The sequence below is a fragment of the Bubalus kerabau genome, chromosome 21, assembly GCF_029407905.1.
Source record: "Bubalus kerabau isolate K-KA32 ecotype Philippines breed swamp buffalo chromosome 21, PCC_UOA_SB_1v2, whole genome shotgun sequence".
In the NCBI taxonomy this organism is placed as follows: Eukaryota; Metazoa; Chordata; class Mammalia; order Artiodactyla; family Bovidae; genus Bubalus; species Bubalus kerabau.
Window position 1 is genome coordinate 61401532 of NC_073644.1, and position 71127 is coordinate 61472658.

General features: G+C 45.4%; 2 protein-coding genes and 3 long non-coding RNA genes across 5 annotated transcripts in view; 2 read left to right on the top strand and 3 right to left on the bottom strand.

Annotated features, from left to right (window-relative positions):
- Positions 1–2282: 2282 nt before the first annotated feature.
- On the bottom strand, positions 2283–25105 carry CPLX4 (complexin 4). Its single transcript, XM_055559194.1, has 3 exons — positions 24732–25105; positions 16867–16954; positions 2283–2510 (listed from the first exon to the last, which is right to left on the bottom strand). The coding sequence occupies exons 1-3, from the start codon at positions 24896–24898 to the stop codon at positions 2283–2285; spliced, it is 483 nt and encodes a 160-aa protein (XP_055415169.1). The 5' UTR covers positions 24899–25105.
- A 3007-nt stretch (positions 25106–28112) lies between these two features.
- Positions 28113–49982, bottom strand: LMAN1 (lectin, mannose binding 1). Its single transcript, XM_055559044.1, has 13 exons — positions 49701–49982; positions 46158–46312; positions 45968–46075; positions 44840–44901; positions 43713–43812; positions 40424–40547; positions 38834–38892; positions 38294–38426; positions 36528–36721; positions 36327–36397; positions 33348–33501; positions 31565–31686; positions 28113–31298 (listed from the first exon to the last, which is right to left on the bottom strand). Exons 1-13 carry the CDS (start codon positions 49936–49938, stop codon positions 31262–31264), a joined length of 1557 nt encoding a protein of 518 aa, XP_055415019.1. The 5' UTR covers positions 49939–49982; the 3' UTR covers positions 28113–31261.
- LOC129635841 (uncharacterized) lies at positions 38076–47606 on the top strand. The gene is made up of 3 exons (XR_008706484.1): positions 38076–38215; positions 41890–42054; positions 47485–47606. It is a non-coding gene; the product is annotated as an uncharacterized LOC129635841 (long non-coding RNA).
- Positions 49983–50269: 287 nt separating the features above from the next.
- Positions 50270–52518, top strand: LOC129635802 (uncharacterized). Its single transcript, XR_008706466.1, has 2 exons — positions 50270–50700; positions 50925–52518. It is a non-coding gene; the product is annotated as an uncharacterized LOC129635802 (long non-coding RNA).
- Positions 52519–67890: 15372 nt separating this feature from the next.
- LOC129635925 (uncharacterized) overlaps positions 67891–71127 on the bottom strand; it is a 4784-nt gene continuing 1547 nt past the window's right edge. The window contains exon 2 of the long non-coding RNA XR_008706541.1: positions 67891–70821. This is a non-coding gene — a long non-coding RNA (uncharacterized LOC129635925). The remainder of the gene's footprint in view (positions 70822–71127) is intronic.

Below are 71127 nucleotides of genomic sequence, written 5' to 3' on the forward strand. Positions count from 1 at the left end.
TCTGATAAAAGACAAGCATGGTTTTAAAATATGTTCATGGTATCTGGCGTTCATGGATGCTACAATCTGACTTTGTGTCCCTCCCGCCAAAATTCATATACTGAGTCCTAAACCCCATGGAGATGGTATTAAGATGTAGGACTTCATGCTTAGGTCATGAGGTTGGAGCCCTAGCGTATGAGATTTTGTGGTTCAGTTGCTCAGTAGTGTCCAACCCTTTGTGACCCCATGGACTGCAGCATGCCAGGCCTCCCTGTCCATCACCAGCTCCCGGAGCTTACTCAAACTCACGTCCATCGAGTTGGTGATGCCATCCAACCATCTCATCCTCTGTCATCCCCTTCTCCTCCTGCCTTCAATCTTTCTCAGCATCAGGGTCTTTTCTAATGAGTCAGCTCTTCCCATCAGGTGGCTAAAGTATTGGAGCTTCAGCTTCAGCATCAGTCCTTCCAATGAATATTCAGGGCACTGAATATATTAGTGTATTCTCGGTGTATTAGTGTATTATGAGATTAGTGCTCTTATAAAAGAGAGCCCACTCTTTGCGCTCCCTGCCCCTTCCACCGCGTGAGGATAAAGTGAGAATGTTATAAGCCGCCCAGTCTATTGGTGTCTTATTACAACAGCCTGAATGGACGAAGTGGACTTGAAGGCTAATTACCCTCAAACATAATACCAGTATTCTCCCAGGAACTTACAAGAGGGGCTACACTTTGCCAAGGACCATGGGTTCTCGACCCCTAGTAATTCATTTTATTAACATGTTTTCATACATGAAGTTTTTTCTTATATATCACATTCAGGAACTCTGCTCAGAGAACAGGTTAGCCCCTAACTTTTGCGTCTTAGTTCCCTTTTCCTCTGATAGAGCAATTCTTCTTGATAAAATTGGTCTTTGGCAATTATTTTTTTCTGTACCATTCATTGAAAAACCAGTATTTGGGGGTTCACTGGCATTCCATTAGTTAGGATTTCCTGCTTTCACTGCCGTGGGCCGGGGTTCAGTCCCTGTTGGGGAAGATCCTGCAAGATGTATGGCATAGCCAAAAAAAAAAACCAAAAACTAGAATTTTGTTTTGAGCTTGGTTTGGTTAAACAGTTCTAAGTACTTCAGAGGTAAATGTTCTAAATCTTCTGGGTCATTTCCTTTGAAAGAGAGCAAATGTTAGGCAAAAAAAAAAAAAAAAAATCCATGTATACAGTCGTTCCTGGATGTCTGCCAAGGATTCTAGAACCTGCCGCGAACACAGCATTCGAGGATGCTTAGGTCTCTTGTATAACCCCGCACAGGACAGTCATCCCTCCATATGTCTGGGTCCCGGGTCTGTGGATATGAGGGTTGACTGTAGCCTGGAGGACTGTGGCAGAGAAAGACAGCAGAGTTTGTTGGAAGCTAGGGTGAGGGAGTGAGGTGTGTCTGAGGGACAGGAAAGAAAAAGCAGGGAAGGTGGGGAGAGGGGCCAGAGAGGAGAGGAGGATGAGAGAGACACGCACACGGGCTGATTTAAGGTCTCCGTGCTGTTTGCCCACCCTCACGGTCCGGTGCTGTTACCAAGGTCAGCCAAGAGGAGCTGACACCGAATACTGGACCAGGGCTGGCCGTTCCAGGTGCTCCCCACGGCCCCCCACCCGCCTCTAAGCTGCCCCTCTCCCCAGCCTCCCACCTCCACCCAAATCCATTCTTCCCACCCTTCTGGAAGGGTGATGTGCGGTGCAAACGCCGGCCAGGTCTCCTCTCCGCCTCCTCTCTCGTCTCCTCCCCCATCCCTGCCCTTCGGCTTCGTGCAAGCATCCATGAGAAGCATCAATGGCATCCTGGAGACAGAGGTGTTTGTGATCTCTGACGGCCCTTAGCCTGCAGTCTGGGCTCCGGGGGGCACCCTGACCTTCCACGTCTTTCTCTGAAGGGACCCGGAGTCCTGCTTAATGGTTGGACAGAGTCAGGACCTTGTCCTGTCTGCAGAAAGTCGGAGATGAAACACCGTTTGCTTTTGTTTCTTCCTGGCCGTCCTACAGACCGTTAGGCAGACGTGTGTTCTGCCTCATTCACGGCTGAAAAGCTCAGGCTTCGTCAGATTCACAACTAAAAGGACAGCGTGATTCCTGCTGCCAGGGGCGCTACCGGAACGTTTAGAGCAACCGAGGTGTCCTCTACGTGTTGGCTGCGAGTTTCCTCACGGTTTTCTTAACCGTTCACTACGCTAACGTCGATGCTGTTGGAAGCGCCGCGCAGGAGAGCGGTCGCTTCCGCCTTGACTGGGCCTCCTCGGTGCCCGCCCGCCTCACATCACAGCGCACTTCTGCTCGGCCGTCTGCTTGATTTCCGAGAAGGTGGCCTGGGCTTTCTCTTTGATGGCGTCCAAGTCCATGTTCTGAAGGTTCTGTAGCTGCCTAAGGATAGAATCCTTGTCTTCTTCCTCTTCTTGATCTTCATCTACCATTTTCCGGAGGTCTTCGGGCAAATCCACATCGTCTCCAGCCATCTGGATCTGGTTCTCATCCATCTCACTCTGTGCAGAAAAACAAACACGGAGATAGAGGAAAAACCCTTCTAAAACCAACCAACCAACCGACCCTGGCCGCAGCAGGGAGCTGGAGGTCTGCTGAGAAGGGATGCCGGGAACGACACACTTGGCCATCTCGCAGCAGAACCTGGGTCTGGTACCAGCTGCGGAGGCCGGACGTCCCAGCTGAGATGCTGCATCTCTCTGCACTTGGCTCTCAGAAGCTTCTAGCACTGTGGTTCTCAAAGTGTGAGGAGCTTCTTTGGAGGTCCAGGGGTTAAGAATTGGCCTGCCAATGCAGGGCACTCTGGTCTGGGAAGAGCCCACGCGTGTGTCCTGACTACCAACCCCTTTCTGTAGAGCCCACAACAAGACATGGCCCCGCAGTGAGAAGCCATCACACCACAAGGAAGAGGAGCCCCACTCGCCACAACTAGAGGAAACCCACACACAGATGGGGAGGCCGAGCACAGCCAAAATTAGCTAATTAATTAAAAACATGAAAGCGTGGTCCCTGTACCAGGCAGTATTGGCATCATTTGGGAATGTGTTAGAAGCACAAGTTCTCAAATTACCCCAGACCTACTGGATCAGAAACTCCAGGCTGGGGTCCAGCAATCTGCATTTTCAGACTCCCTGTCTGTCCTGCTGATACCCGAAAAGCTTGACCAACTCTGCCTTAGGGCTGCTCTGCATGCTTTGTTTTCCATCAGCCCCAGACTGTGACTCAGTGGCCCAAGCTGAGCCCACTCTGGGGTAGGGGGCTGTTGGGCTCATAGGGCCAGACCAGGCTCTCTCCATCCAGCCATCACTCTTTAGGGGCAACTCCTGGTTAACCATCACCCCTTCCCTCCCTTCTACCAGATACAGAAGCGGCTCAAATTCAGCTTTACATCCTTGACGCCTAGAAACAAGTCTGGCACACACCACCTGTTTATTGAGTGAATCGTTCACACCAGGACTCCAACGCAGCACCCCCGGGCTAGCCTTGTTCACTGCAACGGCCTTACAATTTTCTCCCGTGGTCCTAGGCATGGCTGTTCTGAGCCTCTTAGTTCCTGCTGCCTGGTCTCTGAATTTGTCTTTACTCTTAGGCTGCTGAGCCCTTTGTTCTATAACAAAGAAGAATCTACAGAACATATTTTTCTGCGAAAGGCAAGGGTCCTTTCTTTTCTTAGATGGCTGCTCTCAGATATAATTTTCTGAGATCAGGTTGTAACATGGGGCAAACTGGGCTTTGGGGGACACAGAAGATCAAAAGGGGCTTCCTCGGTGGCTCAGACGATAAAGAATCCACCTGCCAATGCAGGAGACCCAGGTTTGATCGCCGGGTCGGGAAGATGCCCTGGAGAAGGAAATGGCAACCCTCTCCAGTATTCTTGTCTGGAGAATTCCATGGACAGAGGAGCCTGGTGGGCTACAGTCCATGGGTCACAAAGAGATGGACACGACTGAGCGACTAACAGAGACACACACATGGTCATGGAGCTTGGAGGCTCATCTTCTAACACGGAACTTCTGGGTTACCTGCCCCGCCCTCCCCAGAGCTCCCGCTCCATGTTTACTCCTGTGCTTTCTCCCTGCTCCTTGGAATGCAGACTTCTGATGCCAAGGGGAAAGAGGCTTTCAGGGGGCACATCCCTTGCCCTGACTCTCCCTGGACAGCCTGGGAGGACGGCTCTCAGTGTCGGCTTCCCAGGTGACAGAAGCTTCCCGTGCACTTGGCCAGGCCTTGGCCCCTCAAAGCGCTTAACAGATCAATTAGTTCCTCGTCAAACTGGTGTGGGGATTAATTAGTTAGTTAATCCCCAGGGGCTCCCGGCCAAGCCTCCGTTTCTATTTATTTTGTATTCACCTGCCCTCGAGGGTGCCTCCCTTGTGGACGGTCCTCTGGGCATTTTTTGCAGGAAGGGGGGGGAAAAGCAGGGGGCAGCCTGAATTCTCAGCTTACCTAAGTGCCATGCCGGGCCCCTGCCCACTTGAAATAAAACATAGAATCTGTAAAGGCATTCCTGGGAATTTCAGCATCTACACCCCTCCAGGTGGTAAGAAGTTCTCTGTGCTTGTCACCAGGTTGGAACCTGGACAGGCTGGGGGAATAGGCGGCTGGCGGGGCCAGGGGGCCAGTCCACTGGTGCCCTGAGCGGCCCGATGCCCTCAGGAGGGCGCTCCCCAACCCCTGTTCTCCAGCCTGCTCAGAGTGCAGCTGCAGACCGACTCGGGTTTATTTTCACCTCCTTCCCCTGGCCCTTGTGGCTCAGCTGGTAAAGAATCAGCCTGCAATGAGGGAGGCCTGGGTTCCATCCCTGGGTTGGGACGATCCCCTGGAGAAGGGAAAGGCTCCCCACTCCAGTCTTCTGGGCTGGAGAATTCCATGGACTGTATAGTCCATGGGGTTGAAAAGAGTCAGACATGACTGAGTGACTTTCACTTTCACTTTCCCTGACCCAGGGAAGGAAGAGCTAAGAGGGTCCACTGTGCCCCCCGACTCACAGAGGGGATCTGGGTCGCCACAACATCTACCCTAGCAGTTCTCAAAGTGGGCTCCCGAGGCTGGCCGCAGCGGCATCCCCCAGAACCTTGTTAGACACAAGGGTTCTTGGCCCTCTCCCTGACCTGCTGATTCAGAAGCCGTGGGGCCTGGCTGAGCCGTCTGTGGTTTAGTGAGCCCTCCTGGTGATTCTGCTGCTTGTCAAAGTTTAAGAAGCCCCACCCTACCTCTCTTGAAGACAGGGGGCTGTAACTCACTCATCTCTAAGTCTCGGAACCCAGCAAGTATCTGGCATGTCGTCACAGACAAGACTCCAGGAGCCTGTTGTCAGGGACGACGATTGAACGTGCAGGCCCTCTTGACTGTAAACAAGCTCTGTTTCGTAGCTACTGATGTGTTTACGTTCCCACTCCCAAAGGGGCTGCCTAGAGGTCAACGGTTGGCTTGAAGATCAGACACCTGAGTGTGAAGGTTACCTCCACCACATACAGGCTGTGTGACCTTGGGCACCTAATACCCCTTCTCTGAACTTATTTCCTTATTTATAAATTGGGTTTATGTTATTTGCCTCCTTGCTAGCTCAGATGGTAAAGAATCTGCCTGCAGTGCAGGAGACCAGGGTTCGATCCCTGGATCGGGAAAATGCCCTGGAGAAGGGAATGGCAACCCAGCTCCACTGTTCTTGCCTGGAGAATCCCATGCATGGGGGAACTGGGTGGGCTACAATCCATTGGGTCGAAAAGAGCCACTCACGACTGGGTGATGAACCGACATAACTTTCATAATTCTATAGAAGATAAATTAAATGATGACTGAATAATTTGGAATGTATTAAGCAGTTAAAGATGGCTATTCCTAAATGTAATGACCCTCAGAGGTAAAGCCGGGGGTGGGGGAGCTGAATTGCCCTGAAAGGCTTTGGCCCTGCACACGGTGCTCATCCCATCAGAAGGAGGCCTCACTCTCCCGCCCCTCACCTCTGGCCTGGGAGTGCCCCTACCTACCTTCACTCCAGAGCCTCGGCTTTCCTAGCAAACTGGGCCTGTTCATTTCCCTTTCAGCACTAGACACAATTCTGGGAGAAAATGACCCAGAGCGCCCAGCTCCCCTCACCTCTTGTCAGGCCCAACCTAATGCACGTGGGGCACAGAGGGTGAAGACTGACCGAGGTGCCCGGCTTGTGACCTGCACTTCTGTCTGCCCCCCAACCCCTGTTCCCACCCATCCACGGGAGCCTCATGTATATGGTTCCCAGCCTGGGGCTTCCCAGATACTGGTAAAGAGCCTGCCTACTGACGCGAGAGACACGGTTCATCCCTGGGTCGGGAAGATCCCCCCCAGAGGAGGAAGTGGCACCCGCCCAGGTCACACGCATGCTCAGTGGGGAAGAATCCACCTGCCAGTGCAGTAAGAGACACAGGAGACCTGGGTTCAATCCCTGGGTTGGGAAGTTTCCCTGGGGAAAGAAACGGCAACCACTCCAGTACTCTTGCCTGGAGAATCTCATGGAGAGAGGAGCCTGGTGGGCTACAGTCCACGGGGTCACGAAGAGTCAGACACGACTTAGCAACTAAACCACCACCACCACCGGTATTCTTGCTTGGAAAATTCCATGAACAGAGGAGCCTGGAGGGTTACACTGGGGCTACAGTCCATGGAGTCGCAAAGAGTCGGACCCGACTGAGAGACTGGGCGTGCACTCACCCACATGGGACTCATACACGACCCTGGGATTGCCTCCCCTTGCACGACAAACTGCCCTGCTGAGAGGGACTCCTCTGCAATCCAAGCAGTGGGTGTCTTGTCCTGACTTTGCTGCTCCAGGTTGGGAACGCCAGGAATATTTTGACAGAATGCATGCATCTAGGAAAGGCGTCCATGCTTCACGACACGCCATGAGCCCAAGTGCAGGTACAGCGGACACGAACCAGCCCCAGGACAGGAGCGGGAGTCTGATGCTGAGAACCCCTGGCAGGTGAATGAACGAGTGAATGAATGAATGAGAAGGGCGCCACGTGAGCTAGCATATACAGAGGAACGCACAGGCTGCCTTCATTCCTCAGGGTCCTGTTTCAGAAGTCGTCTCGTTTCTAGAAATCTCATCAATATGGGATATTGTTTAATGCAGTTAAGAACTAATTATTTTTAGGCTGGCTGACCACAATCAGTCGTAATCTCTTGCCTTTTAACCAGATTTATAATCTTAATTGCCAGGGCTGAATGCCCCATTATTTAAATAGCACCGCCTCCTGCCCTTGTTACTCCTCTGACTGGTTCTGACCTTTCACTGAAGGGTAAGCATGATCCTGGATTCAGACTTCCTTCTTCCTCATCTTGGTGAACTGGTCCTCATCTGGTATCAAAATGGAAATACGATGATCAACTATTTCACATGATTATATCACCAAAAAGTTGAGTCCAGCCAGTCAAGCCTGATGTGCAGGCACGCACCAGAATGATATAGATGTGACTGTGAGCAAACTCCAGGAGATGTGAAGGACAGGGGAGTCTGGTGTGCTGCAGTCCACGGGGTCCCAAAGAGTCGGACATGACTGAGCAATCCAACAACATCAACAATAAGATCTGATTTTGGAGTTCGCCAGTGGCTCAGTGGTAAAGAATCTACCTGCCAAGCAAGAGGCACAGCTTTGATCCCTGGGTCGAGAAGATCCCTTGGAGGAGGAAATGGCAACACACTCCAGTATTCTTGTCCGGGAAAATCCCACGGACAGAGGAGCCAGGTGGGCTGCAGCCCATGGGGTCGCAAAAGAGCTGGACACGGCTGAGCATGCACATAGGCACAATCTGTGGCAGGGATCCAGGCAACAGAATTTTTAAAAAGCTTTCCCGGGACTTCCCTGGCAGTCCAGTGGTTAAGAGCTCACCTTCCAATGCACGGAATGCCAGTTCAACCCCTGGTTGGGGAATTAAGATTCTCCATGCCTCACCACCAAAACAGAAAACAGAAACAATATTGTAACAAATTCAATAAAGACTTTAAAAGATGGTCCACCTCAAAAAAAAAAAAGTGTGTGTGTTTTTAAAACTTTTTAAAAATTAGAAGCTTCCTGGGTGATTCTAATGCGTGAGAGGTTGAGACCCTGTCAGGGCTTGCTAGCGTCAGCTTCTGCTACACCGCATGGTCTTTCCCTCTTTAGTTCCCGAAGGAGCGAGGCAGAGGCTGTGACTCTGAAAAGTGCTGCCAGTTTCTGATGCTGACTGAGCGAGTGCACACAGGGGCTTCGCGAGGTGCGAGACTTCCCCCACTGTGTGCATCTCATGCTGCTCTCCTGCGTGCAGACTTTCCAGGGGCACTCGAGACGTTCCTAGAGGAACTTATCCAAGCCTCTCCTCTACAGATGTGGAAACTGAGGTCCTGGGAGGTGAAGAGGCTTGCGCGATGTCCTTCTGCTTGTTAGGGAAGGAGAGCCCAGCCCTGCTGCTGGGTCTGGTAGGAAAACCCAGCTGGTGAGTCAGATCGCCTTGGGGTCTTGCCATTTACCGGCTGTGTGACCTCGGGAATCCCGGCACCCTCTCTGAGCTGCTGTTCTTATCCAAGCAGGGGAAATGAGGCCTCCCTCCCTTCCAGGGTGGCCATGAGGGGTAAGTGAGAAGGTGGCACATGCAAAGCCGATGGCCAATTCCCCCCTTCCCAGGTCCCCGAGGACCTTCCCAGGGCAGGAGCAGAAGCAGCAAACAGAACCGGGGCAGCAGGGGAGGAGCGGGAAGGGACGGCCCCTAGCGGGCCCCGGAGGGCCTCCGAGCTGCTGCCGGAAAGAGCTGCTCGAAGCGGGTGTTTTAGTGCCTGGGACCCTGCAGGGCAGCCCGAAGGGCGCCTGGTCTGAAGAAGGCAGGCAGAGAGAGGGTCACAGAATCGTCTCTGCCTTTAAGAGGCAGCTTGTGCTCTCAATGTAGAATGTTGAAAGAAGCCTTCCTGCTAGATTTTCTTCTGTCTTGTCTTTGTTCAGAGTGAGCGATGCCCTTAATACTGCAGACAAACACCAGGTGTAACGAAAGCTCCGGCTCCGCGGGGGGCCCGACATTATTTTTCAATGACTAACCTAGATTGACAATTCTGTTAATAGGATTAGCGCTCATTGTGGAGCTGTTTTCTCTTATTAATTTGGCTTGACTTACATATACATTTTGAATTGGCTAGGAAAGGGGGGGCACCTTTGTTTTTAGGGGAAAAAAAACCTCGTGGCTTTATTTATGACTTCCTCTGCCTGAGAAAATATGACATCCTAATTATGAGCTAAAGTAATCTTTGTATTTTATAAGGAATCATAATGTCTTGTTCTTTTCATGAAAACTGATTGTAATTTAACTCTTGTGGCAGATGGATCCCTTCTGCTGATTTTGATACTTCGTTCTTTGGGTGTGCTTTTGTTTTTCTTTTTTCCCGACTAACATTGATCATTCAGCAAGACTTTTGTTGGGGGGGTGTTTATGTGTGTGTCTATGTATATCTGTGTGATAGGTGCGTGTGTCTGTGTGCATGTGTGTGTGGTATGTGCACATGTATGTGTGTCTCTCTGTGTGCAGTACATGTGTATGTATGTGTGTCTCTGTGTACTGTGTGCATATGTATGTGTGTGTCTCTGTGTGTAGTGTGTGCACGTGTGTGCATGTGTGTCTCTGTGTGTAGTATGTGCATATGTGTGTGTGTCTCTGTGTGTGCAGTAGGTGCGTGTGTGTGTGTGTATGTCTCTGTGTAGTATGTGCATATGTATGTGTGTGTGTGTGTATGTCTCTGTGTAGTATGTGCATATGTATGCGTGTGTGTGTATGTCTCTGTGTAGTATGTGCATATGTATGTACGTCTGTGTGTGTGCAGTAGGTGCATGTGTGTGTGTGTATGTCTCTGTGTACTATGTGCATATGTATGTGTGTGCATGTGTGTCTCTCTGTGTAGTATGTGTGTCTCTGTGTGTGCAGTAGGTGCGTGCATGTGTGTGTGTGTGTGTATGTCTCTGTGTAGTATGTGCATATGTGTGTGTGTATGTCTCTGTGTAGTATGTGCATATGTGTGTGTGTATGTCTCTGTGTAGTATGTGCATATGTGTGTGTGTGTGTCTGTGTTGTATGTGCATATGTGTGTGCGTGTGTGTGTGCACGTGTGTGTCTGTGTGCAGCCTCTCCATGTCAGACACCGTGCAAGGCCCTGATGACAAAGACAGAAACCTCAGCCGCTTTGTTAAGAAGCACACAGTCCAGCAGGTGAGAGGATTCAGAGTAGAAAGATGGCAGGCGAGACATGCACTCAGGCGCTATGGGAGCACAGGGGACTGGGAGAGGGGGGAGGTCATGGAAGGTTCTGGAAGAAGCAGCAGTAGAGCAACGTCTTCCAGGAAGGAAAGGGGTCACAGGGAGCAGGGTGTAGGGGACGTGAGGTGGGAGGAGGAGCTAGTCCAGGTGAGGGGCCCCAAGAGGTGAGGCTGGGCAGCTGGGAAGAACTCAAGGTGTGCAGGCCAGGAGGCTGGACGCTACTCTAAAAAATCATGGTAAGCCTTTTTTTTTTTTTTTTTAAAAAGGGGAAGAACAGAATCTGTTTGCATCTTGGAAACCTCACTCTGCAATTTTGAGGGGAGCAAGACACAATCAAAAAACTACTTAAGAGGTATTGTAAATGGCAACCCACTCCAGTGTTCTTGCCTAGAGAATCCCATGGACAGAGGAGCCTGGTGGGCTACAGTCCATGGGCTCGCAGAGTTGGACACAACTGAAGAGACTTAATGCATACACAAGAGGTATTGTAGTCAAGTTGCTGAGAAGTGCTAAGCCCTGCACTTGGGGAGGAGTTGAGAATGATTAGGAGGTGGAATGCGGAGAAGGCAATGGCACCCCACTCCAGTGTTCTTGCCTGGAAAATCCCATGGACGGAGGAGCCTGGTGGGCTGCAGTCCATGGGGTCACACAGAGTCGGACACGACTGAAGCGACTTAGCAGCAGCAGCAGCAGCAGGGGGTGGAACGGCTGTCGCCTGCTGATCTCTCTGTGCGGGGCTGGAGGAGGAGGGACCTGGAGGGTGAGCCTGGGGGCGGTGTGGGTTGGGGGCCCTGGTGGAGGTGGATCCTGCAGGAGCAGGGCTGAGAGGGACCAGTGTCTTTCTGGGTCTGAGCTGGAGGTGCCCGAGGAGAGGTGGATGCGATGGTGACCTTTAGGGAGAAGGTGTAGGAAGGAGGTAGAGGCTGGAGGGTCAGCAGCACACATCTAGGTAGCAGCTGAAGGCCACGGGAGATGCTGCCATTTGGGGAGAGTGTGACAGCGTGAGGGACAAAGAGAAGACGGTGGGGGGAGCACCCGGGGATATTCAGAAACCTGGGGGCAGACCAGGGAGGTAGCCCTGGAAAGAGAGGAGAGACAGGTTATGGAGCAGAATGAGGAGGGTGGTGCTGAGAGGCTGAGAGAGAGAGGGCTTCAGGGAGGAAGCGCTGAGCGAGACGGGGTGAGGAAGGCTTTGCCCTGGGAAGGACCGCTCCAGGAAGAGGGCCCGGACGGAACAGCAGGACCGTCTACTGCAGCGAGACTGACCTCAGAGCATCTTCAGGAGGAAGGCTTCGGCAGAGCAGCGGGAACCGCTCATTTAGGAAGATGCCTAGAAAGCCACGTTCACTCAAAGTGCTGTTTGCTTTAGTTGGAGAGACTTGACCTCCTTTACAATGGAGAGGCCAGTGGGGAGAAAGCACTGAAGACCCAGGCAGGACACTGGGTGAAACAGGACCCAAGTCTAATATGAGGTCGTGGGTTACTTCAGGCAGCTGAAGTCCCCTAACAACCTGGCATTTGAAAAGCAGAGGAAACCAACGAACGCATGGACATGAATGTTCTGTGATGACCTGGAGTAGGGGGATGAGATGGGGGTGGTGGGGAGGCTTTTGAGGGTGGGGACACAGCGAATATACTCTTCTACATACATGTCCGGTTATTGCGATTTGATGACCGCGCTCATTTGACTCCTGCGATGACCGCAATAGACAGGGGTCATCAGAAGATGAGGGTCTGACCAACGAGGCTGTGCTGACGATGAGCAGAAAACCCGGAAGGGAGGCGTGTGCGGTTTGGCGGGCGTCAGGACTCCACTGCTCCTCTCAGAGACCGAATTTCCCTTCCCCCGGTCAGCAGTCGACTAGAACTCTTTTTTGCAGCAAACACTGGCCAAATGATTTCTTTCAAAAATACAGTTCTAATTCCAGAATGTGACGGAGTTATCCTCATCAGACCCGACAGCTCCTGGGAAGACATTTCCCTCAAATCTGCTCTCGTTGGGCCTGGGCGAGGGTTCGGGCCCAGGACGGCCTCCTGCTGGTTATGTAACCGCTGGGAGTGACCCCGGGGAACCGTGAATGAGGCCCCCAGGGGTCCCCCCTCGTTAGCGGGGAGGACCCGGTGAGCATGTCCAACCCCCTGTGGGCTGTTAATACTGTTAGTCCGGCTGTTTACCCAACATGGATTTTATGAGACGGCCCTGGACTGAGGGTTCTGCAAACCCCGAGGGGAGGGAAGGTTGTGCTCAGGAGCCGGGTAAGGCCCTGGTGAGCCGCACTCTCTGGCCAGCACTGTTTAGACGTGTTAGGCTGCTGTGTTCCTGTCTCAGGTTCTCATTAGCGCAGTAATCAGGATGGCAAGCCCCATGAAGGGCTGTGGGCAACGACTCGAGAACCTGTTGTTCTGTCCCCGCGCTGGCCCAGGCCTCCCTTAGCGGGTCTGGGCTGCCGCGAGGGCCCAGTCCTGACATGCCGGCCCCTCATCCCTTCCCCTCCGGTTCACCATACACAGCACCAAGGCCATCGCCTTTCCCCACTTCAGTGACACCCACGGGCACTGCCTGGCTTTCCAGGGCTCCTTATGGGGACATCTAGGAGAGGAAAACCCACCACCTATATTCCTGTGTGGTTCTCAGAAGGTTCTTTCTAAAGGGTCCGCTATGCAGATTCTTCTGAATAATCAGAGGAAGCCCTATGAGCTAACCTATGGATGGTTCCATACGAGCCTGCAGCCCCCCTCAAGAGGCTGACTTGATGCAAAGACTTAAGGCCTGGGAAATGACTCTCCCCCATGGCCATCGTTTCCTCAAAGTCGTCTCCTCTCGCAGCTGAAAATTCCAATTCCTTCAACGCTTCCTCAATGACAGCCAGCCGTTTCAAGATTTCTCGGCCAGCATCCCGGTGGCTGCGGAGACAGCGGCTCAGCTCCCTACCATGCCCACCCACGGCCCTCGAAGGTGTGGCCCCTTCCTGCCCCCCACCCAGCGACCCAGCAGGGCCCAGCGTCCTTCCCATGCCTGCCAGCACAGCGGCCACTGCAGAGCAGCGTGTGCTGTGCGATCCTTAATATCAACAGAGTGCACTGCAAAAAACAAGCCCCCCTCTGGAAGTCGCTCCTGGCCACCCGCACTGACCCTCCTAGAGCACGCAGTCCCCAGGGAAGAACTGAGACTCACCGAGGGGCTATTCTGCTGGGGCGGCCTGGGGGCATCGCTCTGCGGCTGCGGCTGGGGACCCCGGGAGGCCGGAAGGACCCAGGTTCCTGCCCCCCGCGCCAGCGTCGGGAGCCTGTGACGGCCTCTCAAGGAGGAGGGGGCATGGCGGGCTGCCCTCCAAGCCCAAGGCCTGCGTGGAGGCAGGGGTGTCACTCATGGCTAGGGAGACCTGGACTGAACGGAATACGACCCGGCCGATCTTTGATGGCATTCTTCCTATTAATTACTGCTTTCAAAATGTATTTATTTTGTTTGTTTATTTTGGGCTGTGTTAGGTCTTCGATGCTTCGCAAGGATGTTCTCTAGCTACGGCAACAGGAGCTGCTCTTTGCTGCCGTGGGCGGGCTTCTCCTTGCTGTGCCTTCTCTCGTTGAGTCCACAGCATGTGGGATCTTCTCCGCTCTGTGCACCGGCAGGCAGATTCTTATCCACTGCCCCACCAGGGAAGTCCTAATTACCATTTTTATGAACAGTGCACCTGAGGTTAGATAGAATTTCCAGGTGCTGACCAAAAGAGCAGGCCGTTGTGTTATTGGGGCAAATTCTTGAAGCATCAGGTGTAGAATCCATTTTGACACCATCCAGCCATGGGCTTTCCTAGTAGCTCAGAAGGAAAGCATCTGCCTGCAATGCAGGAGACCTGGGTTCGATCCCTGGGTCGGGAAGATCCCCTGGAGAAGGAAATGGCAACACACTCCAGTGTTCTTGCCTGGAGAATCATGGACAGAGGAGCCTGGCAGGCTATAGTTGGACACGGCTGAGCGACTAACACACACACAAAGCTGTGACACATGGGCGCCCTTAGGGAGCCCCCACCTGGAAGTAAAGTCCACGGCGCAGGGTGACGTGGGAGCGCTTTCAGGAGACGCTGCCGCTGTTTACTCAGGTTGTACCGGAGTTTTGCCTGTGCTCACGGTCTCCTGTCAAGCATCAGCTGACAGAGCAGCAGGGAAAGCGACGGGCCCGCATCTCTGGAGGACAGATTCTGAGATGCTTCGCTGAAATAGGAGCAGGCCACGCTGTCCCAGAAGGGGCAGGGCAGTTTTAAATCACATGGAACTCCAGACAGCTCTAAAGCTTTCAGAACGCCTCAAATGCGAAGAGTGGAAAGAGCAGAGACCTTGAGACCAGGTGGAGCTGTGTTCAAATCCCTTTGTGGGTAGGATGCTCTTTTTCAGGGCTGAGAGGCCCGAGATCCAATCCTGGTTCTGTCACTCCACAGCTGTGGGGTTTTGCAAAGCCGCTGAGCCCCCCCACCCCACCCCCACCTTGGCTGCAGTCTTCTCACGTCTGAAGTGAGGCCATGGCTTGGACTCTTAGACAAACTCGAAGGTCTCTTTCAGGGTCTATGAAAAAATCAGGAGGGGGTCTCATATCTGTTGTGCATTTGAACCAGCTATAGAAAAATGGGTTCACGGGCATTAGTAACCCAGGCAACTAAGTTACGGGCTCTGCTGTTCATAGTGTATCGACTGCTTGTGGTCCTGCCTCCTCTCGGTGGCTTCGGGGAGCAATAGTTAGATGTGGTGCTAGCGTTAACAAACCTGTTTGCCAGTGGAGAAGACATAAGCTTCGTAGGTTCAATACCTGGGTCAGGAAGATCCTCTGGAGGAGGGCATGGCAACCCACTCCAGTATTCTTGCCTGGAGAATGGACAGAGGAGCCTGGTGGGCTACAGGGTGGCAAAGAGTTGGACATGACTGAAGCGACTTGGCAGGCAGGCAGCCTATGCTGAATAAAGTCACTGTCACTCCAGGGAGGATACGGATCTATATATTACGTGGCTCTAATTCTCCCCTTTTTCCATAGTTTCTGTTGGAAAGGCTCTTGTGCCAAAGAAACAAACCAAGCTTAGAGATCTAGGAATTATTTTTTTCTCTGAAGAGCATCAAACCCATTTTGCAAAGGAGGTTGTCCACCCCTGAGGATTTGGGTGAGCAAGACCACCAGCTCACCATTAAAAAAACAATCAAAGGGCAGATATTTTCAGTTTAAGTGAAAGAAAGTGAAGTTGCTCAGTCGTGACTCTTTGCAACCCCACGGACTGTAGCCTGCCAGGCTCCTCCATCCATGGGATTTTCCAGGCAAGAACACGGGAGTGCGTTGCCATTTCCTTCTCCAGGGGCTCTTCCTGACCCAGGGGTCGAAATTGGCTCTCCCGCACTGCAGGCAGGTTCTTTATTTACTGTCTGAGCCCCCAGGAAGCCCTACTGTTTTCGGTTTAGAGACCTGCAGTTCTTGTGTTGTTGACTCACCTCAATGACTCACCCTTGTTATTATCAAGAAATAAGGCTTTTGTGTGTAGAGATAATAACAGCAGTAAGAGCGATCACCCACGGAGCTCTTTCCACTAGTCAGGCACTTGATTTGTCTGATGATTTCAGACGAAGAAAGTACGTGTCAGGAAGTACGTGTCGCTGCCCTCATGTTATAGACGAGGAAAAGGAGGCTGAGATGTATTAAGAAGCCATCTGAGATTGCTGATGTCAGAGCCAGGATTCAAACCCAGTTCTCCTTACATCCTCACCAAACCACAAAACAGTTGTCAAAAATATATCCTCAATAACAACAAATATATATGTATATATACTTAAAATACCCCGTCTTTCTGGAAGACACACAACCAGCTGATGGTGTGTGTGTGTGTGTGTGTGTCTGTGTATGTGTGTGTATGTGTGTGTATGTATGCATGTCCCTTAGCAGGACGGTAGTCACTCTTTCTGTTTCCTCTAAGAACCCACCTTATAAGACTGTGGTGAGGACTGAATGAATTTATCTATGCAAAGAACTTAAGAGCAGGGCCTGGCACTTAGAAGAGCTCAGGAAATGTCAGCTGTGATGACGGTTATTCTCATTGTGTATATACAGATATTCTATAGTCCTTAAATATATTTACATAAACAGGTATTACTCCATTTTGTTGAGAGGAAAATGAAGTTCATAGAGGTTAAGTGCCTGGAATCTAGTTTTTATGAACTAATTCAACGCTCTTTTCACTATATCAAATACCTCAATTACGATTAAGTGAAAGTCACTCAGTCGTGTCTGACTCTTTGCAACCCCATGGACTATAAAGTCCATGGAACTATCCAGGCCAGAATACTGGAGTGGGCAGCCTTTCCCTTCTTCAGGGGATCTTCCCAACCCAGGGATTGAACCCAGGTCTCCCGCATTGCAGGTGGATGCTTTACTAGCTGAGCCACCAGTGAAGCCCCGATTATGATTAAGACATAAAATATATATGTATTTATATATATATTTATATTTTAATATATACACACACACACACACACACAGACTTCTGAGTGTGACCCTTGCTGATAATCCAACACTTTGCATTTCTTATTATGTAAAAAATGACTGCATGTTTATTGTGTTAAGAGTCTCACCTTTGGGAGTCTGTACTTTTCTCTGAGGTGAACTCTGAGGCACGCCCTCTCGGCCTTTTTTTGTGTAAACGCAGCATCTCTTTCCATCCTGAAAGTGAAAGAAGGCAAGAAAGGCTAAGAGGACGTGAGGCCACTGGCTACTCCAGGCCTGCTCAGAGGAGCCAGACACGGGGCCTCACCCTCTGAGTGCCCACTGATCACGACCGAGTACAGATCCGAATTTCCAGACACGTCGGTCCTGCCACCTCTCTCTGATGAGGCTCCGGAGAGGCAGGGGACCACCCCTGGTGCAGAGCTGACCTCTCTGTGCTCCTCTCACCCCACCTGGGAGCTCAGGTGTCAGAGTCACTGTGAGCGCTTCCCAACGGGCAGCTTCCCAGCCTGTCCGCATCATGAAGAGAAGCTATGTTTTCAAAATCATTTTGTTTCTTATTTTATTATATTTTTTAGGGGCTGACACATTTAGTGCTTCTGAAATGCTAGGTGTATAAGCTGATAACAGAGGATGTTGAGAATTACTTTGGGGATGTAAGTTTTATTTATTTCTAGAATTTAAAACATTGAAATATAGTTGCTGTATAATACTATATGTCACAGATATACAATATAGCAATTTATGACTTTTATTTTATTTAAAAAAGTTTTTTTTGAGCTGTGTCACTCAGCATACGAAATCTTAGTTCCCCAACCAAGGATCGAACCTGGGCCCCTTGCACGGGAAGTTCAGAGTCCCAAGTGTTGGACTGCCAGGGAATTCTTCCTCCCTCTTTTTTCCCCACAATTTTTAAAGGTTATCTTCCATTTATAATGATCATAATTAACATATTGGCTGTGTTCCCTATTTTGCACAATATATCTTCATAGCTTATTTTAACATAATAATTTGTACTTAGCACATAAGTTTTAAATTCTACAGAACACTTATTTTTATGGAACAAAAATGTCTGGAGCAAACCCTTGGCATCTCCTTCCATTTCCTTTCCTGACACCCTTTTAGAAACCCTTACGTGGACTTTCCACATATCTCTTTAAGGCCAGGTTCGGTCTCCACCCATGCTGCCTTGATTCTGCAAGATTCTCAAAGTGAGAGATCTAATTTTGTGTTTTAAAGGATGTTCTTCTCCAGATCTCTGCTCAGTGACTGAGACTTTGAGATTCAGTTGTTATTCAATTCATTTAATTCCATCAATAAATGGGGATCAGAATTCTGAGCTACAATAATGTGGAATTGAAAAAAAAGAAAAGCACTTGAAATCCTTAACAGCTGAACAGGGACATTTAAAATATAAATGACAGGGAATCCAACTGTGAAAATTTCTCTCTGTGACCCTTCCAAAGAGACGTGCTCTGGAAATGGCGCCTTAGTCCAGAGAGAAACATCCGCTCCTCCCTTTCCGTTGTCAGCATCTATAAACCAGGTCGTGCAGGCTTCTTCAGTGTCTCTCAGAACCACTCCTTCCATTCTAACCATAGCAGCCTTATGAACGTCCATCACTCTGTACCGTACCTCATGCAGTGATTCGTATCTTCATACCGTATCGTATGCAGTGATTTTTAAAATAGGTTTCTAGTCCCGAATTATCAAAAAGGGCTGAAAGTAGTGGTGTACTGGCTAGTGTATCACAACCAGCTTTCTGGGGAGAGAAGCTCTGAGGCACCCACCAGGTTCCATGGTGTCAATACTTCCACTGAGGCGGACTTCAAACTAGTAATATCAACTTGATGTCACCGATACTGGGGAGACACTGGGGAGAGATACATGCGATTAACTTTGATGGGTCACTGCTGGATGCCATGGGTCAGCTCGGCACATCACTGGCTGGAAGATCCACTTTTCTCACCGCTGTTTAAATCTGGTTCCTCTCAGATGCGGCCGTCTCCTTTACTGCATACCATGGAAACAGCAAACGTGCTCTATCCATGTTTCTCTACCACTTGGGCCACTTGATTAGAGGCCGCATTGGCCATTTAAATGATCTCCCTGCTTCCATCATGGCCCTACCATTGAGAGGTGACATTTTTAACAAACGGCCTGAGCGATTCTTATGCAAGCTAAACAGAGCTGCAGCAGCCAGGACGGGGGCGCCGTTTGGAGGCAGACAGGATTTGGGGATATAATATAAAGCTATTTCCCTTCACTGTCAACCTGTCAAGCCCCAATTTAGGTACGGCCGTCCCTTCCCTGGGTGAAGGGATCACTCACACAAGGTCGGGTGTGGATTTTCAGAACGCTCTGTGGATGGCCTAATTGGACTTGTGATTTGCTGTTGGAAGTAGACTCCCTTGTTCTTGATGATCCAGAGAGAAGTAAACACCTTTGAGGATGTCGGTGAAGCTCCCTTGAACCACCTCCTCTCCTAGCTGCCCAAGCACATTGCTAGGGGCTGCTTTTACATATGGGCTTCCCTGGTGGCTCAGTGGTAAAGAATCCACCTGCCATTGCAGGAGACGTGGGCTTGATCCCTGGGTTGAGAAGATCCCCTGGAGAAGGGAATGGAAACCCACCCCTGTATTCTTGCCTGGGGAATCCCATGGACAGAGGAGCCTAGTGGGCTGCAGTCCATGGGGTCGCAAAGAGTCAGACAGGACTGAGCGACTCAACGACAACAGGAACCTTTATATACGTGGACCTGCCCTCTAGCTGTACAGGACTGGACCAAGCTGGGTAAGTGGAATTTCTTCTCTGAGAATTTGGGTTGGGAACAGAGCAAGTCAGAGACTCGCAGTTTGGCTGGATCTGTTAACAGTGAGCTCAGAGGACGTTGGCTGGATCTGTTAACAGTGAGCTCAGAGGACGTTGGAGCTCAGAGGAGCAGAGGGCTGACTGCCCCGAAAGGACAAAGCAGCTGCATGGAGGAGGACGGGCGGCCAGGGATCTAATGAGGGCCCATGACTCCCAGTGACGCTCTGGTCCTGGTTCGGCCCACGAGGCCTGGGGGCATGTCTGCAACAGATCTGGTGAAGCATCTTTGCAAGAAGCATGTTATTTGCTCAGTCATTTCTGACTCTTTGTGATCCTGTGGTCTGACCATGGGATTTTCCAGGCAAGAGCACTGAAGTGGGTTGCCATTCCCTTCTCAGGGGGATCTTCCCGACCCAGGGATCCAACCTGAGTCTCCTGCATTGCAGGTGGATTCTTTGCCACTGAACTACATGCTATGATATGCTAAGTCACTCAGTTGTGTCCGACTCTATGTGACCCCGTGGACTGTAGCCCATCAGGTTCCTCTGTCCATGAGATTCTCCAGGCAAGAATGCTAGAATGGGTAGCCATGCCCTCCTCCCTGAACTACATAATTTGCCTTAAAATAAATATCCTGTTTTCAGGTGGCTCCGTTGATTTCTATTTCTTAACTCCAAGTTCTGGAATCATTACACAGAAGCCTGGCTGAAGGAAGGGTTGGCTCTGAAGGTGTCACATTAAACTGCTCATCACTGGGGCCTGGCTTTGGACACTCTTTGAACTCATTTCCCTCTGCAAAAGGTCAGGCCTGGAGGAGGCATAAGAGAACCCTGGACTCAGTCTTCTCATTTAGGGAAAGAGAGCTTGCTGAAGAGCTCAGAGACCTGGGGGCATGGGCAGAAGCTGATGTCCCCCAACATCAACATTTTACTATAAAAAGATCCAAGTGTACAGAAAAGTTGAAGCAGTTTTACAGCTGCCACGCCTGTATTCACCATTTATATTCTACTACTGGCATCTTCCTAGACGTTCTAGAAAATGTCACTTACCTAGCCCTCTCTCGCCATTTCTCTCTCCATTCATCCATCATATTTTCTGATGCATTTCAAAGTTGTTGACATCAGTACTCTCTTCCCCCAAACACTTCAACATGCATACCATAACTCCAGTTACATATCTGTTTATTTGCTGTTGTTCGGTAGCTAAGTCATGTCCAACTGCAACCCCATAGGCTGTGGCATGCCAGGCTGTCCTTCACCATCTCCCGGAGTTTGCTCAAACTCATGTCCCTTGAGTTGGTGATGTCATCCAACCATCTCATCCTTTGTCATCCCCTTCTCCTCCTGCCCTCAATCTCTCCCAGCATCAGGGTCTTTTCCAGTGAGTCGGCTGTTCATGTCAGGTGGCCAAAGTATTGGGGCTCCTTTTCTTTTGGATTAAAATGTTGCATGCTATTAAATGCACAGACCTTAAATGGACTGTGATGGTTAACTTCGTGTGTCAGCTCAACTGGGACACAGGGTGTCCTGATTAAACGTCATTTCTGAGAGTGTTTGGGAGGCTGTTTCTAGATGAGATGAGCATTGGAGTCTGTGGACAGTGGACGGAGTGAAAGAGAAGGCCCTACTCGATGTGTGTGTGTGTGTGTGGCGTGGGGGGTGCTCGTGGAATCCATGGAGGCTTTGAATCAACAAAAAGGCCCCCTGCCTGCCTGCCTGCCTGCTGAGCTGAGACAGCGATCTCCTCTTGCTCCGAGAACCCTCCAGTTCCGAGAACCCTCCAGTTCCGAGAACCACACCGCCGACTTCCCTGGGTTGGAGATGGCGGACGGTGGGACTTCCCAGCTTCCACAGCCACGTGAACATTGGCTCCTTGTGATAAATCTCACATGTATCTGTGTGTACATACATACATTTTTTTTCTCTTCTCTTGCTTCTGTTTTTACTGTGTAAACCAAACCTCGATTGAGGTGTAAAAAACATCACTATCAGCTGAGAAAATGCCCTCATCCCGCTCTTGATCGATGCCTGCTCCCAGTCCTAGAGGCCATCCCTGTCTTTTTCCCACCATAGGTTGGGTTTGCCTGTTCTAGAACTTCATACACATGTAACCACACGCTATGCATTCTTTTGTGTAATTCTTCTTTCACTCAGCATAAAAAAACTGGGGATTTATCCAGCTTGTTTTGCTTACCAGGGGTTTGTTCCTTTTCATTACTGAGTGTATTCTACTGTATGAATAGATCTCATTTGTTTATTTATTCTATTGATGAACACTTGGATTATTTCCTAGTTTGGGCTCTCGTGAATGAAGCTACTAGGAACTTCTTTGTACAAGTCTTTTTAATATTTCTCTAGTCGCAGGGCACGTTTTTAACTTTGATAATGTCTAATTCCTCATTTCAAAATTTTATGGTCACTGATGTGAGGGTTATGTTTAGGAAATTTCTGCCTACTTCCAAGGTGCAAAGATATTCTGTTTTTTTCCTAGAGGCTGTATCATTTTAGTTTTTATGCTTAAGCCTGTGATGCACATCCAGGTTCCAGTTACAAGTGCTGCCATAGCCATTGCTGTATCATAACCAAGGGGACATTTTCCTATAATGGAGAGAAATGGAGGGATCAACAGGTTGCTTTATTTAGAACTTTCCAAATATTCTCTTTAGGTATAGACCTCTTTCAGTACTAATGTTACCAATATGGCGGCGGGGGCGGGGCGGTGTGTGGGTGGAATCTGAACATGGAAATAAAGTAAAAACGAGTGCCGTGGAGTGCATTGCTGAGTAGTATTTGATTTATTATTAGTAAAGTCAATCCCACAACTTTCCTAAAATGATAAGGACAAGTTAAGGAGGCTTTTATTTGCTAATACTCATTCTAATTATTATATATATCATGACATGTGTAGCTGTCTCTAGACATAACTTGTGTGAACCATTTTTGATGCCTGATTTTTTCATTGTAATAGTTGCTCCAATTTATACATTTCAAAATTTTTTTCTGTTGAAGTACAATTGATTCACAATGTGTTAGTTTTGGGTGCACAGCAAAGTGGTTCTGCTTTATATATACGTGTGTGTGTGTGTGTGTGTGTGTGTGTGTGCGCGCGCGCGCTCAGTTGTGTCTGACCCTTTTGCGACCCCATGAACTATAGCCCACCAGGCTCCTCTGTCCATGGAATTTTCCAGGCAAGAATACTGGGGTGGGGTGCCATCTCGTCTTCTAGGGGATCTTTCCAAGCCAGGGATCGAACCCATCTCTTGAGTTTCCTCCACTGGCAGATGGGTTCTTTACCACTGTGCCATCTGGGGAGCCCTTTATATATAATCTTTTTCAGAGTCTTTCCCCTTATAGGTTATTACAAAATACGGAGCACAGTTCCCTGATGTCTGCCTCATTGTACTGTATTCTAGGCAATAGGCTCTTGGAAACTCACAGTGGACTGGAAGTCCTGCCTCCTGCCGCGCAAGCAGGTCGCCTCACTGTCCTGCTACTGTTGCTTTAATTGGGTGATCAAACAAACGTATCACACACACACACACACACACACACACACACACACACAGAGCTGAGTGGTTGGTGTAAACTGACTGATGATACCATTTGACTATTTTGGTTTCTGATCTGTCCAGATATAAAATTAAGTAAAACTATGACATGAGTTAATCAAACAGATGTCATATCTGTGACCAGATTTATTACTGGGACACATTAAGTGATATTTTAATATCAGATGTGTAGTCTCTATTTCTGACCATTTTCTTTTTATTGGTCCCCTTGAGCTGAGAACATCTGATGCTATTTTTCTGCTTCCGCTTTTTTTTTTAACACACCACAGGCAAAACTGGCCAGTATTCAAGGAATGCTGCCTTTTTTTGCGTATTATTTTAGCACCCACATTATTTTTGCAGTTGCATTAAAAAAAAAACCCAAAAAACCAGACCTTAAATTTACTGCAAAGCCAAGCACAGTACATTCAAGGTAGTTTTATAAGCCACAGTCACTTTCAGGAAAAAATACAATAGACAAGGTTCCCACTAAATGGAAGATTTCAGCTTCCTTAGGTTCCTCCAGGTCATCAACCCTTTCTCCTTTAATCATTTTAGCAATAAGACCTAAGCAATTATGTAATTATTAGCAAAACAGCCACGGTGGCAAAACAAAACAACACTTTTGTAACATATGGTTAACTTTTAACTTCAAGACTGATTGCTTCAATGCTCAGTTGATTTGATTATTAAAACTCTTAAATTCTACTTAAAACTTTAAAAAATTAAATATAGACTACACTTATTTAAAGATCAGTCTTCAGTAGTTAAAAATTGGTAATATTCACATTCCATAATACCCAACTGAAATGTTACTAATGTTTTATTTTTATTACAGTTTATATATAGCCAGAACAATGTCCTTATCTTTTGGAGGTATATAGGCAAAGTATGCAGGGGTAAAGTATCAGGACGTCTGTAATTTACTTTAAAAATGGTTCTCTGTACCTATTTATCTATCAATCAATCATCTATCCTCCAACCAACTAATTATCTGTAAGCAAGCATGACAAAACGTCAACTGCCGATTTTAGGCCACAGGTATACATGGCCATTCTTAACACTGTTCTACTCGTCTGCATCTTTTAAAGTTTTCAAAATAGGCAGTCCGCATATCTATTCAGAGTCTTTTGAGAAGCCAAGTCTTATGACATAATTGTCATGCTGTATTTTCCAGGCTTTTTTTTTCCCCCCACACATGTAAGTTCAAGAACATTGTATTCTATGCTCTTTTAGGCCCCCTTCCAGGCGCAAAGTCTGAATTCCCGGTTTGAAAGCTTTCTGCACTCACCTAAGAGGGTGAATTTCCAGATGACTGTAAAAATATTCAGGTGCCCAATTTTGCATTTGAACAACTGAGGTCAATTAAAATGTGCCCGGATCAGAAAGTTTCAGCTGCTTTTAAGGATGACATGTAGATTTGTTTATAGCGTTTTTCATTTTCATTCACACAAGACAGAGTAGCTGCTGATGCTAGGAACTGGTTCACTTTTTAGCAGGACAGACTTCCCTGAGGTTAAGAGGAGACGGCATAGGCAAGGCCTCTGAAAGGCGGGAGGGGGAGGGGGCGCTGGACAGCGTGGCTCAGGGAGCTGCCTTCTGCTCTAACAGGGAGCCCGAGCTGCGTGCACTCACTTTTCCTCGATGATCTGCTTCTGGTACTCCTCATACTCCTCTCGACTCATCCCTTGAGCAGCTGCGGAGTCAGACGCTCCTCCTTCTTCTTTTTTTTCTTCAGACCCACCACCGAGTCCTAAATTTTTCACCTGGTTACTTATCATAGTTTTCATAAGGAAAGCCATTGTGTCTGCCCCCAGAGAAAGAAAACCAAACACTCCGAGAAAACTCAAAAGAAAACAAACAAATCACAAAATCCCCAAGTATTTTCAGTGATAGCAACACGTTGAAAAGCAAAGGACTCTGCGCAGCCTCATCTATTCAAGGGCATAATGATAGCGAGGAGTGGTTTGTGGGCTCTAAGCTGGATTAAAGAGGTGAACTCCTTAGCACAGAGAGGCAGATGGCTCTGATTACCGAGGCATGCAATCAGATGCAACCAACTACTTTCTGAATTAGTACACTAAGCTAATTTCAGAGGGGGAAAGAAGAATCCTTCACATTATCCATCCCTCTCCCATTTCTAAGGTTTAAATTATAATCGCAGTAGGGCTTCATCAAGGGTTGTTTCAATTAAATGAATTGGAGGTGACTGATTATATGACTGTGGTGTGGTTCCAAATTCTAGCCCATGAGGACAACATCCTGTTGAGAACTGAATCCAGTGACATGCAAAACCTAAAATGCTTTATTTAGCAAAAATAATCCTTTGATCCATCATTTTATCTCACTGGACTCTCAGGACTATGTAAGGATTTGTGTTTTGGTCTGCTTGAATCCTATGCTGTTTCAGTGGTTACTGGGTCCTGGACACAAATACCTAACCAGGGCAAGTGTGAAGGGCAAATCAGAGGGTCTTTCACTTGCACCTGGAAGATTAGCCTAGCTTGCTCCTGCACTGAAAGGTACACTTCTGCATGGAAACAATGTGCTGGACACTTGCAAAGCTCTGACCCAGAAGGTAAGAACACGGATGAGTCAGGTCATCGGTGGGGATTGGGTATTTTCCTCTTCCTGGTAGCTCACATAGTAGAGAATTAGCCTGCATTGCAGGACACCCACTTTCCTTCTCTGGGTCAAGATCCCCTGGAGAAGGGAATGGCTACCCACTCCAGTATTCTTGCCTGAATTTCATGACAGAGGAAGCTGGTGGGCTGCACTCCATGGGGTTGCAGAGTCGGATACCACTGAGTGACTAACACTTTCACACTTTTTTCCTCTTAAACGCAGTCACTTCCTAGGTGCTCTGTTTAAACTCATTAGTGTATTTGGAGAAAACTTTCGACAGTGTTTGGTTAATAGCAGATTCTCATCGGCTGTGGTTTCCTCCAGGTCAAGGGAGGAATTTGAGCATGGCTAAGACTTTAATCTACCTTAGTATCTTTCTAATTAAAGCACTCCAAGAGCCGGTGGGGGGGAGGGGAGAGATACAGCCTATTTGTAAGCTATGCTTACTGTTTTATCCACAGGCATGAGCCCTTTCAGGAAATAGATGACTCTCCCTCAGATTGTACACAACCATATATACTGGATCTTTGCCTAAAATGCTTGTTTTATGTATTTTAAGATCTGTTTTTCATTTTACTAACCTAAAATGTTGCTAAAATGTTCTGTTTTAAAAATTAACAAACATTTAGGGTGAAATAAGAAACTTCTTGGTGTTCTTCGATTGAGAATGTGCTTTCATACTTAATTCCACTTCCACTTTTAAGATGTGTTGCTTGGGACGTAATACATTCAAGCCATGACTCCTAAATTATTATTTATAATAAACTGCTTTTCATCTCCATTGAGGAGACTTACTAGTAAAGTATAACAGAACTTTATATAAAGGAAAAGCCAGTCTGTTTCTGTTGTTTCTCCTTACAGCTGTTTCATGACGTTAAAAGACACTTTTTATTTCTGAAAGAAAAGGACAATCTCTAAAAGCAAAACAATAAAGATAAAAATCTATAAGTTATTCTGTTAAATTATTTGCTGTATTATAAGACGATTACAATTGCATTTTACTAGGAATTAGGAGATCTGAACAGCGAGGGTCTCGGTTCTGAACTCCAAAGCCAGTCTGTGAAGCCGCTCCTCCCCGAGCAGTGCTTTGTGTGTGTGTGTGAAGAGGGGGGGATGGTGCTGGGCATCACAGAAACTCCAGGGTGATGATCACACCAGGGTGACAAGCAAACACTCCCTGGGACTGCTTATGAAATCAGACCTTTCACTGCCTTCCCATAAGGTAATTCCATTGAAAAGAGCACCGTGTCTTTAAAACTTTTTATTCAGTTTATTCCAATGGCCTTTCCACTTGGCCACCCAGTGGAATCTTCCAGAAAGGGAAAATAAACACCCCAGGTGAAAAGGGAAAACTAGCTGTTAACCTTCCAAAGTCTCCTCATAGTTCTTGAATAAAATCCTACATCTTTACAATGGCACGTCCCCAGTGCCCAACAGTGTCTAGCTCCCACCACCCCGCCCCAGGCAGGCTCACTGCCAAGGTTTTGGTTTCCTCTGATTTCTTTCAAAGCTACGTAATTTTTTAAATTAACTTTTTAAAATTGAAGGATAACTGCTTTACAAATTGTGTTGGTTTCTGCCAAACATCAACATGAACTCAAACCTATCTAGTTTCTTTTACATTGAAAGTGAAAGTTGCTCAGTCGTGTCTGACTCTTTGCGACCCTATGGACTCCCTCCCCATGGGATTCAGGCCAGAATACTGGAGTGGGTAACCTTTCCCTTCTCCAGGGGATATTCCCAACCCAGGGATCAAACCCAGGTCTCCCACATTGCAGGTGGATTCTGTACCAGCTGAGCCACCAGGGAAGCCCTTTTCTGTGCTCATAGCAGGAGAAGGGCCATTAGCTTAGTTTCCATTTTCTGAAACCACTTATAAAGACCACCTTTTACAAGCTGCCAACCCTGAGAGAGTATTATGAGGAAAACGAAGGCCATCTTTAGGAAGTGGCAAAGCCAAGATTTTAAACCCAGATTTGTCTGACACTAAAGCTCTACTCTTTCTTTTTTCATAGCTCAGAACTGGAATTACTTGGTTAAATGTTACTTACCAAAAAGAAGAAAATTTTTTAAAAAACTCCCATTAGTAATGACTAAAAGTTCTAGCTTAGCCACACTTTTACCGATAATTGGTTGCTGAAGATGAAAATATCAAATGTATTGTTTTAATTATTTTGCATTTTTCATTACCAGCAAGGGTAAGCATTTATCCGTAGTAGTTTTTAATTCTCTTTTTATGCTTCCATGTATTGACTCGGCAGGTGGTGCCACCTAGGGCAGAACGCAAAGCACAGGACACATGAAATACTATCACAGATCAGGGCCTTCTTGGGAAATAACCTACTTGGGAAATAACTGATTATCTGAGACCAATGAAGGAAAAAGTAAGTTTACTAAAATATTTCTTTATTTGAGGAAGGTCAATGTCATCTTTTGAATTCCAGCTAGCATCAAATTAACAATTAGGAAAAAAAACACTCGACGAAATGTCACTTAACTGAAATTAACAATGGATAGAAAACCCTTTTAAACGTTAAAAGAATATATTAAACAGGCAACATACAGATCTAAAAAGTTGCAAGTGGTGATTTTACATTAGATCTTATAAATAAAAAAATCCCCAGTATAATCATTTGTTCACTATCTCCCTGCAATGAGCACATGGACAGGAAAAAGATAATCACATCTTACTATTCACAACTGTCATTTACGTTCTTTACAAAGACTGTGTCTCTGTGATGCAGCGAGTCAGGCAATCCCTTATTCAAGTAATTTTTGTTTTCCCCAAGTTATCAAAAAGTACAACTGTCTGAGAGAAAATGTCACAAAAACCACAATCAGGAAAAGCAAACGCTCTAGCAGGCAGATGCGAAGATGGGGGTTTCCATGGCTTGACCATGATCTGGAGATGATTTTGTAAGAGCCGTCAACCAAAGTACCGAGAGCCACAGGCGGCAACCTGGGTTTAGTTTGTAGCTGCTGATAAACCAAGAGTTTCGGCGAAAAGAATGTTAAGTGATACGTTCTAAGTATAAAGAAATCAGTGCACATGTGCTCATGTCGCTGACGATGAAAATGTTACGTTAGCTCTCAGCTCAGCTGTAAAACTACACAAACCCGTGTTTCTTTCACTCCCCCTCGTCTCAGTGGTTCTTAAACAGTAGTGTGCTCAGAGTCACCTGCTGAAAACGATTCTCTGTAGCTCCCACCGCGGAGTTCTGATGCAGGTGGTGGGGAATGGCGCTCTGGCATCTGTGTTCTTCACAAGCGCCCCAGGACTCAGAGGGCTCACAGACCTCAGTCTGAGAAACACTGATGTCTCTTTACTACGTGACAGAATACCGTGCCCTCACAGTAAAGGTTCAGGCCGAATAAAACATTCAAACAATCAGAACACAAAAGGTACATTAAATAAGAGTATTAACCATTATACAATTGCATTTCTTTTTTAAAGTGGCAGAAGCACAAAGATTTACAGTAAAATTGTAAAATCAACTTTGTTTTAATCCAAGGCACCTGTAAAATACTTGCTGGTGTGAGAAAAGTTAAAATTCAATTCTATAAAACAGTACAGAAATGAGAGAATCCTGGCAGTGATTGATTTTCCCACATAGCAAACACCTTTTTTTAAAAAACAGAAATGAACTACTTGAAGTCAGTGACTCTGAGGAAAACAAACCAAATTTCCAACAATAATAACTTGTATGAACCGTCTTACTGATTTTTTTTTTTTTTTTAGCAAATTAAATTAGTAAGAAAGAAAGAAACATTCACGCGTATGCTCTTTCGTCCTAGCTGTCTTCACTTGTATCAGAAATGATTGCAACAATTCCTCTTGAAATTTAGCCTGGAAAATGTACACTGCATAGATCTATTCTTTTAAGTTCAGGCACACGTGGCTCTGGATTTTTATAATACTGGATATTCTACAGCTTTTTCATCTCAAGAGGATTTCCAAGTCTCACAGTCTACAACTGAAACATTCTTCTGAAACTATTAATTTTTTTTTCATGGAATAAGAGTAAATTCTGTCATGATGATGTCTCTGAAATATGAATTTCAACATGTTAACACTACAAGAAAAAAAAAACCTGTGGAGCAGTTCTACGTTGAAGTGGTCATAAGTGTGTGAGTGAGCAATAGAATATTCTTGTTCAGTGTTCTGGGATAAATGCTTTGTAAAAAGCAATGCTAGGACTGTCTGCATATGCAGTACTAGTTAGCTATTGCTCTAATGCAGACTTCTTCAGAGTCTCTGTGTGGGTTTTAGGCAGGCAGTCCAATCAGCAAATAACAACTCAGAGCAAATTTCTGAAAGCTGTGAAGAATTCAACAGCACTATTTTCAGTGCTATGACAAACGAAAGGCATCATTTTAGCTAGCTAGACAAGGGAAAGTAAGAGTATTTTGAAGTCTACATCAGCTATGAAAACTAAATTAAATGCCATTTACAGACAGTTTCTATAATACCTAGAACTATGTACAGGCTACAGCAGCTCCTTCCTGACAAGTCAAGGTTACACTTACTAACACGTGCTGCACAACACCCCAGTTCTGGCATTAAAACAAAGAAATCAGAAGTAATAACACTATTTTTCAGATTTTGCTTTCAGAAACTTTAACACTGCTGCTGCTCCTGCCTTCTCGCAACTAACACGCAGGTCACCAACGCCGCGCTGCGTGGGGCGACTCAGCCTGAAAGCAGGGGCAGGTGCTGTGGCCTTAAAGTGTCCTCAGCACGTGCCATCCGAGGTGAGCTTAGCGATACGGAGGCAGACTGAGTTTCGTAATTTTGAACTGACTCTACTGGAACACAGACATTCAAGAATATGAGCAATCATGAAATGAACACCTCACCAGGTAAAAGACCCATAAAAACCATCATCAGAGGAATGTTCCCACCTAAATGGTTTTTCAGGCAAAGAGCAGCTCTTAATTCTCCCCCCAAATTTCCTTTAAAAGTGAAATATATCACTGATGATCAGAAGGAGAAAAAATGCTTTAATAAACATTCTGAATCCTATTACCCAAATCCTAACACTCAGACAAAATATTTTTTGATTTCAAAGGGAGCTGTATTAGATTTAAGGACTGCAGCACTGAGTCTTGGAGCAGGAAATTCTGGCCTCTTAAAAAAAAGACTTTGGTTACAAAATAAACATGATGGGTAGCTCTCAGACCTCATACTTTGGGGGCAGGAGGGCGAGGGCATTTATGCTAAAGACAGAAACCTCCAACACTGGAGACTTACGGGTTACTTTCATAGATGGGGGTTCCCCCTTTCTGTTTTTTAACCCTCTGATTTATCAATATTCTGTGCAGTGGCTGTATTCTACTGGCCAGAAATTCACTGAAATTTAAATAGATTTATGTACTATGCACAAATTTACATGTGGTTGTCTTTAAGGTTTATTCTTAAGTCAATGTTTAAACAGTTATTTTATACAAAATAATTTAGACTAAAAAGCAATTTAAATACTTAAATTCCCTCAAAAAGACATTTTGTACATACATACATGATGTACACATGAAAATGGTGGTCAAAAGAATTTTTTGGCAGCTGCTTCTTGCTGAGTCCTAAGGAAAAAGAGAAAAAAAACCACCTGTGACGTTCTGGACACTTTACAGTGGAATGAAACAGGACTGCTTAAAATTAAAAATACCTTTCAAGTGTGCAATAGACGAAGATGCGCATGTCCTACACATGCACACCCACACGAACTGAAATATTCTAGACGTAACATTCACTTTGTATGATCCTAATTTTATAGGTATTCAAAGTTCCATTACAGATAATAGACAACTTATTGAATATTTCAAATTAAACAAATACAGACACTTACTTATACATGATATAACCGATAAATAACACCGTCTGTACCACGACGAATATAACGAAGTGCACTGTAGATAAACACGATGGAAATGGTGGTAGTTCTGGGCACTTTGGTCTTTCGTTTGATGGCTATGAGGAAAAAGAAATTCTATTATAATCGGTCAAACCAGTATTTCAGAAAAGGAAATAAATGTGAAATCTTTATAAAACTCTTGGTATAAACTCTAATACTTTCATGTATTCACCCCATAAACGTCCTCTTCATTTTCACAACCAAACTTTCTGAAAGAGCAGGTGACGGGGGAGGCCTCCCCTCTCGCGCCCTCAGTCACTGACCTCCCACCGTCCGGCTCCTCCCCCATCTCAGTGACCGTGAGGTCAGCATCCCCGGGGGTCACGGAGCCCACCCCAGGTCACCCCTGTCATCCCGGCTGCAGTGACCATCCACGGCAGCCCCGTCACTGACCTCCCGCCGTCCAGCTCCTCCCCCGTCACAGTGACCATGAGGTCAGTGTCCCTGGGGGTCACAGAGCCCACCCCAGGACACCCCCATCATCCCGGCTGCAGTGACCACCCACGGCAGCCCCACCGCTGTCGGGGGGCTTCAAGTTCAGACAATTGAGCACGGCTGCCCAACAGAGAACGGGCCTTTCTCAGCTCTCATCCACCCCGACCTCCTAACGTTCAACATCACTGATTAGTTTTTCGGGAAAACATTTCTTTTTCCATTTACACGAGTATTCCTTCTATTATAAGCAAGTATCAAAAATTAAAATCCAGGGACAAAGATTTCATCAAGGTAACCAGACAAAACGGCTTCTAAGATTAGTTGTTCTCAGTACGCTCACATCTGCAGGACAAGGCTCTGTGCGGTTTATGTATCACCCACAGCGTTAACCTGGCCGTTGCAACAAAAGCGGAAGATGGGGGCAAATAACCTCAGACAGAATTTAGGAGTAGATGACAATGCTCTGGGTGGGAGGTAAAATGGTCAATGAGAAAACGACTGAACCATGTTTAAAAAACTGAAGGGGAAGAGGCAAATGCTATAAGCGTTTGTGGATTTCACAAGGGTTTTCAAATCCAGTCAATAAGAAAAACGTAAAAGTTCCAGAGGCCTGTTTCCTAACACTGTCTCTGACGTGTGTTAAACTTCAAAAATGCGCTACCTGTCTTTTTAACATTTGCTGCCTCGCTCCACAAACGCAGGTGGCGCTCACACTAAAAAAAGAAAGAAAAAAGAAAAAACCCTAAAAAGGCAAAGAAAACAAAATAAAACAAAACTGAAAAAAGTGAACCAAGTAAAACAGGGAAGTAGCTGGAGAAAGGCAAAATCTTGCCTAAAAAGAGCTGCTATAAGTCAGCCAGTTTCAGATCTGCGCTTCCTGAACAGCCTGGAGAGACATGAAATATTCAGTGCCTGTCTGTCTCACCAACAGGTGTGTCAAGAAACACCTACCGTTTTCAAAGCCGTTTAAGGGTATCGTTACTGAAAACCAGAGACATGTTTTTTAAAAGAGAACTTGTAGAAAGAAAAAAGTCTGAGGTTGTGATGACCCCAGTAACTAGAACAGCAAATTTATCTTTTTAAACAATTCTATTCAGTAGGTAATGGAAGTGTGATGCGGAACACGTAGACATCTGGGTCATAATGGAGTCATTCTACCCCAAATATTAAAAGTGAGCACTGGCATCAGTTTAAAAGTTAAAATATTTTGAGTAGAATGTGTTTGTCCTTCCTAAAAGCAGACCGCGGTAACTAGTCACAGACAAGCAGGAGGAGAGCCGACCATGCTTCGCTGCGCTAAGCTGTCGATGTCTCGCTTCACGGTGTGCAGGTGCTCCTTGATGTCGTTGAAGTGCTGGGTGGCCTCGTACACGCCCGCCGCCGGCCCAGGGTGCGCGATGCCACTCACCAGTCTGACAGTTTCACTCATGGAGTTCCTGAGACAGAAAGTCGCTTTAGACAGCAGAATCACTAGCAGGGTGTCACAGATGTCAAAGGGGAAGATAACATTTCTACGCTCAATGCAACAGATCATTAAAAAAAAAACAAAAAAAAACACAGGTATTTTAAAAAATTGTCCTCAAAATTGGAAAATAACTTCTAAAAACTACATTATTATGCCTTCATCTTTTACTAAAGGCTGTCTAAGCACAGAGAATACTAAATAATTTGTGTTAAAACCAATACTACAAATGGAAGTGAAGAGGAACTAAAAGCGCCTCTTGAAGGTGAAAGAGGAGAGTGAAAACACTCAACATTTAACAAACTAAGACGATGGCATCTGGTCCCGTCACTTCATGGAAAACAGAAGGGGAAGCGGAAACAATGACAGACTTTTATTTTCTTGGGCTCCAAAATCACTGCATATGGTGACTGCAAGCATGAAATTAAAAGACACTTGCTCCTTGGAAGGAAAGCTATGACCAACCGAGACAGTGTATTAAAAAGGAGAGACATTACTTTGCCGACAAAGGTGAGTATAGTCAAAGCTATGAGTTTTCCGGCACTCATGTACAAATGTAAGAGTTGGACCAAAAAGAAGGCTGAGCACTGAAGAATTTGAACTGTGGTGTTGGAGAAGACTCTTGAGAGTCTCTTGGACAGAAAGGAGATCAAACCAGTCCATCCTAAAGGAAATCAACCCTGAATATTCACTGCAAGGACTGATGCTGAAGCTGAAGCACCAATACTTTGGCCACGTGATGCAAAGAGCTGACTCATTGGAAAAGACCCTGATACCGGGAAAGACTGAAGGCGGGAGGAGGAGGGGACGACAGAGGATGAGATGGTTGGATGGCCTCACCAACTCGATGGACGTGAGTTTGAGTAAACTGTACATGAGCTTCAAATACTATAAGACGAGAGGCAAAAGGAGCTTTATATAAATCCATCAGTAAATGTGTTCCTTACAGGGATATGGTTTAATAATTTGAAGTCACTTTATATATACTTTGTGCACACACTAAAACTGAACCAGTAAGTAAATACACTGTAGATAGTAAGAACCAGGTTACTCCTTGCTGGAGAAAGAATGCTCAAGCAGGAAAAGGAGGAAGGCTAAAATCAACCCTGCAGTGTTTGGTTCATCCAACCAAAATCCAAAGTATCTGGATAATCTCGTGGTTTCTTAACACAAAAGGGAGTGTAAGGGATACAAATATACTCAAAGTATCTATCCCCAAATATATATTTATTAACCACCACGGGAAACTGGGAAGAAACTACAATATCCAAATGATGGCAGCAACATCAGCAGGAGTAAGACATGAGCACCACGGGCGTGATGCGCTGCTGCATGCTTGTCAATAGTGCACAGCTTCCACCCGATCACGAGGGAGTGTCAGACAAACCCAAATCGAGGAACCAAACGGTCCAGTGAACTCATCAATGCTCTTGGAAACCGCCATAGTCATAAAAGACAAGGAGAGAGAAACTGGTTCAGACTGCAGAGGTCAAAAGAGAAATAACTAAATGCACCGTGCAATACTGGACCAGGATCTTCGAATGAAAAGGCATTGGTAGAAAACTGGTGAAATCTGAGTAGGATCATTAGTACTGAACCAACGTCAACTTTTTTATTCTGACAATCGTACTGTGGCTACACAACACGATAACATCAGAAGTTAAGTGAGGGATACACTGGATCTATACGATGGATGTATGTCCCTTATTTTCCACAATGCCTAAGATTAGATCAAAACATTTTAAAAAATGTTATACTGATCTGGTTTCTATTTCTAAAATAATTTAACTATTCATTTAGCATCGTACATGTTTTAACCACGAGTTCAAAAAACTTGAAGATTTTTCAAAACTACCAAAAGTACCACTGAAAGAAATACAAATTTGCAGTTAGCTTTAATTTCTAGGTGTTACATGCTATCACCCTCTGCTTAACCTCGTTCAGTTGAATTTTCCAGTCCAGAAGAACTCACCTTAACACTCTAGTTTGCCAAGGGTTGTACTGGTTGGGACAGTTCTCTAACGTGTTAGCTTATGACATGTGGCATGCTGGCTGTTTTTCTGCTTCAGGCATTGAATGCTGTTAATCATCTAAGTGAATCCTTTTAAAAACCCTACCATTCAGTGTTACAAGGACACGGTCTCTCTTATAGTACAATACAGAATGAAAAAGAGGCACTCACACGTAACATACTTCCTTCAGAATGGCTTCATGCCGTCACCAAGGAGTTCCTGCATCAGGTATGCTTGTCTTATAGCCCTATAATACTATGCATGCTTATTCCTCTTAGTTATTTTCCACAGCACTGTTATGTATTACCTATATTCTTTTTATATTTTGTTTAGTTGCTAAGTCCTGTCCGCCTCTTTTGTGACCCCCAAGGACTGTAGCCCACCAGGCTCCTCTGTCCATGGGATTCTCCAGGCAAGAACACTGGAGTGGGTTGCCATTTCCTTCTCCAGGGGATCTTCCCGACCCAGGGATCAAACCTGTGTCTCCTGCACTGGCAGGCAGATTCTTTACCACTGAGCTACCTGGGAAGTTCTTCTTCTGTATTTTACAAATGCACAAATGCTGTCAAACAACTAACATTTTTTCCCCCCCTTAAAAATGCTAAAGCTTTCTCTTCTAGCTGGGAACAATTAAAAAATTTGGACCTACCCTATTTAGAAATAACCCAGAATGTGATTCTTACCCATGGAGGAATCTTGCAGCAGTGACATGCCTTCATGTCTAGAGAAGCCACGAGTTTAGGATAAAGGTGTCACATGCACTCAGACGGGACTTTTGTGTACTTACTTCATTTCGTTTACTTGTCTCAGAATCTCATGCTGAGTGTTCACAACAGTATCCAGTTCTTGTTGAAAGGTCTGGAGGAAAAACAAAAGATGACCAGCCAGCCCGAGAGTCCCCACTCCATAGAGCACACCGCCTAACACCCAGACATCGCTCCTGCTTCCTTCCCTGCCGCAGGCACATCCACGGACCTCGCAAGCTCACCTGCCCCTGCTGCCCTGGGGCTCCAGCTCCTCGCTTAGAGATCTCCTCCGTCAGGGAAGAGACGTATCTTCTCTGTTCATCGAGAATCATATCTAACTGTCGGTTCAGCTGCTTGATTTCAAGGTGAATACGATTCTGTCCTTCAAAGACCTGTCTCAGCTCACGGTCTCCCACGCTCTCAAACATTTCATCCGCTGAAAAGGTGATCACAGATCAAAAGGCATTATTAGACTCACCCATACATATGTGGTTTTCGAATTACCGTAAGTGCCCAAAGTACCAACCTCCACTAAACGAAGGCCATCACTAACACAGTGTCATGATCCTTCCAGTGTTACAAACGTGCATGCAACTGATTCAGTCGTGATTCAATTACTAATTGTTTTCGTCATCTCTGGTGGCTGAATATTTATAACTTAGGTCTGAATTTTTTCACCTAAAAATTATTTTCTCTTTTAAATAGACTGTGTGATTCTATTTACAGAACGAATCTATTTACAGGCTGGCAGAACGAATCTAATTTTTTAATATGAATCAGCATAGTGGCTGTCTCTGTGGGAAGGGGGCTGGCTTGATCTGGGGCAATAAAAATATTCTATACACTCATCTGAGTGATGGTTAAAATTTGTCACAATTTATCAAACTATTCTCTTAAAATCTGTGGATTTTACTCACATAAAAGACTAAGAAACAGAGTTGAAAGCAGTTTTACTTTTCCTTTTATTTCTAACCACACTGAATTCAGATAATTGCATTCAAACACTTACTACAATAAGCTTCAGGATATACTTACAAATCATATGTGATGTTTAAAACAAATCCAAGGAAAAAATAAAATTTATTTTTCATTTTATCATTAAATCTGAATAACACTGTTAATCATTTAGATTAACACACTACTTAGTTCAAAAGCCAGCCCCAGGCTTTATCCAGTGTGTGTGCTCAGTCACTAAGCCATGATGGACTCTTTCTGACCCTGTGAACTGCAGCCCACCAGGCTCCTTTGTCGATAGGATTTACCAGGCAAGAAGACTGGAGCGGGTTGCCATTTTCTGCTCCAGGGGATCTTCCCCACCCAGGGATCAAACTCGCATCTCCTGCACAGGCAGGCAGATTCTTTACTGCTGAGCCATCAGGGAAGCCCTTATTACACACAGCCTCGATCATCTGTGCTGATGGGGACCTGAGATCATAAAAGTTAGCAGCTCACAGAGTCATTCTACTTGGCCTTATCTTGTTCGTGACATGGAGCCCATGTAAGTTCTCAGTTACACTAGCTTAAACTAGTATTTCAAAATTTTCAACCTTTAATGTCCAGAATTCTGTCTGAGTAATAAGAGGAGATAATCACTTCACATTACTCTCCCAAGTCTTGACAGTTTTTAAGGATTAGCTTCGTTATCAACTAAGGTAAGTGTGTGCCACTAAAAAGGAAAGAAACCAACCCTGGACAATTCCATTCAACAAGCACATATGAGTCTCAACTACTACACCAGACGGCTGCCATCTGGGGGCACAGGGACACAGGGTGCACGCGGGGAGCCTGCAGCCCAAGGGCTCCCTGTTCGTCCCGTCACTCGGCACTCTTCCGGGTAAAAGCATCGATCTCCAAGCCCTTTAGAGACTGAAGACTGGTTTAAAAATCATTTCCAGGAAGTACTTGGAGTGTGACAGATGAGTGAGCAAAGGTAAGACGAATGAAGCGCTGGGGACTCAAAAGGGCCACGCCCATCGCTGCACCAGAGGACAGCCCGGCTCCAACTTACTAGGGTGCCCTTGAAGGTCGGGGTGGTCCTTCTGGAATTCCTCTTTTTTTTTGTCCAGCTCTTGTTGAAAGTGCTCAAATTCCTCCTGGTACTTTTCTTTCTCTTTTTCAGAAATTTCTTTATCAACTGTAGGCTTATTTGGAGTTTAAGAATAGATCATTTAAAAAAAAAAATTAGTAAGAAAGTAATAAGCCTCAATATATGTTCCTTTTTCTCATATTAACTACTCCACCACTAGCTGAAAAGTTAATTTACTCTATTAATATTATGACAAAAAATAATAATAGCCACTACCATTTACTGAGTGCTTGCCAGAAGTGCGCTGCCTTTAATGCTTACAACGTCAAGGTGGCCAGCACAAGCGTCTCAGTTTTACTCGTGAAGGAATGGCATGTATGGACATTAAACACCTTGAACAGGCCGTAACAGCAATCATTAGGAGACAAGATCTGAACCTGACTTCATCTTCTCAAGTTTTCAGCTATGAGGCAACACCAGTAAATTACAAATAAGCTTTCTGAGAAAAATAAGTATACTCACTGGCTCTTTCCCAGGCTCAGTCAATTGGAAGGTCAGAAAAGAAAGAACATCATGGTCGTCTACAAATTAAAGAAAAAAAAAACAAACTGAAAAAGTTCCATAGTTGATCATTTTTTATGGTTGTGAATTTATAGACATCTCTTACTTTAGAATACTGAAAATTATCTCTAATTTCATAAAGGCAATGGTGCTTTGTGAACTTAGCGACAAAAGTTCATCTGAAAGACTTATATTAGAACTAAACAAGAATTTACTTTCTTAAATCCTAAACCAGAACATTTAGCTGTGTTTAACGTGTTATGGATGTTTAATACCTGATAAAGGGAAGACCAAACAAATCAAGTGTCAAAACAAGCGCAAACTCCTACTCCCGGCACGAAGATCCTCCTTTATTTTTCCACAAACCTCCTTCATGGACTGTGTCCCAGTCACATGAGACAGAAGCCTGTCCTTCAGGTATTTCCTGTTCCATCTCTTTCTGAGCCTTTCTGACACTCGCCACCCCAGCCTTACTTTCCTGTTTTAAACATGACGCTCTGTCCTGGCTTACTGGGAGTCCCGATTTACCCATGTCGTCCTGGTGTTACTAACAGCATCTCCTTTCACTACCAAAGCACCTCAATTAGGTAATTCAACTACTCTTCCGTACCTCTTTTGTATCTGTTTCCCTCATACAGCACATACTAGCAATTTTATTTCACCTGAACTCGTTCGTTTCAAGCTGGCTGAGCTAAAAACAGCCAAGAGATCAAACTCCTTAGCGTGGAACTATCATACTCATCCCGGCTAGCCTCACACCCACAAACAAGACACGGATTTCAACTGCCGCAATCTCTTTGCTTTCTGCTACTTTTACGGAGATCTAGATACATAGCCAGATTAAAGAGAAAACTGAAACACCACAGGGTGGGTTAGGTAACATTAGGAGAAGTCACGCAGTGTTAATAGAGCGCTGGACCCAAGGGGACAGAAACCCAGACCAAGTCCTGCCTGGGTCTGATTTATTGGCCACGTGATCTTTAGAAAGCCCTTTAATCCAAGATTTGGCAAAGCCACCTAAAAATAGAGTGAATATGATCTAGCTTCTCTGTCTCCCTCCCGGTGCTGCTGAAATGAAAAATTCACATATTTGGAAATAATAAGACTATTATACAGTACAAACACAGGATGCTATTAACACCTAACAATAAGTTCATTTATCACCACACATGAAAAAGATATGATAAGTACATCTTTCAAGTCCAGTCTCCAGTGGTATTTCCTCAGGCTACAAATCCATTTAAATGCGCTGTGACAGCTCTCCGAGTCCTAAGCGCCGGGCGACCAGCCTTTAGATGCGTTTCCTTCACGTAAAAGGCTGCACCCAGACTGCAACTCTGATGCACATAATTGTGTGTAGACCCCAGCCAACTGTAAGCCTACAGGATGAGCAGCCCCAAGAGACCAAAGGCCTGGCCCCACCGATCATGGGAAGGTTGTAACTTGTCTCAAAAGGTTAAAAGTAAACAAAGCTACCCATTTCCAAAGTATAGGATTCCTAGTAAGAATCAGTTCACAACCTCTGAATGTTACAAGACAGCGAGGCTTTACCTGCAAGACCTCCAGTGGCAGCAGATATTCCGAAATGCCCCTGGGCGGGGATGATCATATTTTCCACTTTGGCGCAAAATTCATAATCATTTTTATCTGGTGTGAAGCCGTTATTGATCATTACCTAGAAAGATACACTGCAGGTTAGAGCTTTTACAAAGACCTTGTAAAATCAATCTCACGCAGTCGGTTTAGGGCGATTTGATCTTTGTACCTGGTCTAATAACTGTCAAAGGGCCATCAGCTTCAAATCGTGATGCTGTACACCTTAAACTTCTACAGTGCTGCATGTGAATTACATTTCAATAAAACTGGAAGAAAAAATAAGCACTAGAGAAAAGAAACACTTAAAGAGTTTCAGAAAGGCAGATCATCACGGAAAGAAACCTTGAACTAGTAGGAGCGTGCCTCTGCCAGGTAGAGGACGGGGGCGCGTCACAGCAAGCGACAGCAGACGAGGGCTGGGACCACCGAGCCACAGCCGGTGTCCCGGCAAGGCTCTCTCAAATGGATTCTTCCGAACGCTGGCTCCACAGACATTCACAGACGCTAGGTGGAAAGAGCACCCCACGGTCCAGTAAGCCTAAAGAATGAGCGGCTTAACAGAGGCTTCTTGACTCCAGGACTTCCTAGAATCTTGACTCTGCTTGTATGCACAGTCCTACCAACCTTATCTGACTATGGAACTCTTTTGTGGGTACATGTTGCACGATTATTATTGTTTTGGGAACTGCTGGCAGGGCCGACGGCCTCTCTGTGTCGGGCTGTACAGGCGGCCTCCCTGGGATCTGTGAATTCAAGTGTCGGGTCTGTACGTGCCAGGGCTGGTGTCTGGTGCGCGTGACCAGTGGTGTCCCCAGTGAAACTGTACAGTCTGTACAATGTGTAACAAGCCCAGTGGAACGCAAATCTAACTTAGTCATAACAGGCTGGACACTTGCCTCTATTCTGAGGTCTCCAAATCAGTTTGGAATTTAAGACTGAGCCAGTACAAAGTTTCCCAAATGACTGTCTTTTTCTGAGTTTACACAAAGGAGTACAAGGCTAGCTCATGATTTAGGGAAAAGAAAAATGTAAGCAAGATATCCTTTACTTATAAGTATTACATGACCAGATAGATACTGATGGCATCTTTAAAAAAGCAAAGCACGCATGGTAGTAGTGACCTTAGTTATTCTAACTGCCTGCTGGGTATTGTCCACCTAAATATTACCTCCAACTCAATTCGTCTACATGGCTCAGACAGTAAAGAATCTGCCTGCAGTGCAGGAGACCTGGGGTTTGATCCCTGGGTTGGGAAGATCCCCTGGAGAAGAGAATGGCTACCCACTCCAGTACTCTTGCCTGGAGAATTCCAAGGACAGAGGAGCCTGGCGGGCCACAGTCCATGGGGTCGCAGAGAGTCAGACATGACTGAACAAATGAGTGACTAACACTCTCACTTTCTTCTTTCCTGTTCACTGCAGCTTCTTTACGACAGACTAGATACAGAAGCAACCGAAACACTCAACAGACGAGGGGGTAAAGATGTGGTACATATGAATCATAGCAGAGAATACCGCTCAGCCATAAGAAAGAATGGAATCTTGCCATCTGCAACACCATGGATGGGCCTAGAGAGTGTCATGCAGGTAAACCATACAAAGACAAGGACTTATGATTTCACAGAACAAAATAGAAACAGAGCTACAGATGCAGAGAACAAACAAGTGGCTGCCAGAGGGGAGGGGACTCGGGGAGGAGAGAAACAGGGCAGGAGATTAAGAGGCAGAGCCTCTAGTTGCCAAACAGTCAGGTGTGAGACAGAGCGGGGAGACAGCCAGGATCACCAGGCCCCTGCGTAGGGCGCCAGGCAACCAGGCTTCCCTCGGCCATCATTCTGAAATGTACAGAAACGGCGAACCACTGCGCTGTATACCAGGGGCTGACAGTGTTTGTTGTAGGTCAGTTTTACTCGAAAAACAAACTCACTCACAGTGTTGGATTTTCGGAAACCAGAGGTAGGGGGGTGGGGGTGGAGAACTGGATGAAGACAGTCAAAAAGATCAACTCCCAGTTATAAGATAAATGAGCACTAAGAATGCGATGTGCAACACGAAAGCACAGTGAACACGGCTGGATGTCACACATCAAAGTGGTTAGAGGAGTAAATACTAAGGAGTCTCAGTGTAGAGACTCTTTTTGACACTACTATTTTATTTTTTTTAAACACGTGCAGTTTTATCTCAGTTTGGAAATCATGCACGAAATAGGATCTAATAAAAAATTTTAACTTAACAAAAAAATGAACACTCTCAGGCTGAATCCTTTCAAGGAAAACATTTTTTTCTATTGTGTTTCACTTTCTATCTGTGTGAGACGATGGATGTTCACTGAACTTATTGCACCCATCGGTTCGTGGTGTGTGAGTCGAATCATGCTGCACACTCCAAACTCCTACTGTGCTGTGTCAATTCCATCTCAACGAAACTGGGAGGAAAAAAAGGGAGAAACCGCACGTAAAGGACCAAGTCACACAGATGCGGCCCTCTAAGAGTCAGTCTCAATCTTCCTGCTGCTTGTTTCTCTCACGAACACCATTAGAAGACCACCGCTGCCTCTGTCATCGTCCTGAACTGGAACCTGCTCACTCCACACTCCTGCTCCTTACAGGATACACTGCATCAGGCGGCTGAAGCTCACTACTGCCAAGCTTCCTACCTCACCTCCCATGGCTCCTCTCTCCCCCAGCCATACCAACTACTGGCCTTTCTCCAATCTTTCAACAGTTCTGAGGCCTGTTTCCTCGGCCTGGAATCTGCACCCCACCCGGGAGGCTTCTCCTCCTCCTTCAGGGTGCAGCTCAACTGAGAAACTATTGCTGACCTTCACCTCCCTCCTGGCAGTTACAGGATTCTGACCTCTGGGTCCCTAATGGTATCTGTGTTGTAGCATTTATCACGCAGCATGGTGTTACCTACGGTCGCCTCCATGAGACATGCTCTTTGCAGACAATGGCCTTTGTCTCACTGCCGTTCGCACGGCGCACAGCAGCACGCCTAAACATTCACTCACTATATGCAAACCTACCGTCAAGTCTGACAGCACACCACGTGTGCCAACACGCGACAAGAGAACCGCGCTGTGAAGCCACTTCTGTTCTCACAGAGCAGCCCTGATGAGGATGTGAATACCCAATTAGATGCACTGAGTCTCCACCAGAACGAGGGGTGCACTAGAGTACGAAGAGTACAGAAGAGACACGCTGGAGCGCTGCTCACTGGACTGCCTCTAAGAGCTGGTCACTTACCGTCAATGTTTTCTGGTAATACGTGATCTTTGCCCGGACAGGATAGGGTTTGTTACGGAAGTCCCTCTGGCAGCCTGATAAAGCTTGATCAGCACCATCACTGTAGCGTGAGGGGAGGAAGACAAGGAATTTAGGGAAGTTTCTTGGTATTTTAAAAACTCACTATTTAAAACAATTAATTTCCAGAAAGATCAAAACCCATATCAAGTTATGACAAAGTTTGGGATATTTGAAACTATCTATGCAGAAGACACCAAGTTGACACGTGAGTTTTCCCTGTGACTCGGGTCAGGAGTCTGGACGAGGAGCCGATGTTAGCATGGCTGCCGGCAAGGGGACAGTGATTCTCTTCCTCAGCAGAGCCAGAGTCACATATGGAGCTTTAAAAAAATGCAGACTCCTCAACTCTGCCCTCAATCAGCTGAAGCAGAATCACCAGGGAGAGGCCTTGGACCTCTAGTTCAAATCGCTCAACAGGTGGTCATGAGGAATTACCAGAGTTAAACATCATTAAGGCAGGAAAGTAATTTTTCTTGCATTTTACAGACTGGCTGAAAGGTAATTGCCCCACAACCATGTGAAAATTAAAAATGTACATGCCCAATTCACACACATTATAAATACACTAAACTCTCAGAAGCTTTGTAACCCACTGAAAATTTTTTCAATACCAGGACTGAACAAAGAGGCATAAACTGCTTAGTCATTAGGTTGGTTAAGGCTCCAAACTTTATTTTTTAAAGATCGCTTTGAATAAAGATGAAAAAACATGGCTATTGCATCACTGAGAGCCAGGAATGTTTCATAAATCTTTGAAGGTATTATACAACTTCAGGTTAATGACAACACATTTTTACGTTTGAAATCGAGGTGGTCCACAGAAGGAACTTTACAACAAAACCAAAGTAAAATAAGACCTTCCCATTAAGTTACAAAAAACACCTCAAGAAAAAATAACCTTTTTCATTTAGAAAATGTTCAGATTTGAAACATTTATATATTTATATATTTTTATAAGGTTTTATATATTTATATTTTTATATAAAAATATTTATATATTTTTATATATTTTATAAGGTTTCAAAAAGGAAACTAAAAATTAGAATACTGTAAAAAAATACACTTACTTTTGATGGTCATAATGGATTTGTCCATTGTTGCCTATAATCACTATTGCAGGATTATTTTTCTAAAAATAAGGAGAATGTATTTGTTTTAAAGCCTTAAATTAAAGAAGTATAGACTATTTTGGGTGTGCTGTAAGCTCTCTAACACCTCTAAAATCCTAGGATACTGTGAGCATGGAACTAGTGTGGGATTTAAGGGAACTTAGTAACAGGAGAATTAACACGGCCCCAGCACCGGAGGAGTTCATTGTTAAGGCTCTCCTTTAAATGGCTAATAATGACCTCTGATAATCAACAAACCAGCAGCAGAAACAATGATCACAGTCTTAGGGCTGCTAAAGCACAAGTTAATGTTTCCACTTCATAAGTACATTTTGTCCTTAACTGTTTTAGAGAAATCAGGCTGATCAAAAACAGTGATTGCTGCTGCTGCTGCTGCTAAGTCGCTTCAGTTGTGTCTGACTCTGTGCGACCCCACAGACGGCAGCCCACCAGGCTCCCCCGTCCCCGGGATTCTCCAGGCAAGAACACTGGAGTGGGTTGCCATTTCCTTCTCCAATGCATGAAAGTGAAAAGTGAAAGTGAAGTCGCTCAGTCATGTCCAACTCTCAACGACCCCATGGACTGCAGCCCACCAGGCTCCTCCATCCATGGGATTTTTCCAGACAAGAGTGCTGGAGTGGGGTGCCATTGCCTTCCCCAAAAAACAGTGATTACCATGTATAAAAAGGTATCAGTAAGTGAGCTAACAGTGGCAATGCACACGTTTTCACGAAAAAGCACTAAGAGCCTGAAACACTGCTGGCCTCACTGCCTACGTCTCAACTACTCAGGCTGATCCTCAAAACTATTAAGCATAAACAGGGGCCTGGGGAGGTGGGTCCTGAAAAGTTCTCAGACTTAAGGTTCCGTTGTTACCTCAAGTTGGAATAAGAAAAATCATGAACTTCTACCTTACCATTTATAAATTCCCAGCTACATAAAGATTCATCATCATGCTTAAAATATACTTTAGGGAGTCCTCTACTATAAAGCTGACCAAAGTGTCAAATAAACTATATTGTTCACAGACTAACTTTGTTAGAAAATACATTTAAAGTGGGTTAACAGTCCTGAAAACAACCATACCTTTCCATCATTGTCAAAAGAATCAAAAAATATTCCAACACCATTCCACATATCGGCTGATCCAAACACAGGCCCCTCCAATCCTTGATTCTCCGTATACCAAACTGCCTGTAAATATGTAACAGGGAACCTTTAGAGACTAGCGGTATATGCCACTGTGTAAATTTCGAAGTTAAAGAAATTCCCATACCAGGCCATCAGCTCCAATGCGACTTCTTCCAGTCACTCGAAATGTCACCTCCAGTTCCCAGTTCTCAAAGGCTGCTTTTGTCTTTGTCCACACTGATCCTCTTTGGCTTTTTAAAGATGGTGCTATTCGGATTTGATCTGAACTTGGAATAGCATCTAGAATAGCAATCAGGGAAGAAAAGCTTTAAGTTATAATTAGATAAAACTCAATGAATCATCAACAAACTGTTATATATACCTAAAGAGATCTAACTTTAATTCAGTTGCCTGTATAGTAATTTTGTTAGGGAAAAATTCCATGCTGACAATTTCAACTTTTAAATTTTAGGGGTTTTTTAATACCCCTCTATCTTTGAAAAGTGTGATATCTCTGCAAAAAACAAACAAATAAACCTTTAAGCTGCAACTAACCACTAAAAATTCAAGGGGTAGGAGGGAAGAAATTATAGCTTGAAAGGCAAATCAACTATTTGATTCTTACGATAATCTTTTTCAAATAACTCAGAAATGTGTATATTTTCTTTTTTACAACTTTGGTGTATTTTTACCAGTGTACAAATGTTAGAAAGCTCAAACAGTGTGAAAAGAACATACCACTAGGAATCAAGAGACCTATTCCTAGTCTCACTTCAGCTGTGTGCCTTTGAGCAAATAATTCGCTTCCTCTCGGGCTCACCATATATTCACTGTAAATGAAGGGGCTGGGCTCAATCATTTATATACACCCCAAAAGTTACATGCAAAATTCTGAGCATGTATGCTTTGTTCTGGAGAGAGGGTCAACTGAATTTCCAGTCAACAGACAGTTCTTCAGCATCAGGAGATTCTCGGAGAGAACAGAGACCCCCAGCACGATGGTCTGTATCTCTATCCACTTACTAGCTGTTTGCTCATAGGCAAGTTACTCCATTTCTCTAACTTCATAGGCATGTAAGTGCTTATACAAGTGCATATAAATATTTCAATAAACGTTAGCTATTCCTATTACTGGACTGTGCTCAGTCATTCAGTTGTGTCTCTTTGCTACCCCATGGACTATAGCCCACCAGGCTCCCTCGGTCCATGGAATTTTCCAGGCAAGAATACTGGAGTGCGTTGCCATTTTCTACTCCGGGGGATCTTCTCCATTCAGGGATCAAACACATGTCTCTTGCATCTCCTGCACTGGCAGGTGGATTCTTTACTACTGCGTCACCTTATTGGACTAGGTAATTATTAAAGCACCTATCAGTCTAACTCTGGACAACTGGAGCACACCTTCTCGGATATTAACCAGTTCTGACGTTCTAACATCCACGCTGGGACATAACCGTATTGTCTCTTTCCAGGTAGGAAAGCTGACAGGAAAGACCAGCTGAGGCCCTTCAGAAGGTTTAGCCACCATCTGCCAGCATCACCTGCAGAACGTCAAGGTCTGGGCAGTCCTCTTGGAAGCAGCACCGGACAGAGAACCAGAAGAGCCGGATTTGAGTCCTACCTGACCGACATTAGCTACGTAACCTTTGCCATGAATTTTTACACTTCTGAATATTAGGTTTTTCACCTATGAAACAGCCAGCACCTGCCGGACCTACTAGGGATCTAATCAGGGCATGAAGAAGGTGAAAGAGCTCTTGGAGCTCTAAAGGCTGATGACCTGCTGTTATCATCTTTGCCCTTATGGACCCGAGGATAGGTACTGACAGTACAAAAGGACATTAGAGTTAAGAAAGAGAAACACCATAGATTTGGTCTTAATTTGGGGATGATGTAAGGGGGATCTGTTAGGATTAAATAAATTAAATCTTAACTTTCTCTACTGAAAAAAATGTTTCAAATAATGGATCTCAGGGCAAAATGAAAAGGGAAAAAATGATCAATGGAGTTAAGGAAAGCTGTCAGATGGCAAAAATTACAGTGATAATGAAAGCAAAAGATACCCAGAGCGGTGATTCCCAGAGTCAACAGAAAAGTCACTGCTAAAATTCTAAACTCCTTATTTCAAATTCAATCTAGTCATACAACTTTCATTCGCCCAGGTACACTGCGTGACATTTCTGTAGCAGAAAAGCTTAGTTGGTTATAGGTTCTGTAAAGAAAGTCAACATAACTAATTTAAGCAGTTGATTAACATTCCTAATTGGCTGATGTATGTGGTGTGAGTGCAAGAAAAAGCGAGAACAAGAAGACAATGGAGAAATGCAGAAGTGAAAAACGTCAACACATTTATCACCACTACTGAAAAACTCAGCATCATTTCAAGAAGAACAAAAGTCCCCCACACTTGTGTTTGGGACGCCTGCGCCAGCTCTGTGTTACTAAGAACAAGGCTACCTTGATAAGAAATGCCCAGCGATAGGCTTTTGAGAAGCGGGTATACAGTAAATGTCTGCGGAGTAACAGAATAATTGCACTCTCCTCCGGACATACTTAATGACTTGGTCATTAAGCCTAATTGAAATTTCAACCTTTTAATTACACATTAATTTCAAGGAAATAGCTCCTCCTAAAAGTGTGCTTTGTAAAGCAGCAATTACTTTCTAGAAATGAAACATCTTGTTTCATGCCCTGGGCAATCTAAAAGAATGTATACAAACCTTACATGAATGACTGCTCACAATACTCAAAGATGGAATTCAAAGTGCCAGTGCTTCTCACCCCATAAAAAGGCATTTGCCACTCGTTTCAAAGGTTGCATCTGATGGTCACTGAGCAGTTTACAGACGCCAGCTGCCACGTTTTAGGCAGCCGTGACACATCAGCACTCCCACAGATAGGTTTTCTCTCACGTGCGTAAGCAGTGAGCAAGGCTCTCTTAGCACGGATGGGGCTTCACAGTGCCACATACACAAAGTGAATAAAACACTGAGCACAGGTTATTTCAAACACGCACTCAAAAAAAAAAAAAAAAAAGTAAAAATGAAACAGCTGTACACGGTGCTAGTTTTTAGACTCAAGTTCTCAATCAATACCTCGCATCCCTTCTTATGAAGCAACAAGCTAACTATAAATGACATATGTGTTAATACAACAGAAAAGATCAAAGACCACAGGAGGTCCCTGAGAAAGGCAAATTTAAGAGAAGCATGTCCTCTGACATGAAGACTTCGAGATCGCTCTAAAGCCAACACGGGCCATCCCTGCAGCCGTCAGGGGACACCGGACACTCAAGTGGAGTATCAACCGCGGCCGACCCCGTGGGGGAGCAGGGGAGGGCCGAGGGGCGGCGGGGGCGCAGGTCCAGGCTGGGGCCGATCGGGGCGGGGGGACAGGGGTGCGGGACGTCTCCCAGGAGCCGCGGCGCTGGGGTGAAACGCGACGCCTCGAAGCGAGCTCAAGTGAGCGCAGGAAGAAAGGAAGAGCCCGAGACCGAACACAACGAGCGGGGGGCATCGGAAGGGAGCGCGGCAGGAGGGTGAGGAGGGGAGGGGAGGGGAGGGGAGGGGGGAGGGGGTGCGGACGGGGGCCCGCGGATCGGGGCTGACCCACGCGCCCAGGGCGCGGAGGGAGCGGAGGGGCCCCGGCCGGCCGCCCGCCCTCCCGGCTCACTGCCCGCCCCGCTTACTGCCCGCGTGGGCCCAGAAGGGCACGCTCCCGTCGCTCTGCACCAGGTGCGGCCCCTTGAAGCTGTACTTGTACTCGAAGCGGCGGTGCGGCGGCGCGGACGGGATGTCCGTGGCGCCCGTCGCCCCGGGGCTGCCTCCCGGGCCGTCGCCGCCCGCGGAACGGCAGACACACAGCAGCAGAGCGCAGAGCAACGGCCGCATCACGGCCCGGGTACCCCGCCGCCTGGACCCCGCCATCTTGGACTCTGGGAGACGGCGGCCGGCGCGAGCGGGCGGGGCGGGCACCGCGGACGGCCAACAGGGCGCTCGCTGATTGGCGGAGCCCCGGGGGCAAGGGTGAGCCCCGCCCCGCCTCCGCGATCCGGGGGGCTGCCGGACGCCGAGCATCGGTGGGCGGGGCCGCGGGGCGGGGGCGGGGCCAAGGGAGGGTGCAGGACCACAGGGAGGGGGCGGGCCCACAGGGAAGGGCGGGGCCGCGGGGAGGGGGCGGGACCAGAGGTAAGGTGCAGGACCGCGGGATGGGGAGGGGCCACGGGGAGGGGGCGGGACCACGGAAAGGGTCGGGACTACGGGAGGGGCGGGGCCGGGCGGCGAGGTCCGCGCACACGCTTCTGGTCTTCTAGGGCGGGAAAAGGACCCCAACAGTTTCTTACGGCGTGCCGTGCAGGGTTGGAGGTGCAGACCCGAAGCCTACCTGTGAGACGCTGCCTCCTGCCGGTAGAATTCTGGAGCCCTGACACCTGTGGAACCTACCGTATCAATCCCCCCCTGGCCATACTAACAGCGTTAGTTAGGAGAAAGGCCTTCCGTTTGATGTGATACCAATTGCACAGCTCCTGGTGTTCAGCACGTGAACTTCGCAGAAACAAGTCTTTCCGGCAGCAAGGCATAATCGCGAGTATTACTGGTCCTAACCCACTGAGCTCCACCAGCCCGTGTTAGGGCATTTCAAACCGGCAACCAGCAATCCACGGGCCTGGAGAGACCTAGGATCTTTTGGTTGGTGTTGATTCAGGCCTCAATTTATCGCTCATCCTTTACCTTTCTCAAAATCTAATTCCATAAGCTTTCCAAATTTTGAAACCGTAGCAATAATGCATTCAAATAGAACCGAGTGTATGATAGGAGGGATTACGAGCTGCGAAGGGAGGGAGCCACACAAACTGGACATTTGAGATAGTATTGGTCTTTATGAGTCAACAAATAAGTTCTGCCTTTTACAGGGGAATCTTGGGGCTTCCCTGGTGGCTCAGTAGTAACGAATCCACGTGCAAATGCAGGACACACAGGTTCGATCCCTGCTCTGTGAAGACTGCACATGCTGCAGAAAAACTAAGCCCCTACACCGCAACTACTGAGCCTGAGCCGGTGCCCTGCGGCCCAGGAGGAAGAGCAGCCGCCATCCAAGCCAGTGCACCGCGACTAGAGAGGCGCTCCTGCTGACCGCAACTAGAGAGAAGCCCCTGCAGCAAGGAAGACCCGGCGCAGTCAAACATAGATACATAAAAATAAAGGGGAACCTTCTTTTCCTTATCTCGAAAAAATATTGTCAAAATACTGATGGATCATCCAGAGTTTTGTTTTTCATAAATGTGTCTTAATGAATTTTAAAAAAAATCTGAACAAGCAGTATGATTTTTTTGTTTGTTTGTTTTTCTCCATCTAAACAACAGACATTTATTTCTCAGTTGTGGAGGCTGGGGATTCCAAGGTCAAGGTGCTTCTGATTCGGGTCTGAGGGCACCTGCTTCCTGGTTCATGGAAGGTGAGAATAAGCAGTATGATTTAAATAGTTTATTTCATGAGCTCTAAATGAGTACCACCGGGCCCTTGGAACTGCATGACCGCAATATTTTATTTTTCATTGACCTTCCAACTTATCTCCAGATTCATGGCCCATTCTTATTAAATCTCTTTTGCTCAATCAAATCAAATCTTTAAGTTGAGTATGAACTTACATATATGCTAAGAGAGCCTTGCTCCCTGCTTACGTACGTGAGAGAAAACCTATCTGTGGGAGTGCTGATGTGTCACGGCTGCCTAAAACGTGGCAGCTGGCGTCTGTAAACTGCTCAGTGACCATCAGATGCAACCTTTGAAATGAGTGGCAAATGCCTTTTTATGGGGTGAGAAGCACTGGCACTTTGAATTCCATCTTTGAGTGTCGTGAGCAGTCATTCATGTAAGGTTTGTATACATGTAAGTTCTCCACTCTTCAGTTTCCAGATGTAACTAAAGGAAAGTACATTCTCATTACCACCTCAGCAACCACCAGAACAAACACTTACTGTCTGTATAGTATGTGTGGGTCATTGCCCCAGGCTCTCCAGGGTTTTCAGTTCATAGATTAATCATTTTATCTTCAATTCGTTTGTCTCTGTGGGAACAAACTCGATGTCTTTCATAAAGAATCAATCAGTATTTGTTAAAGAAACGTTGATGTTACTCTTTATGGCAAAGCCTTGAGGAATACTTGCTATATGCCAGAAATTGCACTGAGAAGTCTGCACATATTATTTATTTTATTTAAAAATGTTCATTGAAGTACAGTTATGTACAATAGTATATAAGTTGCAGGTGTACAATAGAGTGATTCACAATTTTTAAAGATTATGCTTCATTTATAGTTATAAGTATATAACTGAATATATAAATAAGTATTGATTATATTCCTGTGTTAAACAATACATCATTGTAGCTTATTTTATATAGCACGTTAGCTTATTGAAATATTTGTTTCTCCAGCCTGCTGGGTATCAATGAGAGGTAGGTAGAAATATTTAAGGAAGGAGTCACTTATCAAATAAAAAGTTACAACCTCATGTGATAAAGGCTCTGCTTTTCCGTTTTTGTCCTTCTTTCCGCCTGAAACGTGCGTGCAGTGTGGGGGCAGCAGCCATCTTGTGGCCGCTAAGAATGATGCCCGGGGAGTTAGAGGCGCCCCGTCTTTAACAATTTTCATGAGCCCCTCTGGCAGGAGATATCTGCCTATTTCCAGTCTTCTATCTTCAGAGAAAAGACTCCCTCCTTTAAGCCGCTATTTCCGGTTTTGTTACCTGCAGTCCTGCTAACACAGTGCAGGTGCATTGAGAGCTACTGTGTATCAGGCGCCGCACTGGGTGGTAAGCCTGGCTGCAGCCGTGTGCTGTCCTCAGAGCTGTCTGACTCTCTGCGACCCTATGGACTGAAGCCTACCAGGCTCCTCCGTCTCTAGGATTTTCCAGGCAAGAATACTGGAGTGGGTTGCCATTTTCTCCTCCAGGGGAGCTTCCCGACCCAGGGTTCAAACCCATGGCCCCTATGTCTCCTGCACTGGCAGGCAGATTCTTTACCGTCTGAGCCACCTGGGAATTAACCCAGCGTTTTCATTTACTCTCCTCTACCTGTTTCGTGTCTAAGAAACAGTTCTCTTTTTCAACTTCAATAACTACCTTCCCTGAAATAACATATTGGACATCTTAAAAGCTCTTCTCCAAATTTTCATCAATTATAAATCAGTGATGACAAAGGCTTTGGAGTCAACCAGCTAGGGGTGACTGCTGGCCTTCCCAGTGCATGGTCTTGGGCAAGATGGTTAGCCTCTCTGAAGCTTGGATTCCTCATCTAGATAGGGAGATTAGTAATAGTACCTCTGCCATTTTAGATTTTACATTTTAGAATGAATTTAGTACCTGGAACCCGTAAGCTCTCAGTAAACAAGAGCTATTCTGGTAATATCTTTTCCCTCCTCCACTAACAGCGAAGAGAAGCCTAACTCAGTCCCATCAAATCAGTCTCCTCACGGTTGCATTCATCAGGACACACAGTGCATCTCTTCTTCCCAGCTCTTATTTTCTTAAGAAAATGCACCCAAGTGCAGTCAGATTTGAACAGTGAATGCTGAAGAACTGGTGACTTCATAGTATCAATAGCATAAACTGCCTGACGTCTTTTAGGTACGTTGCAAGAAAATCCTATGGACGAAGGAGCCTGGTAGGCTGCAGTCCATGGGGTCGCGAAGAGTTGGACTCGACTGAGCGACTTCACTTTCAGTTTTCACTTTCATGCATTGGAGAAGGAAATGGCAACCCACTCCAGTGTTCTCGCCTGGAGAATCCCAGGGATGGGGGAGCCTGGTGGGCTGCCCTCTATGGGATCGCACAGAGTCGGACACGACTGAAGCGACTGAGCAGCAGCAGCAGCAGCATGGTTACCTTCAGGCTAATGAATAAAATATGGGTAAGAACTGTTCGGATGCAGCTTAGGTTAGGACAATTAAGGGAGAACGACGCTGTGTTTGGCACAGGATGTGTTGGCATCAGTTGTCTGTGTATTACTATGTCAAGTTTGGTTCAGGTTTCCATAACCTATCAAATATTATTTGTCTTAAGCAGTCAGTGTATGTGAGGATACTTTTCTTGGTCCTGTGATGTTTAAATAAACTAATTGACCCCTTTCCGACTTCTAAAATATATTTTTAAATCTGGAATTTTACCCAAATGTGAGATTTTGGTAAAATGTACATAACATGTTGGTAAGCGTAAAATTAGGCCAGGCACCTGAAAGAAGATATGTTGTATACCATAAACCCAAACTGTTTAACACTTCTTTTTTTTTAAACTTTTCTTCTTATATGACCCTTTATACTTCTGCTGAGACAAAACATTACCTTTCATTCCTTGACAAATTCCAGGTACCATTAAGGGCGGTGGGGGGAAGGGGAAGAAAAAATAGGCGGGAGAACAGAAAGCAAAAGAAGAAAGAAATCGGGAGGGGAGGAAAATGTTCTCATCTGAACTGTGACATCCTGCACCACTTTTTTTCAAAATTTATTTATTGTAGTTAAATTATACTTAAGTAAAGTTAAATTTCTTTTTGCTATACCATAGGTTTTTGTTGGTTATGCATTTTAAATATAGCAGTGTGTACATGACCTTCCCAAAGTCATTAACTATCCCTCCCCCCACCCCTCCCGGCAATCGTGAGTTCATTTTCCAAGTCTGTGAGTCTCTTTATTCTGCACCATATTTTACCACAAAATAAATATTTGTAGATATTGATTTCCCAGTGCAAAATGACAAAGGCCAATCAAAGAGGGGTTAAGCAAAACATTCAAACTGGGAGTCAAAGTTCATGTAAAGAAAGGGGACTTGCACATAGATAGGGAGTAATCGCACCCCTCCACTATGTATTAAAGAAGAATTGAACCAGAGCTGTTAGTTCTTTTTCTCCATGCCCTAGAGATAAAGTCTTTTGCAGCCATTTGGAATGCTGGAGTGTATTCAACTTGGAAACTGAAGGAAATCTCAGTGACATGTGAGGCATTAATAAAAATTTGTCAGCTACTGACTAGCTCAATAAATAATGGATTCTTTCTGTAATTCTTTAAATGTGTGGCACTTATGGCAAGATGACGCTGGAAAGAGAATACTTTCTCAACAATAAATCTCCAGTAACGCAAATCTCCCACCAGGCCAAAAACTGCTTTAAGCAGTTGAGGTCAGAATGGGGAGCTTTCCCTCTCCCCTCTCCAAAACAGCAAGCATATAGTAAAACCGTATTATTTCAAACTCCATACTTTATACAAAATCAAATTGCAGGTGAATTAAAAATCTACATGTGAGGGCTTCCCCGGTGGTCCAGTGGTTAAGAATCTGGCTGCTAATCCAGGGGACACAGGTTCGATCCCTGGTCCAGGAAGATCCCACATACCTTGGGGCCGTAAACTCATGTACCACAAGTACTGAGCTAGAGCTCCAGAGCCCGAGAGCCACCACGACTGAGCCATGTGCCCGGAGGCAGTGCTCTGCAACAAGAGAAGCCTCCACGATGAGAAGCCCTCGGACCACACCTGGAGAGCAGCCCCGGCTCGCCACAGCCAGAGAAAGCCTGTAGCAGCAAAGACCCAGCACGGTCAAAAATAAAGAAATCTTAAAAAAAATCTATATGTGAAAAAGTAAAATCTTTTATAAGAAAATATAAGTGAATACACTTATGACTTCAGTGTACGAAATTGCTTCTTTCAAACAAATAGAAAAGCTTGACTCATAAAGAAGAAAGACTGATAAACTCACCTACTGAAAATTCACACAAAAAAACCTTTATTCAACAAAAGATACGCTAAACAAAGTGGGAGAAAATATCACAAACAGGAAGAATATAATTTCTATGCATAAATCTGGCAAAGGATCAATATCCAGAAAGGAAAAAGAGCTCCTTGAAATGAATAAAAAAGCATACAACCCAATTAAAAAAAAACAAAGATTACAATAGACCATTTCCTCAAGAGGAAATCTGAAATGCCAAGAAATAAATGTTAAGATGTTATTCCCAACTCATGTGAATTAAGTCAGAAGAGTTGAAATTAAAACAATGGGATATCATTTCCTAGTCATCAGACTAGTAAAAATTTACAGGTATGATAATATAAAATATTGGCTAGTATATAGAGAAATGGGAACTCTCAAACATTCCTCTCACAAAAGGCACATATTCTTTGTTTTTGTTTTTTTTTTTTTTTTAATTTTTTGGCTGAGCCACGTGGCATGTGGGATCTTAGTTCCCTGACCAGGGAATCAAACTCGTGCCCCCTGCATCAGAGGGGCAGTGTCTTAACCACTGGACAGTCAGGGAAATCCCCAAAGGCACTGTTCTTGTTAGCAAAGAGCCAGGGGTACAAACTGTGGTCTATGAGACGCTTCAGTCACTTTAGAATTCCATTTGATAATCGTCATTCTTGCTTAAGCTAGCTGGAAAGGATTTCACTTGGTTGCAGCAAAAATGGTGTTAAGACTATGGTTACTTGTGAGTTCTTTGCTTGCATTAGTGGATTGACTATTGGTGGAACCTCATAATGACTTTGAATCAATTGTATTTGATAAGAGTAATCATGCTATTGTCTGCTTGTGGCCATTCATTCCTGCATGCTTGCATTAATTCATATTCATTCATCAAACATAATTGAGTGCTCCACTAAACTAGAGGCAAAGTAGCAGTAATACAACTTCCTGGGATATTTCAGATTAATCCTTAAAAAATTATTATAACATTTTAATAAATGGGATGCTTCCAGCTGCAAAAACAAAAAAAATTCAGTATGAAGTGGCTGAAACAGTAGGGAAGCCTGTCACTGGGCAGAGCTGTAGTTAGAGGTAGGAAGTAGGGCCGGGTGCAGGAAGGTGCAGGCAGACTCTGCTCTGCATTGCAAACGTCTGTGGTTCTACCTCAGGTTGACTTTCCTGTCCTCAGGCTTCTCTTGAAGTTCTAAGATGGCGGTACTTTCCTAATGTTCCATGAAAGGTAGAAAATCTCTCTTCCAACCTCGGAATAAAACTTCTGCCCTTCATTTGAGGAGGTCAGGTTACATGTCCATCTTTGGAACATTAACGGTAGCCAGGGAAAACCATGCACTGACTCGGTTATGGTAAAGAACATGGGATCACCAGGTTTGGTTAAGACCGTGCTGTGTGCTGAGTTGCTTCAGTCATGTCCAGCTCTTTGCGACCCCATGGTCTGTAGCCCGCCAGGCTCCTGTGGAATTCTCCAGGCAAGAATACTGGAGTGGGTTGCCATGCCCTCCTCCAGGGGATCTTCCTGACCCAGGAATCAAACCCTCATCTCTTATGTCTCCTGTGTTGGCTGGCAGGTTCTTTACCACTAGCACCACCTTGGAAGCCCCACTGGTTAAGAACAGTGGTTCTCAAACTTCAGTGGGGTTCAGAATCACCTGGGGAGCCTCACCCCAACATTTCTAGTTAATGTAGTAGGTTGAGGTTAGAATGCAAGAATTTGCATTGCTAACAAGGTCTAGGTGATGCTAATGCTGTTTGTCTATACACTGAGAACCACTGGCTTAGACAAATCATGATCTGTCCCAGGAGATAAAGATGGGGCCGGCCTCCCAGTCACGTGAGCTGTGTGTGTGTGTGAATATCTAGCCAAAGTGCGGGGGTGGGGTGGGGTGGTGGTGCTCAGTTCAGAAGGAAGAAGGTTGACATGAAAGATCAGAAAGCAGCCAACAGTGTCTCCTACACATGTTTAAGCAAGAACATGATACTGTCTTATAGATTTTATTGATTATTAAAGAGGCAGAGTGTAAGAGTGATCTAAGTTAGGAGGACATGAAAATATAAGAACAAAGAGTTTTCAGTTCAAGATTAGACTGTAGTTGAAATAATCAGGTTTTGATCAACAGTGATACGAGATGTTAGGTTTCTAAGGAAGGTCATCATGGAGCTGGATCAAGTCTTTATGTAGAACAGTTACTCTCCTTTCTGGGTCCCCTCTCCTCTTGGTTTATGGAATCATTCTTTTCTCCCAACAGATAGTGGATAACTGCTAGAGCAGGGCTACAAAGCGATTTGTTTAAATTCTTCTCAGGATACTTTTAATGGGGGTACCTTTTTATAGGTGAGGATGTGATAATGGAATGCTTAATCCCCTGTTTGTTTTTTTTTAATTGGTTGTATCTGCACCTGTTACCCAAAGTGTGTAAAAAAAATAAAAAGGTGTTTTCCCAAAGTGTGCTTAAATATCACTAGTGTCAGGAGATGCTGTTAGGTATGATAAGAATAAGAATTCTATTCAATATAAGCAAATACGTTTAGGAGACTTGAATTTTTTAAAGTGCTAACAGCTCTCTACTGGTGAAGCCCAATTAATTTTGATTTAAATAAACATTGCCAAAGGTGATTTGATTACAGAATCCTTTTTGCACAGCACTTAGTAATATACTGCTGGAGAAGGCAATGGCACCCCACTCCAGTACTCTGGCCTGGAAAATCCCATGGATGGAGGACCCTGGCGGGCTACAGTCCATGGGGTCGCTAAGAGTCGGACATGACTGAGTGACTTCACTGTCATTTTTCACTTTCACGCATTGGAGAAGGAAATGGCAACCCACTCCAGTGTTCTTGCCTGGAGAATCCCAGGGATAGGGGAGCCTGGTGGGCTGCCGTATATGGGATCGCACAGAGTCAGACATGACTGAAGCGACTTAGCAGCAGCAGCAGCAGTAATATACTGCAGGCTTTCTATCATCTGGAACAGACCTCAAGGAATGTTGAACAAGACTTACTTTTAAAAAATGATTATTTTGAAGTATAATTGATTTACAATAGTGTGTTAATTTCTGCTGTGCAGCAAAGTGATTCAGTTATGTGCTTATGTGCGTGCGCGCTCGGTCGTGTCTGACTCTTTGCGACCCCATGGATTGAAATCCACCAGGCTCCCCTGTCCATGAAATCCTCCAGGCAAGAAGACTGGAGTGGGTTGCCATTTCCTCCCCCAGGGGATCTTCCTGACCCAGGGATCGAACCCTGGTCTCCTGCATTGGCAGGTGGATTCCTTACCACTACGCCACCAATTCAGTTATATATATATATATATACACACATACACATATATATGTATGTTCCTTTTAAAGTTCTTTTCCATTATGGTCTATCACAGGATATTTTATCTTATTTTATTTTTAATTTTTTAATTGAAGGATAATTGCTTCATAATTGCTTCATAGAATTTTGTGGTTTTCTATCAGATATCAACAAGAATCTTATAACGGGATATTGAATATAGTTCTCTGTGCTCTACAGAAAGACTTTGTTTATCCATTCTCTATATATTAGTTTGCATCTGCTAATCCCAAACTCCCAATTCATCCATAGTCCACCCTCTTCCCCCTTGGCAACCACGAGTCTTAAGCAAAACTACTTAAAAACACTGTCAGGGAAAAAAAAACCAAAACCCTCAGTATCCATGGGTTACTGCTCCAAGCTTCACCAGACCTCTCTAAAAGCAAATCATTTTGACGGCTAACTGAAGGGTACCATAGTCAAAGTCAATTTCCTGGTTTTTCGGACTTACCATGATTAAGCTATAGGCAGATGTAATAAAGTGATTTTCATATGACCTTTATAATAATTCTTATTCTGACTACTACAGTTGAACAAAATGAGGGTGATGTCTTATGCACAAGAGATGCTTAAATGTGTTTAAAGGTGGTACACAGCTGAAGAATATAACCATGGCCACACAAAGCTTTATCTGTAATCAGTCAAGCATTCTGATTGACTAGGATTTTAGCAGTTTGCAGACAACTCCTTCAGGAATCTGAATGAATTACTCGGGGTGCCAAATCATCAATGAGGTTTATTTCTAATTCAATTCAGTTGAATTTCCTAAACACTTTTTGGATGGATGCCTGTGAGGTTCCAGACTATAGTATTTTGAGTTTGATACTTTAATGTTGAGGATTACTAATACTATTTAAGGTTTTAAAACAGTTTTTTAATCTTCTGGAACAACACTCAATAATATTAACCAACTTCCCTTTTTCATTTTATTAACTCAGTTTACTGGAAGTATATTTATATCTCATAATGTATCTAATTTGTACAACACATAGGTCCAGTGTCTTGATGGATGGACTGCCAAAAATATGGATATCCTTAACTTGCCAGAGACAATGAGAAGTAAAGACAAAAGAATATTTTAATCATGTAATGGCATGAAAATATTTGTTTAATGAAAAAACAAAAAATAAATGTTTCAGACCTGAAAAAAATTTCATTACAGCCTGAATGAATAAAAACCTAGCAATGCTAAATGTATGCGTTCATGACAAATCTTATTTAATACCTGCATTTGCTCATATTTTACTTGGGGAAAAGCCGTGTGAAGGGGCATCTCATTAGGTACATCCTAAGAGTTCCTCCTTCCCCCTAATCTCCCTTTGAGGCCTGTCTAATGTTAGGGAAGATACTCTAGTGCCCCAATTTTCCCGCCCTAAAATGTTTACTTCCTCTTTTTAAAAAAATAATTTCTTCCATCCCCTTGTTTGTCCGTAATTGGTCCATGAAGCCTTGACCTTGTGTAAATACATAGAGCAAAAATCTGCAATTATGATTAAAAAAAATATGAACTTAAATTGAAAGCAGTTGATTATGAAAGACAAATGGGTTCAGGCTCCAGGACCAGAATGAATCTGCTCAATATTGACATAGTGAATTGTCCCAAGGAGATTAAACCCCAGCTCTAAAAGCAGGCAGGGCAGCAGTGAGTGACAGGGCTTTATGGGGGGCAGCGCCTCCCCGGGGGAGAGTTCATCTTCTTCCTCAAAGAGACGCCTTCAGGGATCATGTCACTTGAATTCCCTGTGAATTCAGTGTCATCTTAGCTTGACCAGCTCTGGAAGAACGTATTAACCTCCGCTTGTGATTTTCAGAAAACCATTCTAATTTAGCAAGTAATTAAGGGTCACATGCAGGATAAAGAGCTAGATAATCTTGGATTACCCACAGGAAGCTTTGTCTCCAAGGCAACCCCCAATGGAGAGGCTGTTAATTCGAAGGCCAGTCGGTTAATGAACTGGGAATGGTGACTGGCTCTTAGACCCGTCGCTCGAACCAGGGAAATGAAAATAACAATTATATTGCTACTGAATGATTCAGTGATGGAAAATAAACGCTTCAAAGGCGGCCCCGGCAAAGCGTTCAAGAAAGGCTGCAACTGTCCCCATCCTACTGGAGCACGCCCACGGACCCAAAATTAGCTTGTCTTGAATTCGAGCTGTGCCCATCTTTGTTTATGAATTTTAGCCTTGCCTCCAGCGGGACCCTCTGGTTTCAGTCCTCTCTATGACCTAATTACCCCACAGCCTTGTTTTTCCAGAGGGGCAGCCTCAGTAACCAGACCAGGCTGGAAGAGTGGCCCCAGAGACCTTTGGGAGAAGAGACAAAAATGGCATTGTGCATCGGCCTTTGATATCTCACACTGGGCTAAAAAAATAAGATGAGGCTGTGCAGATAAGCACCCTAAGAGGATTTTCAGGCCAGGTTGGGAAAGGTGGACGCAGAACATGCAGCCGACCTAATGAGAGAGGCTGGGGTACGATGAGAAAGACACACAAAGGCTGCCCCACTCGGAAAGCTCGGAGGGCACGGTGGAAAATGCAAGCACCTTCGCTGCTGCCTCAAGGGCGCTCTCTCTCTCTCTCTCTCTCTTTTTCCCCCCACTGGCCAAGTTTAGGCCTTACACTCTCTATGAAACTTTCTACAACTCGTGAGCCCTTATTTACTCCCCTGTTCTGAGAGCTCACTGAGCCGTACTTCACGCTCAACTCTGTCCTCTCTTTCAGGCCTTGTGAACTGTCTCACCTGCCCTGCGTCTCTTGGTTTGTAAGTCATGGTATTGGGTTGGCCAAAACGTTCGTTCGAGGTTTTCCCGTAACGTGTGGTGGAAAAACCCGAATGAATGTTTTGGCCACCCAGTGAATATTTTCAATATTCTAAAAACCTTTATTGAGACTCTAGTGTGAGGTGGGCACTGTGCTAGAGGCTGGTGATACAGAGATGAGTAAAATGTGGTTTCTGGCAGCAGGCGCTCACAGACGAGTGAAGGAGGCAGGTAAGCGAGCAGAAATGGGTCCCAAACTCTGAAAGAGACGTCAGCACAGCTGGACACACATCTGGTGCCGCAGCCTTGGATGTTCAGTCACAAGAAGGAGAGCTAGAAACGAGGAAGGTGATTCATCGCCGAGGCCAACGGTGTGGCCGGTGACAGCACCCAGACGAGAGGATTTGGGGACACGTTGGCAGGGCAAGCTTTGCATTCATACTCACCAAGTGAAGAAAGAGACGAGAAGCAGAAAGCAGGGACCTTCTGGGCTAAGGCAGAAGAGGATAAGGAGCAAGAAAGAGATTTTGGCGAAGATTTACTCCAACTTCCTTACTGGGAAAATAAGACCCTCAGGATATGTTTTTGGGATCTGATGAGAGCTACATCCTTTAGAGCTAATTCTTCCATCAGGGCAGATTTGAGTGTGTAAGAGAAGAAAGTGAACCCGAACTGATCAGGTGTAGGTGACAGGAAATGGAGGGTGAGAATTCACTTTAAATGTGACACTAAATTAAAGAAGGACAGATTTCCTAATCATTGGGAGCTAGTCTTAGGATTCCATGTGCTAAGTCACTTCAGTCACATCCAACTCCTTGGCGACCCCAGGGACTGTGGACCCCCAGGCTCCACTGTCCATGGGATTTCCCAGGCGAGAATACTGGAGTGGGTTGCCATGCCCTTCTCCAGGGAATTTTCCTGACCCAGGGATCGAACTCGCGTCTCTTACGTCTCCTGCCTAGGCAGATGGATTCTTTACCACTAGCGCCACCTGGGAAGCCCTAGGATTCCTTGAAACAGATGTAAAAGCTGATGATTTATGAAGATTGGATGGTTTATTTAGGAAATTGTTTTAATAATGAAAGAATGAAGGACCAACTTTGACAAAAAAATGAGAAAGACAAAAGGAAACCCATGAAAATTTTCACGTGTGTGGCTGGGTCCATTTTGTGGACCTGCCTGAAGCTATCACAACACTGTTAATCAGCTGTTCAGTTCAGTTCAGTTGCTCAGTCGTGTCTGACTCTTTGCGACCCCATGAATCGTAGCACACCAGGCCTTCCTGTCCATCACCAACTCCCAGAGTTCACTCAAACTCATGTCCATCCAGTCGGTGATGCCATCCAGCCAGCTCATCCTCTGTCGTCCCCTTCTCCTCCTGCCTCTAATCCCTCCCAGCATCAGGGTCTTTTCCAATGAGTCAACTCTTCACATGAGGCGGCCAAAGTATTGGAGTTTCAGCTTCAACATCAGTCCTTCCAATGAACATCCAGGACTGATCTCCTTTAGGATGGACTGGTTGGATCTCCTTGCAGTCCAAGGGACTCTCAAGAGTCTTTTCCAACACCACAGTTCAAAAGCATCAATTCTTTGGCACTCAGCTTTCTTCAAAGTCCAACTCTCACATCCATACATGACCACTGGAAAAACCATAGCCTTGACTAGACGGACCTTTGTTGGCAAAGTAGTCTCTGCTTTTGAATATGCTGTCTAGGTTGGTCATAACTTTCCTTCCAAGGAGTAAGCGTCTTTTAATTTCATGGCTGCAATCACCATCTGCAGTGATTTTGGAGCCCCCCAAAATAAAGTCTGACACTGTTTCCACTGTTTCCCCATTTATTTCCCATGAAGTGATGGGACCAGATGCCATATCTTTGTTTTCTGAATGTTGAGCTTTAAGCCAACTTTTTCACTCTCCACTTTCACTTTCATCAAGAGGCTTTTCAGTTCCTCTTCACTTTCTGCCATAGGGGTGGTGTCATCTGCATATCTGAGGTGATTGATATTTCTCCCGGCAATCTTGATTCCAGCTTGTGCTTCTTCCAGCCCAGTGTTTCTCATGATGTATCTGCATATAAGTTAAATAAGCAGGGTGACAATATACAGCCTTGATGTACTCCTTTTCCTATTTGGAACCAGTCTATTGTTCCAAGAAGAGAAGCGAAAAGGAAAGGAGAAAAGGAAAGATATAAGCATCTGAATGCAGAGTTCCAAAGAATAGCATGGAGAGATAAGAAAGCCTTCCTCAGCGATCAGTGCAAAGAAATAGAGGAAAACAACAGAATGGGAAAGACTAGAGATCTCTTCAAGAAAATTAGGGATACCAAGGGGACATTTCATGCAAAGATGGGCTCGATAAAGGACAGAAATGATATGGACCTAACAGAAGCAGAAGATATTAAGAAGAGGTGGCAAGAATACACAGAAGAATTGTACAAAACAGAGTTCATGACCAAGATGATCACGATGGTGTGATCACTTACCTAGAGCCAGACATCCTGGAATGTGAAGTCAAGTGGGTCTTAGAAAGCATCACTACGAACAAAGCTAGTGGAGTGATGGAATTCCAGTTGAGCTATTTCATATCCTGAAAGATGATGCTGTGAAAGTGTTGCACTCAATATGCCAGCAAATGTGGAAAACTTAGCAGTGGCCACAGGACTGGAAAAGGTCAGTTTTCATTCCAATCCCAAAGAAAGGCAATGCCAAAGAATGCTCGAACTACTGCACAATTGCACTCATCTCACACACTAGTAAAGGAATGCTCAAAATTCTCCAAGTCAGGCTTCAGCAGGACGTGAACTGTGAACTTCCAGATGTTCAAGCTGGTTTTAAAAAAGGCAGAGGAACCAGAGATCAAATTGCCAACATCCGCTGGATCATGGAAAAAGCAAGAGAGTTCCAGAAAAACATCTATTTCTGCTTTATTGTCTATGCCAAAGCCTTTGACTGTGTGGATCACAACTAACTGGGGAAAATTCTGAAAGAGATGGGAATACCAGACCACCTGACCTGCCTCTTGAGAAACCTATACGCAGGTCAGGAAGCGTAACAGTTAGAACTGGACATGGAACAACAGACTGGTTAATCGGCTGTACTCCAATATAAAATAAAAACTTAAAAAAAGGAAATCTATGGGAATTTCCCGGCAGCCCAAAGGTTAGGACTTGGTGTTTTCAGTGCTGGGGCCCGGGTTCAATCCTGGTAGGGGGACTGAGATCCTGCAAGCCATGTGATGTGTCCCCCCACCTCAAAAAAGGAAAACTACCTGAGAACAAAACTCAGAATGCTCTGGGGGAGGTGAGACTCAAGTAAGATCGCTAAGAGACAAGCAGGGCCCCAAAGAAGTACCAAAGAAATTTGGAGTCTTCAGGCCCAAAGGCATGAAGAGAAAACAAGATGTCAGCTCCACCGAGGGAAATTGAAAACACTTCATTATACAGTGAAGGCACTCGAGTGCAGAAAATGTGCCCCTTTATTCGAGCGGCACCGGAAGCTCAGACTGGAAAGAGATGACTCAGCGGAGATGTTCACACAGCCGTGTGTGTTTATAAAGGGAAGTGGAACGGGCAGAGGTAAGGGGGCGCTTGTTTTCCTTTCTCTGAGTATTTATATGAACAGATACAAAAGTACTGGGATGGGAAGGGAAGCAGACTTGAGAGCAGAGACAATGAACAGGCCAGTTGGGAGGTACAGTGGGCATTCTGCATCCAGGGGTTCCGCATCCTCCGATTCAACCAACTGCAGATCAAAAATGTTTGGGGAAAAAAATTCCAGAACATTCCAAGAGAGCAAAATATGATTTGCTGCTTGCTGGCAACTATTTACATAGCATTTGCATTGTATTAGGTATTATAAGTAATCCAGAGATAATTTAAAGTATATAGGAGGGTGTGCATGCCATTTGATACAAATGACTTGGGCATCCTTGGATTTTGGTATCTGTGGGCATCCTGGAATCAATCCACCTCGGATTCCTAGGGGCTGCTCTAGAGAAAAATTGAAGCTATTTGTCTGTTTAAATAATATGCAAGTATGTAGCAAGATGCTCTATGCCTGTAATTACTGTAATAATTTGTATTACCTGCTCTTGGTTAAATTTCCAATATGCATAAGAAAAGAAAGAAAGAGAAGTCGCTCAGTCATGTCTGACTCTTTGCGACCCCATGGACTGTAGCCTATCAGGCTCCTCCATCCCCGGGATTTTCCAGCCAAGAGTACTGGAGTGGGTTGCCATTGCCTTCTCCAAGGGATCTTCCTGACCCAGGGATCAAACCCAGGTCTCCCGCATTGCAGGCAGATGCTTTAGGCAGGCTGAGCCACTAGGGATGCCAATGTGCATAGTCACATCTTAAAAACAGAGAGCTGTGCAAGAAAGGCCTAAGACGGTAACCAAGCCATTCATTCACGTAGTAAACATTTACTCTGCAGCTGTATGTGTGAGCACAGCTCTAAGCATTAGGGAGACAGCAGTGAAGCCGACGGAGGAGACCTTGACCTTTCAGAGTTTTGCACACTAGTCCAGGGAGAGAGACAGTAAACCGATCAACAGTTTTTTTAAAAAAGAAGATTTCAAATCATGATGCTGATAAATACTGCAAAACAAACACAACAAAGCAAACAGAAGTGAGTTTGAGAGTGTGACTGGCGTGGCTGGGTGGGCCAGGCGACCCGATGTGTTAGGGAGCGGCACTTTGAGGGCCTCTCTATGGGAGAAACCTCTGATCCGAGCTCCGAGGGACAGAGAGGCAACCCAGTGAGGATCAGGGAGGGGCGGGATGTCCCAGGGAACAGAAAGCGTAAAGTCCCTGGGGCGAGAAAGGAAGCCCAGAATGACTGGGGCATGGTCAGAAGTTAGAGGGTGGTGGGGAGAGAGCTAGAGGGACTGTGGGGGCTTTCTGAACATGGGGAGTCCTTTGAATTTCATCCTGTTAATAATCTCAGGGAGGCCTGGCGTGCTGCAGTCCATGTGGTCACAAAGAGTCGGACACAACTAAGAAACTGAACTGAACTGGATAATTGCAGATGGGTGACTGGAGTTTCCAGCAGATGTCTACTGTATCTTTCTCTGTAATCTTTCCCCATAAATGAATCTCATCGACCAGAAGGCCCAGAGTTATCTGGGAGTTTGTTAGAAATACGGGATCTCAGATCCCACCGCGGACTGACGGAATCAGAGTCTTATTTTATCAAGATCCAAGCGATGCATGTGTGTGTGAAACTTTGAGAAGCACTGCTACAATCATATTTGTGTTTTTTAAAGACTCTAAAGGAAAGCCTACTGAGACGGTTATAATTTTCTTTAAAAAAAGAAAGTGTCGGTGAGAATGTGGAGAAATTGGAACCCTTAGACATTGCTGGTGGGAATGCAAAATGGTGCACCCACATTGGAAGACATTTTGACTATTCCTCGATAACTTAAACATAAGTTACTGTATGACTCAGGAATTCCACTCCTGGGCAAATACCCCAAAGAGCTGAGAATGGGAATCTGAAGAAAAGTTGTACGTGAATCTTCATCACAGCGCTAGTCACAGGAGCCAAAAAGGGATACGACCCAAGTGTCCGTTAACCGATGACGGATAAACAGAACTTGGTCTATCCATACAATGGACTATTAGCCAGCCATAAAAGGAGCAAAGCGCTGATATGTGCTATAGCATGAAAGCACCGTGGAAGCCTGCTAAGGGAAACAAGTCAGACATTGTAGGTCAGCACTGCGTGATTCCATTGAGTTGAAATTTCCAAAGTCGGCAGATCCACAGAGACAGAAGGCAGATGGGTGGTTGCCAGAGGGAGGGGAGAGGGTGAGTAGGGCGTGACTGTTTCGTGGGGACAGAGCTTCTTTTGGGGGTGATGAAAATGTCCAGGAACTGATAGTGGTGATGACTGGGCTGGGATGAGTGCAAAATTTGCTTCAGCGCTGCCCGCCTCTTTACGGCCTCACGGTCTGTAACCCGCCAGGCTCCTCTGTCCATGCGATTCTCCAGGCAAGGACACCCTAGTGGGTACCTCCAGGGGATCTTCCTGACCCGGGGATGGAACGCGCATCTCTTATGTCTCCTGCGTTGGCTGGTGGGTTCTTTACCACGCGCGCCACCTGGAAAACCCTGGTGACGGCTGGACATCATTGTAAATGGACTGAATGTCGCTAATGGTGACTTTTATGTGATGTGTGTTGTACCACAGTCGAAAAAAAGACTTAAAAATCCAGAGTGGATAATGTAACACACCAAACGCTTTTGCCTCAAGGGACGCATCTGTGTTTAGCGGGTGGTCGCTAGTTGTATTTTAATTTTGTAATATTTTTTTAATGACCTGGATACTAACACTTTAAAATGCACGAACATCTCTTTGAGAAAACACCCAGCTAATAGACCTGTTGAAAGCTAAACCTAACACGAACTTGGCTAAATCAGGTGGGCGTCAAGTAGAACGCAATGCCGTGAGAGCAAGCAGGGTAAATGGACTGTCACTTAAGGCACGAAGGTGAGAAATGGTACAGAGGTGAATACTGAGGGGTCAGAGAGCACAGTCAGAGGGGGCTCTCTGGACAACATGCCAATTTCAGTAGCTGGACATCTGGGAACTGAAGATCACAGAGTAACCACTGGGCTCCATTCGGTTCAGCCTCTCTGGGACACGTGCTCAGACTGTGCTTCCAACTCTGGGGTTTGCACCTGAAACTCCTTATCCACCTAAAAGCACTTGATGGTCATGAATTCTCTCCCCTGAAGGAAATCTAATGTCTTCTTGGAGAAGAGAAGGCACCATACCCAAACAAAAATCTCCACAAAACTGTCACGCTGTTGTTCTGCGCCTACTTGTATGCGACTCTCTGCAACCCCGTGGACTGCGGCCCGCCAGGCGTCCCTGTCCTTCACCATCTCCCAGAGTTTGCCCAGGCTCACGGACATTGAGTCCGCGATGCCATCCAACCAAAACTATCGTTTTTCCTATCTATTCTCCCAAGGGCCCATTGATCTTTCTAAAAAGCCATTTGCTTTTCTTAACTTCCCTTTCTCCCTCTCCCTCTGCCCTATTTCTAAGCAGTCATTTGTTTTCCCTGAAGTTCCCCCTCCCACCCCTTACTAAAATGGATATAAGCCTCATGGCTTTCCCTCCTAGCTCAGTCAGTAAAGAGTCCACGTGCAATGCAGAAGACCTGGGTTCAATCCCTGGGTCAGGAAGATCCTCTGGAGAAGGAAATGGCAACCCACTCCAGTCTTCTTGCCTGGAGAATCCCATGGACAGAGGAGCCTGGTGGGCTACAGTCCATGGAGTTAAAGAGTCGAAAACGACTTAGTGACTAAACAACAACAACAGTTCTTACAAGAGCAGGAGAAATGCTTGGTTCTTTTTTTTTTTTTTTCCAAAGGAGTTTCAAACTACCTAGTTCCCAGGGGTCCTTGAAAAATGACCTATATCTTTGTGTTATTAGCTGACACTATTTTTCTGTTTGTTCTCATTTTGAGCTCATGGCTTTTAACACAGTTGAAGCATTTCATTTTATTTTTAGTGTATTTGATGTGTTTTCATCCACTTCAATTACTATCCTTAATCATGCTCTAATCACTCCAGTGGGAGCCTCTTCAGGTTGCCTCCTGAGTCCTATTGATCCAATCCCAGTAATCTTTGATAGTTTTCTTTCTTTCTTTTTTTTAAAATTAAAAACAATTAAACAACAACAACAATTTTGGGGCTGCATTCTGCAGCATGCAGGATTCTAGTTCCTTGACCAGGTATCCAACTGTGCCCGCTGTGCTGGAAGCTCAGAGCCTTACCCACTGGACTGCCAGGGGAGTCCCAGTTTTCTCACATTCTGATAAGACTTTTTCAACTTTTCCAATCATTGGGTCTTAATTAGCATTTCTTTTATTAGTAGTAATGGACAGGAACTTTTCATGTACTTGGATGGGTACATTTTAAGTTCACAGTGGACCAGTGGAGGGCCAGCCTGGTGGTGGGGGTGTTCTTAAGAGCGCACTGAATTGTAAACCAGGAGTCCTGTTCGCTCATCTTGCCACTGGCATGACCCGTAAGAAATTCACTTACCTTCTAGGGTCATTTCTTCCTTATCAAATTGGGGTGGTGGTGGTGCCTTTACAGTCTTTAAATTTTCTTCTCAATCGAATATGCTGAAATCTTAATTCCTGGCTCTCACGTGCCCCAGAATTCACATAATGATGTTTATCCAATAAAATCAAGTCAGTAATTATATAACGAAGTTCAGTTTGATTTCTGTGTCTGGGCAAGTTATTTTACCAAATTCATTTGTCAAACAAACAAAAACACAAGGGTTAGATCAATGTTCTGATTTCTTAAAGCATCGTGAAAAAATATGGTCCCAGAGTTGGTCGAGGCTGCACTGATCGACCCTCTGCTTGCTCTTTCAGAAGCTGCAGCCAACTGGCAAATAGCTGGTCCCGCCTCCTGCTGCAGCATCTGGCGCGGCTCGGGCTTCGCTGCGCCCTCCCCCCGCCCCCCGCCGCCCAGGCGGCCTGCAGGCTCCGGCTGCTCATTAACTCATTAGAAGCTGCTCTGACGGCCGCTCTGGGGGCGGCTCTGCTGTCTGCAGCTCAGGGCCTCTCTCCCAGGCACCTGCCTCAGTGGCACCTGGAGCCTCTGGTGAACAACGTGTCCTCAACACCCACCTACGTGCGCGTCACACACAGAGCTTTTTCTTCCGCAGCGTTTATCACAGCACCAGGAATCAAAGCATTCCTTTCGCAAACCTTTGTGTAACGCCGGCCTCCTGCCCTGGACAGCGAGCTCCGTGGGGGCCCAGGCTGGGTCAGACTTTGCTTCCCTTCCTATCCTCAGCTCTCAGCTCGGGGTAGGGCGCTTTGCAATCATCTCAGCATTTGCTGGATGCCGAATGCGTGGGTGATCACATAAATCTGTTTCTTTTTGTTTTTAAATCCTGGAATGCCCTTCCATGTTACTGTAGAAACAAAATCTAGGCACCTGAAAAGAGTAAAAATTCAAGATAATATCTGATTAATGAGAACAAACACTAAATACTATCGGAATTTTAATAGTGGCAGAATTCTCTTCAATTGGAGTAGTATTGTCCAAATTAAATAGTAACACCAAGTTGGTCATTACTTTAAAAAAAAAAAAACTGACATAGAGTGAATGCTCTTTATAAAAAGTATTTTCGGTGGATATAACTCTCAAATGTACTTGTTCAGAAAGAATTATACTGTAACTGTTTTAACCTGGTGATCTTTGATGTAAACTCAGAAAAGACTTTTGGAGAAGGCAATGGCA

Excerpts from the sequence above, each read along its gene's own strand:
- CPLX4 (XM_055559194.1), bottom strand. The coding sequence starts at position 24,898 with ATGGCTTTCCTTATGAAAACTATGATAAGTAACCAGGTGAAAAATTTA. Across the intron at positions 16,955-24,731 it reads AAGCAGATCATCGAGGAAAA|GATGGAAAGAGATGCTGCGT; the intron begins GTGAGTGCACGC and ends TTTCACTTTCAG. Across the intron at positions 2,511-16,866 it reads AAAAGTACAGACTCCCAAAG|AGTGAGATGGATGAGAACCA; the intron begins GTGAGACTCTTA and ends TTTTCTGCACAG.
- LMAN1 (XM_055559044.1), bottom strand. The coding sequence starts at position 49,938 with ATGGCGGGGTCCAGGCGGCGGGGTACCCGGGCCGTGATGCGGCCGTTG. Across the intron at positions 38,893-40,423 it reads TGCCACTGGAGGTCTTGCAG|ACGACCATGATGTTCTTTCT; the intron begins GTAAAGCCTCGC and ends TTTAATTTGTAG. Across the intron at positions 38,427-38,833 it reads CTGAGCCTGGGAAAGAGCCA|CCTACAGTTGATAAAGAAAT; the intron begins GTGAGTATACTT and ends ACTCCAAATAAG.